Source organism: Lytechinus pictus, chromosome 2, assembly GCF_037042905.1.
Source record: "Lytechinus pictus isolate F3 Inbred chromosome 2, Lp3.0, whole genome shotgun sequence".
NCBI classification, from domain to species: domain Eukaryota; kingdom Metazoa; phylum Echinodermata; class Echinoidea; order Temnopleuroida; family Toxopneustidae; genus Lytechinus; species Lytechinus pictus.
The window spans coordinates 18,769,375-18,841,252 of record NC_087246.1 but is presented as its reverse complement, the minus strand read 5'-3'; the positions used below and the strand labels follow the sequence as shown (position 1 = coordinate 18,841,252).

At 35.7% G+C, this 71,878-nt stretch overlaps 6 protein-coding genes across 8 annotated transcripts in view; 1 reads left to right on the top strand and 5 right to left on the bottom strand.

The window, feature by feature from the left end:
* LOC129283788 (proline dehydrogenase 1, mitochondrial-like) overlaps positions 1 to 4,286 on the bottom strand; it is a 16,504-nt gene extending 12,218 nt beyond the window's left edge. For both annotated transcript variants that reach the window (XR_010296249.1, XM_064112089.1), the window contains exons 1-3: positions 4,137 to 4,286; positions 2,432 to 2,496; positions 1,138 to 1,334 (exon numbers count right to left, since the gene is read on the bottom strand). Coding sequence is in view for 1 of the 2 variants with exons in the window: in XM_064112089.1 (XP_063968159.1) it covers positions 1,138 to 1,334; positions 2,432 to 2,496; positions 4,137 to 4,260 (386 nt within the window). In the remaining variant the exon portion in view is untranslated. The remainder of the gene's footprint in view (positions 1 to 1,137; positions 1,335 to 2,431; positions 2,497 to 4,136) is intronic.
* An 8,873-nt stretch (positions 4,287 to 13,159) lies between these two features.
* Positions 13,160 to 17,814, bottom strand: LOC135157194 (proline dehydrogenase 1, mitochondrial-like). The gene is made up of 3 exons (XM_064112077.1): positions 16,986 to 17,814; positions 15,907 to 16,115; positions 13,160 to 15,091 (listed from the first exon to the last, which is right to left on the bottom strand). Exons 1-3 carry the CDS (start codon positions 17,388 to 17,390, stop codon positions 15,016 to 15,018), a joined length of 690 nt encoding a protein of 229 aa, XP_063968147.1. The 5' UTR covers positions 17,391 to 17,814; the 3' UTR covers positions 13,160 to 15,015.
* A 1,791-nt stretch (positions 17,815 to 19,605) lies between these two features.
* On the top strand, positions 19,606 to 28,661 carry LOC129283804 (acyl-coenzyme A thioesterase 1-like). The gene is made up of 8 exons (XM_054919436.2): positions 19,606 to 20,014; positions 20,934 to 21,233; positions 21,633 to 21,817; positions 22,413 to 22,624; positions 24,911 to 25,025; positions 25,441 to 25,521; positions 26,024 to 26,162; positions 26,640 to 28,661. The coding sequence occupies exons 1-8, from the start codon at positions 19,723 to 19,725 to the stop codon at positions 26,771 to 26,773; spliced, it is 1,458 nt and encodes a 485-aa protein (XP_054775411.2). The 5' UTR covers positions 19,606 to 19,722; the 3' UTR covers positions 26,774 to 28,661.
* LOC129283818 (INO80 complex subunit B-like) lies at positions 25,909 to 43,732 on the bottom strand. Its single transcript, XM_064112072.1, has 8 exons — positions 43,572 to 43,732; positions 38,006 to 38,207; positions 37,594 to 37,685; positions 35,531 to 35,697; positions 33,832 to 33,999; positions 31,499 to 31,555; positions 30,836 to 30,951; positions 25,909 to 30,650 (listed from the first exon to the last, which is right to left on the bottom strand). Exons 1-8 carry the CDS (start codon positions 43,606 to 43,608, stop codon positions 30,515 to 30,517), a joined length of 975 nt encoding a protein of 324 aa, XP_063968142.1. The 5' UTR covers positions 43,609 to 43,732; the 3' UTR covers positions 25,909 to 30,514.
* A 1,344-nt stretch (positions 43,733 to 45,076) lies between these two features.
* LOC129254634 (polymerase delta-interacting protein 2-like) lies at positions 45,077 to 63,151 on the bottom strand. 2 transcript variants are annotated; one of them, XM_054893137.2, is made up of 11 exons: positions 62,991 to 63,151; positions 60,248 to 60,311; positions 59,437 to 59,534; positions 57,952 to 58,063; positions 56,655 to 56,724; positions 55,925 to 56,035; positions 54,934 to 55,070; positions 54,221 to 54,247; positions 53,412 to 53,537; positions 52,435 to 52,514; positions 45,077 to 51,375 (listed from the first exon to the last, which is right to left on the bottom strand). In XM_054893137.2, the coding sequence occupies exons 1-11, from the start codon at positions 63,089 to 63,091 to the stop codon at positions 51,261 to 51,263; spliced, it is 1,041 nt and encodes a 346-aa protein (XP_054749112.2). In that variant the 5' UTR covers positions 63,092 to 63,151; the 3' UTR covers positions 45,077 to 51,260. The 2 variants fall into 2 exon arrangements, with proteins under 2 accessions (XP_054749112.2, XP_063968130.1); XM_064112060.1 differs by having other exon boundaries at positions 46,057 to 51,375; positions 57,952 to 58,060.
* A 1,677-nt stretch (positions 63,152 to 64,828) lies between these two features.
* Positions 64,829 to 70,129, bottom strand: LOC129254637 (oligosaccharyltransferase complex subunit ostc-B-like). The gene is made up of 4 exons (XM_054893138.2): positions 69,681 to 70,129; positions 68,720 to 68,793; positions 67,485 to 67,702; positions 64,829 to 66,415 (listed from the first exon to the last, which is right to left on the bottom strand). The coding sequence occupies exons 1-4, from the start codon at positions 69,817 to 69,819 to the stop codon at positions 66,397 to 66,399; spliced, it is 450 nt and encodes a 149-aa protein (XP_054749113.1). The 5' UTR covers positions 69,820 to 70,129; the 3' UTR covers positions 64,829 to 66,396.
* Between the last annotated feature and the right edge of the window lie 1,749 nt (positions 70,130 to 71,878).

Below are 71,878 nucleotides of genomic sequence, written 5' to 3'. Positions count from 1 at the left end.
CATTCATGTAGAAGAAAGCACAAAAGTCAAATCTAAAATACTAATACTATTACTAGCTGTCTCATCATATGACTGATTGAAAAAAAATCTTTTGGGGGACCTGTCTGATGACTCTTCAATGTTACAGAGAATGTGAGAAGCTGTTTCATAAACTATCTTCATGGGTCATAATTAGACATTGTATCGTCATTATTATCACCATGTCATCACCAATATTTTCATTAGTATCATTATCATCATCATCTCTATCTTTACACTGCACCTTCTATTTTCATTTAGGAGATTTGCAGACATATCTTGATCCAGGTACCACACATATTTCATGATAGAGGGTTTCTAAGAAAGACCATTATTGTTATGAATTCAAGCATGAAATCAAGTGCCATGTCTGTTCTTTGTGTGTAAATTTACAATGATAAAGAGCTCAAATGGGTGGACGATTTCAATGAATACTGTCTGATAGCATGTTACAGTATCAAGAAATCTACATGTAACTGCTGTAACCTACAGTACTTCTAATATATTGGGAATATAACACATTGGAAGCCCTATTTGATCTGCCTATGTTCTGAAAATTAGCAACATTGGTAATTTTCTTTCATCGCTGCATTGTTTGTTTTACAGGGCATGACTATGTATCAGAATTAACTAGACATTGATAAAGAATGTCAAAGAAAGTAAAACGTTCATGTGTCAATGAACAATTTTCCCCATTCCCATCGCCTTGCCAAATAAAGAATTAAGGTGATACCCAATGCATTTTAACCCACAGCTCTAGATACTATGGCCCGTATTCTGAACTCGGGTTTAAATTAAGCCCTGGTTTAAAGTTGTGGTTTAACTATGGAGAGCCAAATGGGGCACACATCCTTAACAGTACACATCCAATTTATTAACTCATAATGACACCCAAACTGTCCGGGAATGATAACTGAAGTATTTTTCATCATTATGAAAGCAAAAGGAAACAAAATAGTAAATATGAGAAATATACAATATAAACAGAATGTTAGAATGTTTGGCTCCCTATAAATTTAGCACAGACTTAGACCATGGTCTAAGTTAAACCGGACTTCAGAATACGGGCCAATGTCTCCTATGGAAGTAAGTGGACCAACTTGTCCCTTTCAGACTTACCCGTCTTTATCGTCATCGATCCAGGTAAACCACACACCTGATTCATCCCTAGATGTTATACCCATGGTTTCTAATTCATGTGTGAACTGGTCCTCGGTCAAGCGATGAGACATGAGGTCTACAGTCGGGTTCTCTTCTTGACCAGACATCCTAAGAAACACCTGACGAGTACGGACTATCACCTCGGACAAGTTTAACTGGATAGATGACACATGTGAAGAAATGTATAAATTAAGAAAGCTACATTCTTTCCATTTAAAAGTGAATATACTATGATAGCAACTCTCGCTGGAGTGTCACCTTTCATGGGAAGAGCCAATCAAGAAGCAGAATTTTCACTGTTGTCATGGTAGCTGACATTCCAGCAAGAGTTACTATCATATCAACTTTTTATGAAATGGGCGGGGCCAAGGAGGGTGTTTCATAAAGCAGTAAGCGTAAGTGAAGAGCGACGTTAAGATCGACTGGTGATCCTTTTTTATGATAAATGGTATACACCAAAATGTTCATTGGCAATGATTTAGCGTGTAGGAAAGCATCACCGGCCACTCTCATCTTTATACGAAGAGCTTTGCCTTTATGAAACGGCCCCAGGACTTTTAGAATAATAAAACTTTAATTTTGAAATGAAATACATGCGATTAAATGCAATTTTTAATAATCTTGACCTAAAATTCATACATCTGGGGCCCGTTTCATAAAGAGTTACAACTGTTGTAACTATGCCATTATGACAACTACCATGGCAACCTTGATTTTGATTGGCTGCTGAGCCCTGTTGCCATGGTAGTTGCCATAATGGCAAAGTTACAACAGTTGTAACTCTTTATGAAACGGGCCCCTGGAAAGTTCAGTTCCTGCTCCGTGTCTCAATAGAGCCAGAGGTCTGATCATTGTCGAAGAAATCTAGATGGATTAAATATACATGCCTCCACCATCACTTGATCTCAAATATATCGTTAAATTGTCAATATTTTCAGAACTCCTAATCACATCATCACTCTCATATAGTACATGAATAATTGATTTGAAGTTGTAGCAAAAATCAATTTATCTTCATGATTGTCCTTTGACCCTGATAATGGTGATCTCTTTATTTTTTTTTCCATATGATTGTATAGGGGGTATACAAGGATCATATAGATAGAGTAAAAAAAAAACAGTGGTCATCTGATCTTATCAATGTTTGAATAGATACATGTATAACAAAACTTGACTCCGTGTTGGATGATGGGCGACACCTGTTCCAGTGTAAATGGTATCAAAATCCAAATGAAAGCAGATCGATGCTTACCAAGATTTGTGGTCTTCCTAATGCTGTCAGTTTCACTGCACAAAAACCATCATCTGAGGTGGCACCTGCAAATACAAATTACAATAAAATCATAAAAACTCAGTATTTTACAGAATTAAAGGAAAATGAAACCATTGGAACAAGTTGGATTGTATTTCAGAACATAAAAATAAAGAAGCGGATCAATGGAAGCTTGAAGAAAATTGAATGAATAATAAGAAATATGAGCATCTGAATGCTGAGAACACTATTAAACATTAATGAGATCCATTGGCACTGTGAACAAGATGTGTGATGTCACTCATGAAAAACTTCCTAATTACGTTTTTTACAGTACATATCTCACCTTACTGGTTTTTTGTTTTTGTTTTTGACATGTAGTCTTTTGAAAGGACATACATGTACAGGTTTTACTAAAAACAATCCCTGCACTAAGAAATAGAATAAATGCAGGGTCATTTTTTCCCCTTGTTCTCCATCTTTTCCCTTTTTCCTTTTTTTTTGAGGGAGTAGGGTGTGGGATCAAATTACAAAACCCATGACTTGCCCATATCAATTTCTGTAAATAATAGCCTTTACCATCCTATTTTACAAATATATTACATGTAGATAATAAACCCCTCAAAAAAAAGTTTGGAAATCTGAGTTTGGCCATTAATTTCTCCCAACTCCCAATTTTCCACAATGCACATTTGATATCATTCAAAAGATCATTTAATTCTCTTTAAAATGATACCATGGTTGATCATGCCATCAAGAAAAGAGCAGAATTAAAGTGTTGGATGAGGTCTAAATTGAAAAGCTGCAAAACGAGCAGAAATGGTCATCAAGGGTAAATAAAGAACATGATTCTTTTGTCTGTGTCAATAAAAATGATAATCCATTCAAATCAAGCCACTGCTTCTTCATTTTAGATGTTTTGTTGTGGTTTATGTAGTGATGGTTCTGTGAGATAACATGGTTTGAGTCATGGTTTGAAAATTGAAATACCCACGCATGTTTGTTATGTGTTTGCTTGTGCAGAGGTGTGTTTGATTCCATGTAAATGTTGATGTTAAAGGTGCATGAAAACAAAAGAAACCGCTGAGAAACTCACTTATCACGGTAAAAAAAAAAGAACAGTGACCTTCAATATTGTGTCATTTTGCAACTTTTGAATTTTGACCTTACCCCACATGTCAAGGCACTGCACAAAACTTCCTGTACATAACAAACTGTACCATCCAGTACCATTATCTTCTTGGCATATGCACTGAATTTCGTGTATTGGGAAATTCCCTTTATTTTCTTTTTTTCAAATTAAAATTTAAGTATTTTGCAAGCTGTCAGATAATAATAATAACCCTTTGCATGCAAACTGGTTAGATACAGAGCTATCAAATTGTTATCCATGAGAAAAAGTACTGGTCTAGGTAATCTTACACAAAAATGAATTCATTTTTATATAACATTAGGATGTTTTATTCAGTGGCTTATATAATCAATCAAATCCTTCGATCAGCAATCTGATGAAAAACATAAAAATAAATGCTTACTTTCATAAATGACAAACTTCTAACATCGAAACATTCTTTGTCAATCTCTTCTTGTTTCTAATGTTTAAATGCAGTGATGTAAAGAAATGCCAATATTGTCAAGGTGAATACAAAAAGACTTCCAACAATTCATTATCTTGAATTTAGTTGAACAGCCTACAGTAACTCACCAGCAACACGAATACACTCCATCAATGTTTCTAAGTTATCGTCACATTTCCTCTCATCAGTATAGAAATAGGTTCTGGCACTAGAGACTCCTTCGCGACGATCACCAAACTCTGGATGGGCCATGAACTGCTTGAGATGTTTAGCATCATCTGATTACAAATAAATTACAAACATAAAAAACATTAATTTCTATATTCAAAGATTTCATGATGTTATGGTGACAATTGCTCTAATAGCAATATTGCATATTGAGTAACCCAAACACAAATTTTTCCCATTACAACTACATTTAATAGAGAGTGGGTACACTGTACACTGTCCCCACTCTTTAAATAAAATGTTAACTATACCAGATAATTTCTTCCTGTCAACATTTAAAGGTAAAGTTCACCCTGATGCCAACTTGATTGAGGCAAGCAGAAAAATCAGACAAAGATTAGCATAAATTATATGTATAGGCCTAAGTATTATGTTTTACGTCACATGCAAGCCTGACACTTTGAAAGTTTTGCTTATTTTGTACTCAACACTTTATATTCACAACTCAGTGTATATGAAAGAGTTGATGATGTCTTTCACTATTTCTTTTGTTTTTTATTGTCTGAATGATATAATATTTAAATTTTTATAGATTTGACAATAATGACCAACTTGACTGAATTACAAAATGATAAAAGAATGGATATTACACAAAACTTAAGGGAGGAATAAAACTTTGTTTCATAAGACAATGATGATTTTGTGGAATTAATTAAGCAAAACTAGTTAAAATGTCATAACTTTCTTATTTGACATCCGATTTTGATGAAATTTTCAGCTTGTTGGATGTTTCTCTTTTTATCCAAATAAACTTTTTGTTGGGGTGGACTTGTCCTTTAAGTTGGCTTTAAAGTTAAATCAATGCAGAAAAAAAGTCAGAAAAACATTGGTGAAATTTGATAAAAAATTCATCAAAGAATAAGAGATACTAGTATTTGAAGTTTTTAATGTGTGTGACATGATCATATGGGAGCAGCTTCGCCGTATAATAATATAAATTCCATGTTTAAATTTTGTTCATGTAGAAGGGGTATGATACCAATGTATGATTCATGTATGATACGTCTGATAACACAATCACTTTCAATTTCTCTAAAAAATGACATTATGAGGGACTTATATCACACGTCATGTGAAGGAGCAGCTTGTCTGTGACATCACAAATCAAAATTTTAAATGAGCTCTGTTACTCTTTGACAAATTTGCAAAACCTTCACTAATAATGTTCTCTAATTTTTCTCCTTTTCTCAAATATGGTTAGCATGAACTGCCCCTTAAATGGAAGGCCTAAGTTTTTCATTGGGGATCGTAAGGACTGCGCAGGGCATTCAAACCCAAGGCAAGTGCTGAATGGGTGCTTCACAGCCCATTTGCCCCTCAAAAAAAGTTGACCTATAAGTATCATACAAGTTATCTAATCAAAATGAAGAAATAGTTTTCTATTGCATGTATTGCCACAGACAGATAAATCCCTTTTATATAACTCTCATTGAACAAAAAACCTGAAAAGTCAATCAAGAACATGATTCTTTTGTCTGTGTCAATAAAAATGATAATCCATTCAAATCAAGCCACTGCTTCTTCATTTTAGATGTTTTGTTGTGGTTTATGTAGTGATGGTTCTGTGAGATAACATGGTTTGAGTCTGGTTTGAAATACCCATGCATGTTTATTTGTTTGTTATGTGTTTGCTTGTGCAGAGGTGTGTTTGATTCCATGTAAATGTTGATGTTAAAGGTGCATGAAAACAAAAGAAACCGCTGAGAAACTCACTTATCACGGTAAAAAAAAGAACATTGACTTTCAATATTGTGTCATTTTGCAACTTTTGAATTTTGACCTTACCCCACATTTCAAGGCACTGCACCTCCATGTGTACCATAATCATATCATGTAAGGTATCATTTTAAAGAGAATTAAATGATCTACGGTATTCATTGGTATCAATCACACATTAATATTTACTAAAACCGAGGAGTGATTATCGATCAAAGTCAGACTTCCGAACTTTTTTTGAGTTTAGATCAAATTAGAATCTGTGCATTTTCCCTTCTTTTGTTGGCTGATTACCAACCCAAAAAACTTCCTGTACATAACAAACTGTACCATCCAGTACCATTATCTTCTTGGCATATGCACTGAATTTCGTGTATTGGGAAATTCCCTTTATTTTCTTTTTTTCAAATTCAAATTTAAGTATTTTGCAAGCTGTTAGATAATAATAATAACCCTTTGCATGCAAACTGGTTGGATACAGAGCTATCAAATTGTTATCCATGAGAAAAAGTACTGGTCTAGGTAATCTTACACAAAAATGAATTCATTTTTATATAACAGAAAATGCTGAATGGGTGCTTCACAGCCCATTTGCCCCTCAAAAAAAGTTGACCTATAAGTATCATACAAGTTATCTAATCAAAATGAAGAAATAGTTTTCTATTGCATGTGTTGCCACAGACAGATAAATCCCTTTTATAGAACTCTCATTGAACAAAAAACCTGAAAAGTTTTGTAACAAATTATACAGGGGATCATATTACATTAGTAACAATCAAATTTCAAAAGGAACTTCAGAATACTTTCAAGAGAGATTCAATCAACTGTGCTGAATGAATAGCTTTATATGATCAATGCATTGCACATTTACTACTTTAAATGAAAAGGTTAATGTTGCATGAAATAGATTCCCAGTCAACAAAATAAGCCCTGTTCAATCAGCACTATTTTTCAACCTCTGAACGTGCTTTTCAACGACAAACTATGGTTGCAATCGAGGGATTTTTTTTTTTGGGGGGGGGGGTAATTTAAAAACACAACTTGAAATAATGAAAAGGGTGTGATTTGAAAGGGGATTGTGGCATTGTGCAGACCCATGGTTTAAAAAAATTGCTTGAATGCATTAGAGATAGATAACCATGATTTTAATTCAATGTAGGCATACTGCACCAGTCGGCACTGCATACTTTACATAATAACCCAGGGGAGCACTTCCATTGACGAGTGGATACCTTGCGTGACCAAAAAAAACATGTAAAAAGGATCTCTTTTCCAAGATAGGGCATGTTACAACTTAGGTGTGTCAAAAACACTAAAATATTGAAAAAAGGATATTTATTTCGCTCGGAAAACTGTGTTTACGGTCCAATTTGCGAGGGTATAAAAAGACTAAAATTATAAAGGATGTCGTACTTTCTGCCCCAACACTACGTGTTTAGGGTCCGAGTTGAGCGAGGTGTGTGGTGTACGTGGTACTTAATTCAATGAAAGTAAAGGTAAAGCCAACGTCCGTGATCACGTCCGTGACACAATTAAGATATCGTTGTACTTGTTTAGGGGGTCAATTCGGGGAATACTTTCCAGGGTACCGCTTGTTTCCAATACTTGTTAAGGGTAGGGTTTCACCCATCAATACTTGTTAAGGTGTGCATTTTCAGAACATGGAAAATGCTTGTTTAAGGGGCTTTTCAAAACCCCATGGTCGCGCATGGTATCCACTCGTAAATGGAAGTGACCACCCCCCCCCCCCCCGGGCATAATACATAGCCCATGGAGGTATGTGTTGAACATCCTTGCTTAACCTATACTGTCATTACAACACTGACCGAAGGATTAAAAAATAAATCCTTAAACAAGTTTATCATCCTCCGATCTCAGAGTACAAGGATTTTGTCATATTTCCCCTACCCTAAATACTGCCTCAAATGTTTCATTTTCATGATTAGGGTGGAAAAGAATACAATTTTTCCTGATTTTTCAACTAATACCCTTTTTCACTGTGAGCGCATACATCGTCCAGCTAAGAAAAACAGCCCCTTTTTTTTTCAATACATGCACGGTGTCCACCTTATTGCAGCGCGCGACACTGGCAATGGTCCCCAGACCAGTAACAATTGCTGTCAGGCCAGTAACTTTTCAGAAATATAAATAAAAAATATATACATGTATATATCAAACTGATTTTTTTTGTGTAAAATGGGTCTGGCATTTTAAAACATGGCTCTCATGAATTATGTGTGAGTGTGTGTGTACTGTTTGTTTGTATCCACGTTTTTGTGGGGGGGGGCAATAAAAGATAGCATAATAAACTCTTTTTTTATGTTTTTCTTTCTTTGGGGGACCAGTAAATTTTAGGTTCTGACCCAGTAAAAAAATGGAAAAGCTGGGAATCTACTGGTCTGACATGAACAGGTTGGACCAGTAGAACAAGGGGTTAGTGTGGAGCCCTGCTTAATGGTAGTGATATCTCACACTATCTATCTTGAGTAAATATGCACATTCAATCAATTATTCATTAAAGGAATTGTCTATCTTGTGTTCAGGTTTCCTATTTACACAAGAAAATAAATAATCATTTTGATAATTTACAATTAGATATTGTTTTTTTCAATCAAGAACCAGTGGGGCTAAGTTCCTAAAACATCTACGAGTGGGGTACGAATCCTACATGGAAAGGTCAAGCCCCGCCGAGAATCTGCACTAAAGTAAAGAGGGCCTGTCCCAGCCCGCTACCACCCTGAGTCTACTACATGTATTAGCAGATCACCTCTCAATAAAAACGGAGAAAAATTATACTGGTCATGTACAAAGCAAAATGCTTGATGTTTTTCAGTTTGAACGATTCATCCAGCACTGGACTATGAATCAAACCTCAAACAACAGTATAACAGATAGTTATGGCCATGGACCTAGTAGGTCCATGCTATGGCGCAGTCACATTTCCCCTATGGCAGCCGTACGGCAAGTCGAAAACAGCTGTTAACATTTTTTTACCAGCAACATTATATAGGTGGCTTGAATAACAAGTGGAATGCCTCTGGCCGTCTCACCTGCATCACGCGATTCAATATAGCAGCAGTGCTGATTTTGAAAACTACTATAACTCGCACAAGATGTTCAGTGATACTTGGTTACTCTTATTTCCACGTTTTATGAACTAGACCAATACACTTATAGAGATATGATGGCAATTCAACAAATACCCCCAACGTGGCCAAAGTTCTTTGACCTTACATGACCTTTGATCTTGATCATGTGACCTGAAACTCGCACAGGATGTTCAGTGATACTTGATTACTATTATGTCCAAGTTTTATGAACTAGACCAACACACTTTCAAATTTATGGCTGTAATTCAACAAATACCCCAATTTGGCCAAAGTTCATTGACCCTAAATGACCTTTGACCTTGATCATGTGACCTGAAACTTGCACAGGATGTTCAGTGATACTTGATTACTATTATGTCCAAGTTTTATGAACTAGACCAACACACTTTCAAATTTATGGCTGTAATTCAACAAATACCCCAATTTGGCCAAAGTTCATTGACCCTAAATGACCTTTGACCTTGATCATGTGACCTGAAACTTGCACAGGATGTTCAGTAATACTTGATTACTATTATGTCCAAGTTTCATGAATCAGATCCATAAACTTTCAAAGTTATGATGGTAATTCAACAGATACCCCCAATTCGGCCAAAGTTCATTGACCCTAAATGACCTTTGACCTTGGTCATGTGATGTGAAACTCATGCAGGATGTTCAGTGATACTTGATTAACCTTATGTATAAGTTTCATGAACTAGGTCCATATATTTTCTAAGTTATGATGACATTTCAAAAACTTAACCTTAGGTTAAGATTTTGATGTTGATTCCCCCAACATGGTCTAAGTTCATTGACCCTAAATGACCTTTGACCTTGGTCATGTGACATGAAACTCAGGCAGGATGTTCAGTAATACTTGATTAACCTTATGGCCAAGTTTCATGAACTAGGTCCATATACTTTCTAAGTTATGCTGTCATTTCAAAAACTTAACCTCAGGTTAAGATTTGGTGTTGACGCCGCCGTCGCCGTCGGAAAAGCGGCGCCTATAGTCTCACTCTGCTATGCAGGTGAGACAAAAATGAATAGAACGGCTGTTTTTGACTCGCCATACAGCTGCAATAGGGGAAATGCGACTGCAGCATTACTGTACATGTACGTCACCAATCCTTTTCTAGCAGTGGGAATTTGTTATAACTGAAGTGCCCCACTGCTTGAACAAATATTCTCATCAGATCTGCTGGCATGGATCACAATTGTGTAATGAATAAAAATCTCAGTGATTCTATTTGGACATGGGGATGGTGGGGACATGTAGCACCAGCAAGAATGTAGAGCGTGGAAATCATTGACCCAACATAATGACAGCACTGTACTTGCAGTTCACTAATCATCAAATGTGAGGTGGTTATTATATGTAGCTTTTGCACTGGCAGCAGAGAAAGGCAAAACCTTATATATTTACCATCTAATCTTCCTTCTTTTTTTTTCAATTTAAAGGCCAAGTTCACCCCTAAACTAACTGATTTGATTGAATAGAGAAAAATGAGACAAGCATATATATATGTGGTACAAAATTTGTTATCAAAATCAGATGTACACGTAAAAAAATATTGATGTTTTCTAATTCAAACTTAGGTCAATGCACATCCCGGTCAGTATGTAGGGAGTTGATGATATCGAACACTCACAATATCCAAGCCTGCAATATCATATCAAATAAAATAACGATTTTCAAATTTCAATTTCATAGATCGGGTGATGAGCACAATTGTGATCTGATCACAACAAATCATAATGATTGATAACACATTATCCATATCAAGGATTCTACATTCTCCATTACTGTTATTAGAAGGAAAAAATCAAAATAATCCTGTGTGTGATATCATTGGCTCTCTCATTTGCATGACAACTTTTATCACTATTTTGTGCAAATAAGCTTAAAGTTTTATCATACATGATAGCATTCTTATCTTCTTTTGATTTCAATAAAATTATAGGTCAGTGTTGTGCTTTTGTGATTTTTTCCTTTTTATTCAAAATTAACTGCTTGGTTGTTGGAAACTTGGTGTGAACCTAATGATCTTTTATTTAACTAAAGGTTATTCTCTGTTTTTATCATTTATAAAGTCATCTCATTTTTTTCTATGTGATGTTTAATTGTACAGTATTGTGGCTATAAATGTCTAACATTATAGGCCTATACTGTGTGAGTCAAAAACACCCGACATCTCACAAATCCCTAATTTAAGGAAAAAGTATGTCATGAACACATAATTATTATATGTGGCCTGAAAGAGTATGTTTTCTCTAATAATTTGATATCTATGTGGTATGTATAAACGCTTGGATAATCAGTAGGTATTCTTTGCAGTGATGTAAATTTTCATTTACGCCAAAGTGAGGCATAACTGCATTGAATGAATCCAGCTATGTCAATGAAGTCATTATCCTACAAGGGTTGCATTAAATCCATTTCAATTCAAATCACTTTTTTCGGTAATTTACATAACTGTTTAAACACATTTTAGTAATAAATTCTCAGTTAATTTCACTGAAAAGGTATTTGCAAATATGTTGACAAACTCATGTAGGATTATGACATCATTGGCATCTGGGGTTCATTAATAGTGCAAATAATACCCGATTATCCAATTCACTGCAAAGAATACCTACTGATTCAACCGCATAGCCAGGATTTCATTTTGGAGGGGGCGGTAAATGCACGCGAAGTGTGCCAACACTTACAGAGCGCGCGAAGCTTTTGGTGTTTCATAAATTAAAATGAAAAGGAGCCGTCTCTCTTGTCTCTACTACCTATATCAGCTCCAATTCAGTTGACTATATTGTGATTTTGAACCTTGTTTTCAAAAGGGATCAAAATTTCAAACTGAGGGCGCAAAACAGGACAGGAGATGAATGTGCAGGGAAATGACATGAAGTTTAATAGAATTTGATAAAAAATATTGTACTTTTTTATTTAGTACGACACAAATTTTATACCTTCCTCTTTTAAAATTAGGAACCTGTTTGCCCCAAAATTATGATTGTTTAGTATTGAGCTGAAAAGCGGGAGAAGTTGACTTTATGGAGGTGACGGCAGAAATTGATATAAAGATTTTACCCGCCCGGAGCCAACCCGACCAGAAGTTGCGCGATCAATTAAAAAAAAAGATAACTTCACATACTTCGGCCTAACCTTACTCTAATTCCATGCCCTAATGTATACATTTGAACTTTAACTGGCAAGAAACACATATAGCTTAGGTGGAAAAACAGGGTTGGAAAACAATGGAGAACTTCAGTATTGTCATTTAACTACGCACAGCGCGGAAGCAAAATTCATATATAAATTTAGAGCAAGAGTGAAGGAGTTTCTCTTTTGAGAAAAAAAAAAGAATAAAAAGAAAAAAAACACAAAGCTACCTTTCTTCCCTTTCCTCCCTTCCCTTTTCCTTTTCTCCTCTCTTTTTTCCCTTCTTTTTTTCTTTTAGGGGACGTTTTGGGGGGGCCACCGCCCCCACTGGCTACGCGCCTGTACTGATTATCCAAGCGTGAAGACTATGTACCACATAAATATGGTATTAAATTATTTGGGAGAAGATACACTTTCCAGCCATAATGATTATGCATTTATGCCTTTTTTTAATATTAAATTGGGGATTGTGAGGTGTCAAGTTTTTGTTATTCACAAGAACATTAACAGGATATAAACAAGAAACGTACATGTAGGCCTACCCTTATCTGAGTCAAATTTCTGAATAAATGTGGTCCCAAATAAGTGTAGATTTAACTAATAATGATAAATAAGCTATTAAAATGTCAAATCAAAGCCAATATTTCATAATAAAATTTCCCTATTAAACTTCCAGTTCAAGTCGTACCATAGTATCCAGTACCCTTTTCTTGTAATTTCTGTCTTTTTACGTATTGGTCTATTTTGAAGAAAAAAAAACATCTACCCAAGTCTAGGCTGCTGAGAGTACAACATCAGGTCTGGGCTTCAGGCTTTATGTGAGTAATAGTTATAGTTTGAACCCTCGTGAACTGACTAGCAAAGATAACATTTTTTAAGACAATATAAAACCTATTTAGCTCGAAGTAAAGCAATAGACACTAGTAGGCAGCAATAAATTCCTTGATCAAAGGTGTGACATAAAATGAGAGGCCAATATTGACCATCAATTTATTCCACTATTAAAATAAATTAATAACATAATATATGGAGCAAAATAAACACTTTGAGTAGGGAGGAAATGTAAATATACCATTAAAAATAAAATTTTGAACAAATGGGGGTTGAAGGGTAATGCCCCAGCACCCACCCCCATGGAAAGAACAACAGATGAACATATTAATTATGCAAGGATGCCATTTAAATTTATTTCAAAATTAAAGAGAAGAAAAACAATGAGAATGAACCCTCATGTACAGAAATAAGTATTTGATTGTTGAATTTACGTGAAAAACATCTAGGAGTTGTACTTAATATGTATGTGGCTCAATGCAACACAAAACAAGAAATCTAATTTTAATCATCCTTTACTTCAAAGGCAAAAGTCAGTTTATTTTGTTTTGTAAGAGAAAGAAAAATACAACCATTTATTTCTAAACAAATGTGTAAAAGTGAATCTGCTCTCAATCACCGCTTTGGTCCACTAAATAGGGTGTGATAAAATAGAATGATGATTTTTTTTCAAGGATTTTTTTTCTTCAACATTTCCAAAAGTGAAGCAATCTCAGTCAACGTTTCAGTCAATTTGGTTGACATAGAACAGAACAGAATAGAATAGAAGCACTCCTGTTATGTAATCAATGCAAGGGAAAGCAATCGTGGGTGGATGGATGTTACATACATGAATAATGCCATCAAATCTTTGTTTAAGCACATTGCATAATAGTTTTTGCAGAGTCAGATCCACATACATAGGCCTACTGTACTGTTTGTAGGTTTGGAGCATGGAGCTATTCTCCATGGTTTGAGGTACATGTAGTTCAAACCATGAGCTAAAACAGATGTCCAAACTATGACACATACATGTACTCATGATACTCTCACAGCACCCTGAAAGCTGCAATAAAACCCTGTAATATAATTTACTATTTGGTTCAATACCCAAATATATAGATATTGTAATCTAAAATGAACATTTCTAAGCAGTAAAACAGTAAATTAGGCCCTACCGTCCTACATCTAATTTTCCCTCGATCTTTATACATGGAATATATGGAAGGGTATATGAACTGTTGCCCCCCCCCCCCCCCCAACAAAAAAAAAAAAAAAGTGTTATTCACTATTCAAATTTATTACAAATGTAAGTCCTAAATGTAATGGGCAATATGAAATAAAATGTAGCCCTATTTAAATTTTAATGGATATATTTTGTAATTTGACGAGTAAATCAATTTTTATTGGGCAACTGATGGCAATCAAAGTACATGTACTGTAAAATTCAGTGTGTATTTCTTCTTTTATAAAGTACAAAAAAACAATTACTTCAAGCACAGATTGGAATGAAAATGTCATAGAAGAATCTGTTTGTATCTTACTAATATACGCAATCACTAAATCCGTAAAATATTGAAGTTTAAATTGCCTTTTTTTTTTTTAATAAAAATAAAAAAATCCAGAGAGGGTGCTAAATAATTTCAAATGTAAAATTGAAATTTTCATTAAGAATGTTTAAAAATTAAAGGTCACGAGTCCACTCTGGAAAATCAAAATGAAACTAATACGGTACATATAAATCACATATTAAACATTTACCAAATCTTTATACAAGCTTCAATGTACCAAAACTATTTTATAGTTTCATTTTAAAGCTACTTAAATTTTGACAGGAGGCCAATGTGTCTTTTGAGAGAGGCAGCTTTTCTTTTTGAACTTGTATTAAGAAAGCTTTTAAGAACAAAATAACAAATGACCAACTATCTATGTCCCATTCACTCATTAATACAATCATTGAAAAACTCCTGTATCATGTAGCCTACATACAAGAATGGGTGACTATTTGCATTTAAGATAACATAAATCAATTTCCAATCTACCTTTCTCGTCGTGATCAGCTTCTGAAATGCAGGATCTACAAAAAAATACAAAGTAACAAAACATTAATGATCAAATTGATCAATGATGGTACAATGTTTCAAACATTCACAATTCCTTTAATTTTGTTTATTCTATAAAAGTAATTCATCGGTATATAATACATAGGGATGGAGGTCTAAATGTTTTGTGTCAATATCGTATTATAACTACAAGCTACATGTACAAGTAAAGCCTAGTCACATTACTCACTATTCCCAATTAATATTTATTCCTTGGGTCAAAATTAGGTAAAATACATACAGATTAACTGAATATAGATCAAGAAAATTAGGACCCAAAATGGTTACAATATTCAATAAACAGTAATATTGTGGTGGTTGTGGCGGTGGTAGTGGTAGTGGTAAAAAGAGGAGGAAGAAGAAAAATACAAATGGTAATAATAATGAAGTTCATGATGAAAATGAGGTCAAAATGCTGATGATATTATGGTGGTGATAATGATGACAGGAATAGGGATTAGGATGATAATGATGACACCAAATTATAATGATAATTATGACAAATATAAATGCTAAGACATGTATGCAGGTCTGCATGTATGGTAATGATAGCTGCACCTACACTATGATGAAGAGGATTATGATAAAGATGATAATAATGTTGATGACGATGATGACGATGAGGATGATGATGATGATAAAGAAGATTACAGCTACTATCCTTATAAGTCATAATGATAGTGATGATAATAGTGATAATGGTGGTGGTGGTGGCGGTGATGATGATGATGATGATGATGATGATATTGATGACTGATGATGATGACAGATGATCTTTTGGCACACTTACTCCATCTCTGCATCTACAGCCTGATTGTGAGGGATATCTTCTTCGACGCTGTAATCCAAGATGGCTCCTACCCCATAGCGATTCAAACGTTCAACTTTTGGTTTGATCGATGGCTGATCTTCCCCCGCTACAAAATGGCCGTAGAAGGTTGCCTTCATCAATGCTTCAAATAAACGCTTTCCAAGAATCTTCCTGGAGAAATCCAGTAACTGTAAAAATTGAAATATTCTTAAATTGAATTTCTTTTCTACAGTGTTAATGATCACATGTAGGCCTACAGCAATATATCAAATTATGCTTCAATTTATTTTATAATTTGTCACCTGTTTGCCACTCTACATGTTACATGGGTACTGCCTATCAACATAGTCAAGCAGCACAACCAGTTTATCTGGTCATAAATGCAATTTTCAAGTAGGCCTGATACTAGTGAAACAGCAAGATACATATTAAAATGTAGTCAATCAAGCCCCTACCTCTATCCCAATCTCCCAGTTCCAAGCAAACAAGATGTAGTTATTCAACCCAAAAATGAAATGCAACAAGAAATTAGTTACATTCATAAAAGAATATAACATGACCAATCCAGATTGATCTTTATAACAGACCTATGAAGATATGACAAACAGGGAATTGACTAAATTCATGCCTAGAGTCCAGAACAGGGTAGGGCTCAGTTAAATTGATGATCAATTACGTAATTAATTACATTTTTGAAATAATTGTATTAGGTTTGAAAGGGAAAGTAATTGTAATTGTATTTTGAAATAAAAAATGTAATTGACTTCAATTACTGTCAAATACTTTTAATTACATTCAATTACTTTACAATAAATTCACTTAATTTATTATTGAATTTCATGACAATTTTCATGTCAACTGATTCAGCATCAAAGAGATTAACAGACAGAATCCCTTTTCTTTAACCTTCATCTTGTCAGTTTCTCTGTAATTTAGAATTATGTTGAAATAGGTGGCACCAACCCTGTCCCAGAATCAACTAGATTCTATATCAAACCAAATCCATGTGACGCGTTTATGCCCTTAGATAGAATTTAGACCCTACCTAGTATACCTACCTGTTTATTGTATTTAACAAGAAAGTCAAACTGACAAAGTTTGAGAACCATGATTGATCGTAATAATTCCAGAGTTGTCTTGCTGCTGTATGCAATTTCAGGTTGTGAAAATGACAGATCTAAACCCGTCATGCCCGTTCTGGTTTCAGGCGCAGGAGACAATCTTTTACTTCCAGCATCTTCATGATCTTGGACTTGGTCCACAACTTCCACATTGTGATTATTAGTCTGACTCTGAACATTCTGAGGCTTTGTCGCTGCTGCTGCAGCAGTTTTGAATCTCACTCCCATTCCATTGCACAACACACGATGACCTTCTAGTTCTACATTTAATTGCACACGATTTTTGTTGATGAAGAGGAGACCGTTTCTTGCTCTTGAGAGAATGGCTAGTCGATACGCCATTTTGGGAAGATCGAGCCGTTAATTTACTGATAGTGATACTGGTTTGCCGGTACAGTGCACTCACACAAGCATGCGAGGTTATTAGTACTTTTTCAAGACTGATCCACCGGTACCGCACAGGTACTGTAGTTAGAAAATAATAATTCCGCTCGGGTTCTAAGTTACTCAAAATCCTCCGGCGCCGGCTCCGTAACTCCGTCAATCGTGATTAACACATCCTACCAATTTTTTGTATTGTAAACTCTATGTTTGTTAGATCACTGCCACTGACATGACTGATAATATGTTGACTAAACGACGCCTTTGCTATTGAGATGCGATCCCGGACGCGATCTTGGTACGAATGAAAAACAGATGATGGGATATCCCAGCAGTGGAAAAAATCGACGTGAGCACGATAATGGACCATGTTTACAATAGTCTAGACCCGCGCAATCAATTGGCACTGGTGACGTCACAAGTCCTGTTTTGCAATGAGTTGAGTGTGTAGTCTATTTTACACACCGGGAGTGTTCAGATTTAGCACTAAATATTGATTTGTAAGAGTTCTAGCATTCTAAATCATATATTAAAAAATTGCGACAAATATTTTTTAGTTCCCAACATATTGTTGAATTAAACCACGACTTACATTTTATGTTAAAGTTTTTTTGTTTTCCAATAATGAAAAAAAAAGACTTGCAACTTATACTGATTTTTCATCGATTGCTCTGATTGGTCGAACGGGTGGGTGTGTCGAAGGCTCGCACTGTTCGACGATGAAACAGCTGGGATTTTTGCCTTGAAAGAGTTTAAATTATCAAGTGGGCAGATGCCCCTTTTTCTAAAACGATGTTAGATTTTTTTCTCGCGTTAACTTGGTCTCCAAAATATCTTGGTCTTGAAAACTGCTAAAAAGACCTAGTGGTTGATATTTTTGTCCGGCAATAAATTCTGATAAACTCCGTTTATTTACAGATAAGATTTTGTTAACTTACAGATAAGATTAATAGATAACTTTGTTTACCAATGTGCATAATCAGATTAAAATTGTTGGCTTGTATGTAAAGTAGTACAGTTATCGATCGAGTAAGATACGTCACTAAATATATCACTTTACTGTCTTTACACATTTTCTGATAATGGATCACACATAGCGTATTTAAGGGCGTGGTGCCCCCCCCCCCCCCCTAGAATTTTGATGACCATCGATTTATCATAAATTTATCATTAATTTTATTGGAATGTGTTTCAAAGATGGTGACCTTTGACGTTTTCCTTTTTTTCAGTTGTCGGAAACGGTTTGTCCCTCCTGACGAAGTTTGCCATGCAGGTACGCCGCTGCATGCTATCTAGGCTAAGAAAAAAAGTCAAAGCTCATCATCATAGGATCAATATCCGGGGTTGTTATTTTTTTAAGCAATCTGCTTGTAATGACAATCCTTCTCCTGCAAACTGTAAATGTTAAATTTTCTTTGTTGGTAGTAGATCATATTTGTTTAGAATGACTTTTTTATTTTGTATTTTTTCTTTATGATTAATACCAAAATCAATTACTGATATATTATGCTTGTTACGCAATGAAAATTGTATTGTATATCATTGTTATGAATGCAGAAGAAAAAATGAATCAAATCAAATCAAAATATTGACAGATTTAAAGAAAACACTAAATAGGGGCGAGTCTCCTTTGATCGCCCCTCCCTATAATTTGTCAAGTAGCGAAGACAACAAAAGGGGGAATGGGAAATGGGATGAAATTAGAGTATTAATAGAAATGTCTACGAACCGCCCATGATTTTCATAATTTTATGCCTATATCACGGATTTATGAAATAAGCGAGGTTTTCTGTGGGTGCTTTCTTTTGTTTGTTATTTCCTTAGTCATTCAGTTCATTTTGATTGGATTAGACTTATTAATTTTCAAGAAGTTTTATGACACAGGACGCTGGATCCACATGTCAATCTAATCAATCGACCAATCAAATCGCAATCCTTACTTGAAAATCACCCCCGCCCCTCCCTTGTAAGTACAGTCATTAATTCTGTCAAGGGCTTTGCCGTTTCCCCTCAACCCTTCAGTAAAAGGACAAATATTATGCTTTCAACACGAGTACACTTCCAAACGGAATTTTGGCGAATATAATCTGTATACCTATATATCCATTTTATTAGGAGTTCATGAATTTCCTATCAAAGTCCAAAGTCTACAGCTATATATTTTTATTATGATAGCAATTCTATTTTGTTGACAAGCTTATACATGTATTCAGTAGCATGTCATGCAACCTGAATATTCAAGTTAGGATATATCAGGATTAATACTTCGCCATCATACAAGAAAGAGACAGTCATGCATTTCAGGAATATCATGAACATTGGGAGAAAATTATTATGCGATTTACGGATTCACAAAGTAAAACAACTAACGCGACATTTCAGTTGTAATCAAATTATATTGTCTTCTTCAAAGCTTCATGTGTGCCCTCGTATTGGATTATCAGATGAATGTCTGGATATAAGGGCTAATGGGCTAGCAGCCGGGCAAACGGTGGAATTACGTTCAACAGTTTCCACTGAATGTGGGAGATTTGAGTTCGAAGCTCATGCTCAGTATACGGCGAACGAGAAAGGGGAAATATCAGGTACGAATGTCGCCCCTGGTTGAAACTAAAGACGTGTGTTTTACATTCTTATAAAAACTTTAATCCGGAATCGTAATACTTGGTAAATACACTGCAAACGACCGAATCAACGTGAAAAAAATAATTATTATACTCTTATAACTCCAAATTTCCGATAGTCTTGAAGAAATATATTCATATTTGAACTACAGCCCCCGAATTCTGTTGCGATTGTGACTAGAGAAAATGGAGATGTACAAAATCTTGTATCTGAAATATTTCTTGATCTATTGATGATCACAATATAAGGGACTATTATTCTTCCAAACTATACTTTAATTGATGAGTAACATTGATCTATAAAAGTTACTTTTAAAACATCAAAGATGTTGATGATAAAAATAACTCGCATAAGAAGTAATTGCATGGCGAGGTGAACCACCGAGGCCGCGGGTGCCCCGCCCACCCTCTCGAGATTCCAGTTTTGCATGGCACGGCCTATATGGGAGAGGGATACCTCGTCCTCCCCTTCCCCTTGGGACCCCAAATCTCACAAAACTACACGGCCCATGGTACTTATGATATTGTCATAAAAACCACTGGCGGATCCAGGGGGGCAATTAAAGCCGGTCCGTGCCCAACTCCCCTTTTGAGAGGTACAATTGATATTTGTTAAGTAATGTAAAATGCCGTTAAAAGAGAAGTGTGCCCCCTTTTTTTTTTTAAAGTGAAGACTTTTTTTTTGCTTGTCAATTTTTTTCGTGGACGAAATGTCCTTATCTTTTTGATGAAAACCTTTTCTTTTTTTTTGCTTGTCAATTTTTTCCTCGGGAAAATGTGCCCCCCCCCCCCCCGTCTTGGGAAATCCCGGATCCGCCCCTGATAAAAACATGAAATGGTCGTCATCATAGCAGGCCTTATATTCTTTAATTTTATACAGTTAATGACGACCCTTCGGAAGGAGGCACATACGCAGGAATAGAGCCAATGGGATTACTTTCAAGAGTTCAGTCATTACCTGTGCATGCTGCCAAGTACCCAAGAATATATATATTCAAACCAACCAATCCTTTGGTCTATACAATCTCAATGTATGATATAGACAGTGGCAAAAGCAACAGTATCCAGCAAGAAGAGTTGGACTCTGTCATTGTTGAAAGACACTTTGTTGCTCCGTACGTCGAGCATAGTTTCGTTGAATGTGGCGGGGCCATGGGGACACTTTACTTGCCGAAGAAAGGTATATGTTGTCCATTACATTGGTATAATTTATTGAATCAATAAAAGACTTATCATTCGATAAATCAATGCATGTATTAATCAATCATGGAATACAACAATCGACTAAACCATCAAGCATGCAAATCAGAAATCAAATGATCCAACCAAAAGACCAATCGATCGATAGATCACTCACTCACTCTAATCAGTCATCAAATCAATCAATCAACCAATGGATGAAACAATATACAATCAATGAATTTACTTAAGCTATCAATTCAAATAACCAATCAATCTATCAAGTACCAATGGATCGATCACTCACTCACTCACTCAATCAATCGAACAATTATTCATCAAATGACCAACAATCAATCGGTCAACTCAAATCAATTTATTCATCTAACAATCAATCCAGCTAACCAGTCCTCCCCTGTACCTCTTGTCATCGAGATGCCTGGATTAGGACCAACCTTTGCTCGTGATAGATTCCCTCTCCTTGCCTCACATGGTTTTGGAGTGTTTGAGTTCGATTACTTCCAGTCACTAAAGGACGACCTCCAGAAGCATGGTAATGCCTACTTGAATTGCCGATTATTGATAGTAAGTTCTTTTATCAACACTTATCAGGAAAATGTAATTAAGCAGTTGTGGTAATACAGAAATAAGAAATAAGTGAGAGAGTGTGGTATATTAGGAATATAATAAAATGAAATCTTTTAACTGTAATATATAACGACTTTTGTCATTCACTTGATAATTAAAGACTGGATATGATCGTCAAAATTTGTGGATATCAAATTAATTTTGTTGGAAAAAACATGAAAACTTCAATCTTGTTTTTATTATAAATAAAACACAATAGCACAATATTTCCCGACTCTCATAAATAGTTTTTAACGCCTCCCCCCCCAAAAAAAAAATGTTTCTGTCCGTTGGCATCCTCTTAGAACCGTTTGTTGTGAGAACAGTACAAGTTTTAACTTATTGTATGAAATTTGGCTGCATCGATCAAAAATTCATGTAGCGTTTGCATGGGGACATCTCAATGAAAAACATTCAGTCGTGGAGAGAGCTGAAGGTGGATTTTTTTTTTTTTTTTTTTTGAAGTCCTGCAACAACTTGTTATCTGTCTCAAATACGGGGAATGTAATAATATTAGTTCATTATCTTATGTCTGTCTTAATCTTTGATATAGGATATTATAGAGTTTGCCAGAACACATCCAGATATAGACGAGAATCGAATTGGATTAAATGGTACTTGTTACGGTGGAACACTGGCCTTGAACGCAGTGTCTCGAATCCCTGACCTTCCAATCCAGTGTTTGGGTGTCCAAAGATGTGTTGACTTTCTTGCCACGCACGTCGGTCTTGAGACTATCGATGGGAATATAATTGAACCGGCAGGGTAAGTGTGTCATCTTGTTTTAAAACAATTAGGTTTCTTCAGGGGCGGAAATCTCTCCCAAAAGGTAGGGGGACAAGGGGCTGGAAAATTTGACAAGCAAAAAAAAACAAACAAAAAAAAGTTATCACCCAAAATGTAAGATCATTTCGACGAAAATAAATTTGACAAGCAAAAAAAAAGAAAAAGTTATCCCAAAAGTAAGGTCATATCTCGTCCTAAAATACATGTTTTATTTCGATTTTGAATGATGTATTTCTTACCATCATAAAAGACCACAAATAGTAGGGGGACATTTGATATTGTGCCCCCCCCCTACTATTTTGAGTAGGGGGGACATTTGATATTGTGCCCCCCTACTATTTTGAGTAGGGGGGACACGTCCCCCCTGGGATTTCCGCCCATGGGTTTCTTCATATCAAAATTATAAACTCCGTCTGGTGCACTTGCTCGCATTCTTCGTAGCATATTGCCCGCTTTCATTTGTTCACTCGACAGGTTTTGTTCCGTCAGTTTTGCCCATTCATTGTTTTATTCTCACTAAAACATTAAACATGTTAAAAATATCCATGAAGCTAGCGTTTCGCTGAAGCTTTTTGACTTTCGAAGCTTTTCGAAGTAAAACGCAAGAATGAAATGAATGGAAAATGAGACAATCGGTACGAAAAAGACAAAATCTCTGATCCACATGCCTATTTAGATACCAAGAGTTACTTTTTAACTTTTGGGGCATAAAAAGTCCCGGGGGGGGGGGGGGCAGTCAAATGTATTGCTGTACACATGCGTGACCAAATTATTTGCAAACACCCTCTAACGAGTTTTTCTGTGTGAAAAATAACCACCTAAACAAGTTTTTCGCGGTCTTCATTTACACATTTCGGCCCCTAAACTAGTTATTACTAGAATATGACCCCTAAACAAGTTTGTCTACTTTAAGCTTAAATATTCATCATGGGTATTGCATCCCCCCCCCCCCATTGCAGTTGAGGGTTATACCCGCTCAATCGGTAAGAACCCGAACACTTTTCAGAAACGTGGAAGAAAAAGCCCCGGGGAAAAAGCTTGGAGGGAAAAACACTATACCCTAAACACGTTTTCCAAACTGAAAAAAAACACCCCTTTAAACGCGTTTTTTAGTCACGCAGGTTTACAGCAATATATATGACTGCCCCCCCCCCCGGGCAAAAAGTCTTTTCATTAACATAATTGATAAATTATCGTCACCATCCTTATTACTGTCATTATTACATTAAATGGCAATTCTCCGAAAGGAGGACATTTTTATGGTGTAAAACCATGATTATAGTTTGAGAGCAAAAAATATACCTCTGTCGGAAGTCAAATGATAAACGCCCTCAACAACTAATAATTTATTAATTCATTCTTTCATTTCATTGATTCGTTTACTCATTTAATCGTTTCTATTGGTTGATCTATCTATTCATCCTCAAATGCAATTATCTATCATTCTATGTTTGTCCATTTACAACCCACAACCAGAGGAACTACAAGCGTCGACCTAAACAAATTTAAATGGAGTTTTAAAAAATGTACAAATATTTATAATGTTGAAATGATTACAGTTTTGTTGCATAATTATGTACATCATTGTTAAATGACAAGTCCACTTCATCAAAAAGTTGATTTTGATAAAAAGAGAAAATCAAACAAGCATAACACTGAAAAAAATTTATCAAAATCGGACGTAAAATAAGAAAGTTATTACATTTTAAAGTTTCACTTAATTTAACAAATATATGCACATCTATGGTCGGTATGCAAATGAGAGACTGATGACGTCATCAACTCACTATTCATTTTGTTATCTGAAATATGAAATATTCTAATTTTCTTCTCATTGTCCAAGGAAACATAGATTAATTCTTCCCTGAAAATAAGAAATTAGCATTGTTTAATCCTATATGGATCAGTCAAGTTGGTCCTATTGTCGAATCTGTAAAAAATGATAAATTATATAATTCAAACAATAAAAAACAGAATAAAGGAATATTAGTGAAGGACGTCATCGTCTGTCTCATTTGCCTGTCACTGAGTTGTGCATATCACTGTTTTGTGAAAAATAAGCGAAAGTTTTAAATGTCATAACTTTCCTATTTTATATCCGATTTTGATAAAATTGTCAGTGTTATGCTAGTTCGATTATTCTCTATTTATTCAAATCAGCATTTTTTTTTCTGGGGTAGACTTGACCTTTAGAATTGGATCAAAGCTTAATTTTCAATGAAAACGGATTAATATGAATGACTTATTGATATGAATCATTTCTAGACCTCCTGGGTCATACACCCGCATAACAAAAAGAGATGATGGTGAGGAGTGGTTCGAGTTTGATTTCAATCACAAGGTTCATCATATAGATTACAGAGCAGACTGTATTCCACCAGTAAGTTATTCAACTTTATAAATAAAGTACTGAACAGTGCCGGAACTATCAGATATTTATTATCCATGCGATCACTGGCGGATCCATCGGGGGGGGGGGGGGCACAGCTGGCTCGTCTCTCTCTCTCTGTGCCCCCCCCCCCCCCCTTTGAGAGGCACAATTAAAATCTGTAATGTAAAAATGCGGTTAAAACACAAGTGTGCCCCTATTGAAAGTGAGGACTTGGGGGGGGGGCTTGTCAAATTTTTCCTCGGGCAAAATATGCCCCCCCTTTTGGAAAATCCCTTGACCTTGACGATATTCATCAATCAATTATCGATTAGATGAAGCATCAAACTTGTTATTGATTTGCGAATTCTTTCTCAAATACTGAGTGCGAGTCAAACGTGAACTTATTTTATTTTTTTCTAATCAGGTAGAAGACATATCGATACCAACAATGTTATTGGTTAGTGGTGATGATCAACAATGTGCTTCAGAAAAGTGTCTAGCAAGGGTATGTTGCTTTCTTCTTCTAATTTATTCTATGCCCATAATAAACGACTGGAACATGAGCACGATACCCGGGAATTTCCTCTACTTTCCTTTAATACATTTTAAAAAGTTTATCTGCATGAAAAGACGATTTATTTAATATACCCATGTGGCATAAAATTCCTAAAGGATACCCTGACTTTTCAAGAAAACTTAGAAGCTATCTGCATTTCACATAATTCCAACTCAGGCGGGACAATTTTTGTTTTCTTTAATGGAAGCAAGGTGTATTATGGTGACGTTTTTTTTTCATATTTTTCACACTGGAATGACATGTGCAATATTGCATTACACGACCCACACCTCTCTTTAACAAAACCAAACAAAAAACTTTTTTTTTTCCATTTTCGTATTATTCTCCCTTCTTCCCGGCTACGTGAAAAATGATAGAGGGTAGTTGCCCCTCTACGCCCTTGAAGCGCTGGTCCCAACTAGTGTGTAAAAGTATCTTTTTCCCCGAACAGGTTGCATCTCGTATTCATAGTGCAGGAAAAAGCAATCTTCTGGAAACACATTACTTTGAAGGAGCTGGCCATCTTCTAGATTCACCCTACTTCCCTCTCTGTCGTCAATCTAAAGTTGATATGCCGAATATTGATAGAGGTAAATGCACTTACATAATTTTTATGTAAAGGTAAAATGTCTCAGCATGCCATTTTCTAGATTTACCCTCTTATCTCTGTCGCCAGTTTTAAATTTATATAGAGGTTGTTTCAATACAACCCCCTCCTCCTCATCTCTCCCCCTCTGAACTATTTCTGTCTGTCTCTCTCGGTCTCTCTCTCCCAATCTCTCTTTGTATCCTTCCTTTAATGCATTTGTTTGAATCTTCAAAATCACACAGAAATCAATATCCCATATTACTCATCATTTGACTGATATATAGAAAGCCTTTTTAACATTCATTTATATTTCTTAAAATAAATAATGGCAACGTGTTTACTCTGGGATATTCTGTTTTTCTAGGGTATGAAGCGTTTTATCAAGAAATAAAGGTTATTATGACTTGCCATCATGGCCATACTGCCGCAGTAAAGCCAGGATGGCAATCAATTTTTTAAAATTATTTTACCCTAACAGCCAAGCTGGTAAATTGGGGTGGTGACCCAGCTCTTCATGCAAGGGCTCTGGTGAAATCGTGGCAGAAGACAATCAGTTTCTATCGACGTCATCTCAGACCAGAGGAAGATTGGAGACAAGATTGGCATGAATAACCTTCAAACAACAATAGCGGCACAAAGTATACTAACTGAAATGTATGCAAAGACTACTATTACTACTACTACTACTGTTTCTACTACTGCTGCTGCTACTACTGCTACTACTACTACTACTACTACTACTACTTCTGCCACTACTACTTTATAGTGAGAGTGTTTGCAGTTTACAAGTTTGCTTGCTGAAATATTTGGGTATTCCATCTGGGGTCTATCAGCAAAATAGCCACAAAATAATCATTCAAAAATATGAAGCAAACTGCTTGACAGCTTGTTTATTAACTGACCCAAATACAAATGTACCATCAAAATTATTATATTCGTAAGATAGCTGCAACATTTGCAGTTTGGGGAGTTGAGGTAGCCATGGAGAACAGAAAATAAACTAATATCCTTTAATATCTGCTATGAAGGGTAGACAGTGAAGACACAAACACTAATTTTTATTTGTTGATTTGATTTTATTTACAAATGTTGACATCAAGACAAATATATGATGTATTTGTTCAACGGATGCTGAACTAGAATATTTGTATCTTTCTCACTTGACAATGAAGTGGTTCATTTACATGTTTGCATGTATGTTGTATGAAATAAAGCTCTACTGCTTTACAAATTTTAACTAAAACCAAAGTGTTAATTGGGAAAACCTGATAATTGCACGAGGAATGTATTTATTACCTATGTGTCCTAAAACATGCAAATATTGTTCCAACATTTAAAGGAGGCAAGTTAGATACTGATGATCTACAGAATTTTAGGCCTGTTGCTCATATCCAGTTTCTTGGGAAGATCATTGAGCGGATGGTGAACTTACAGATACAAGATTATTTGGCAGAAAATAACTTATATGCTAGAATGCAGTCTGCATATAGGCCCTTCCACAGTTGTGAGACTGCAGTTCTTCGAGTAGTAAATGATATATTAATAGCTCTTGATAGAGGGGATGAAGCGGTGTTGCTACTGTTAGATTATTCATCGGCGTTTGACACCATTCACCACGAGACTTTATTCTCCCGTCTCCAGACACGCTACGGAATTTGTGAAGATGCTTTGAGGTGGTTTCAATCTTATTTCCAAAATAGGAGACATTCTGTTTTGATTGGAGAATCAAATTCACGTACCTGCTATACCAGTCATGGAGTGCCTCAAGGCTCAGTTGTCGGACCTTTGGCCTTTAATTTATATGCTGCTCCTCTTCAGGATGTCATCACTCACCATAAGATAAGCTGCATGATGTATGCTGATGATACGCAAATGTACATAGTCCTAAAAAACAGTGAGCAGCAAGATGCCACTACCAGACTTCAGAGGTGTGTCCGAGATGTGATTATTTGGTCAACTGATAATGGACTGAAACTTAATTGTAATAAAACTGCAGTGCTTCATCTCACTAGTAAATTTAGAAATAGTAGACAGATAGAAGGAATAGAATTTGATAATACCTATGTTGAATGTGTAGAAACTGCAAGAAATCTTGGTGTACAACTGGATAGAAACCTTAGTATGAAAACTCAAATAAACAATGTATGTAAAGCTAGTTCATTTGCCTTGTATAACATTGGGAAAATTCGCAAGTTTCTAACAACAGAAGCCACAAAGAAACTGGTTCACGCTCTTGTAATATCACGCATTGATTTTTGTAATAGCATTTTGTATCGCCTCCCTGATAATCAAATTCATAAACTTCAAAGGATCCAAAATTCGGCAGCGAGACTCATAACAAGAACGAGGCGCAGCAAACACATAACACCTATACTAAAAGAATTACACTGGCTTCCTGTAAAATCCCGTATTGAATACAAGATATTACTCCTAACCTATCAATGCTTACAAGGTCAATCGTCACTCTATCTCAAAGAACTCATTGAACAGTATATACCCCAAAGAAAATTAAGGTCAAACAACAAATCTCTCCTTGTAGTTCCCAAAATTAACACTCAATTCTACGGTGCTCGTTCATTCAAAATGTCCTCTGCTGAACTTTGGAATAACTTACCTGATATTGTTAAACAAGCTAATAATGTAGAATCCTTTAAGTCCCTTTTGAAGACATTCCTTTTTGTAAAATAAGATATACATGTACCTATTAATTGATTATATATTTGCTCCTCTGTGAACAGGCTCTTCTTTCTTCTCCATTCTTTCTATTCTTCTTTTTAAGCGCATAGAGACATGATTTTATCATCGTTATATGCGCTATATAAGCAATGTTTTATTATTATTATTATTATTATTACCCCCCCTTCCATTCCTAAGTTTACTAGGTTGGTGCATGATGCTACTTAACTCACTTCCAGTGAAAGAACATAGAATAGCAACATATTGGTCATTCTAAAAAATGTTGAAATAATCTATTCATGTGTACTAAAATCATAGCAGTGTTGCCAGTTCTACAATAATTATCATATTTGTAGCATAAGTTGGTCCTCATCTGTCTGATCAATATTTTGAAAATAGGTCAAATGTACTATAATTTTACCTTTTTCGACAATTTTCTATTTGCGTTATCGCTTCTCTTATTTGCAATTTTGAAAAACCTTTTGCACTCTATTATAAAAGTAAAAATCAAGATGACAATCAATATAAATGCTTGGCCCGATATCAGAATGGGATAAAGGATTACATAGGCCCCCATTCACATTCACTTTGTTCTTATTTTCATGAGTTATTGATATACAGCATGGCATGACAATTTTCTCAGAAAAATAATATTATTAGCTCTGTTACGATAATTCAATATTATGAACCTGGTAACGGAGAGTCACAGTGACTGATTCTCAGAACAAACAAAAACCTGTTTTCAGAGATAGATAATATATAAGATTCCAGATTTGACACTAAATAGTATGATTAAATCTGTACATCAATTTAAGACCAAAACACTAAGTGAATCAGTATTTGAGTAACTGAACTAAACAAACCTAAAAACAAGTGCTGTGGTGTTAATTCTCTTTCTTTTTACATTTTGATTGTAAAATACGGACATCTTTATATTATTTTGTGTTTTTTTAGATTTTTCTAGAATACTGATACTAACTTTCAGTGATTCAGGATAAGTTTTTAAAGACATTTTCTTCAGAACATGTAATAATAAATATTCATATTTGTACTTTGTGACTTGTTTTCAGCAATGCATAATCTTCACTTTTCAAATGTTTGTCTTTACATAAGGCTGATAGAAAATAATGACTGTATCAATTCTGAAAGTTTAGTGAGAGTGCAGTATCTTATACCTTTGTAATAAGTTTCTACTATATCTGTGTGCAAATTAATACTTCATGTTCCTAAGATGCTTCCTTGTGGTACACTAGGTGTAGAAGTTGATCACTGTACTTACTGCCAGCTAATATTAAGATGACGGCTGCATTTATGGACTCTTTTTCCCAGGTATTCTTCCTGACATGATGGTACCATGTGTCCATCTCTCACTTTCATGTTCCACAATCCTGCCTATCACATAAAACACCACCTTTTCACAAGAATCTTTTGAATACGTTAATGTTCATCTGTCAATTGATTTTCATGTTACTTCACAATTGTTTGTGTACACTGTCACTTCTTGAGATGTAAAGTCAACAACGATTTTGAGGTGCCACTGTAATATAAACTTTTCTCACATTGGGGCAGCACAGTAGTCTCCCATCTTCGTGTCAGACTGACGAGAAAGACGGCTTTCCTCATATCAATGAAATATCCACAAGTCCATTTTCAAAGACACTTACAGACTGGAGACTATCACGTTGCGCATAGTAATGTTTGATTCTTCCTGTAGCATTCTAGGCTGCAGAGAGGAACACCAGTCTTTGAGCAAGAATACTTTTTGCCATTGAGACATCCACTGACTCCACATTTTGTGATGGGTTTTATTGTCCTACAAAGAAAGAATATATAAGAACAATCTAAAAATAAAATGTAAAGAATACCAAGACATGTATTTTTGAAAGGGAGATTACCTTCAACAAGACTTGAGGCCTGTTCACACATGCTTGAATACAAGCTAAAGGCTTGGATTATAGGCTACATAATGTATAAGATCAATGACAATGGATTACTTACAGAGGTTGAGTTGTTGGTAGAGGAAATTCATAGCCAGCTGGATAAGAGAGTGATATACCAGTGCTATTGTCACAGTATCGTATGTGAGGAACTTCCAGGTTTCGCTTCAGTTTAGCCTAAAGATAAAAGGAATATTGCATGAGTGGAGATTTTAACATGATATTCTAAAAAAATTAACAGAAGCAGCTAATGAGACGAAAAAAAAGATTACAGAAATTTAAAGCATTTACCACACATGACGCAAAGTAAAAAATAAAAGAAATTTCCTGCCCCCCCCAATCATATATTTAAGCGTCAATACTTGTTTTCTTTTAGTTTTAGGTAACAACAAAGCGTGTGAAGGTTATATTGGAACTGCTACTGTATAATGTGTCATTCCTGCAGCTCTGTCGTATGTACCTTAGGTAATCCAACATGTCACATCATTGGACCAAGTGACAAACACCCATTATAAACATTAACAAAAACAAAAATTCTTTTAAAGACCATAATTCACCTAATTTCATTCCAAAAGAACAGAGGCAAAACTTTGCAGAAGGCATTCTCATTTGTAACAATATATCATGTATTATTAGGTGATAAGGTCTCCTGTTTGAAATGCACAAGCCTGTCCATGCCATATTTATTTAGTTCAAAGTAATTTCTTTTCATATATCTTCTTACCTTAGCAGCCTTTAATTTAGCATCCTGTTTCTTGAGCAGTTTCTCTATTGTTTGTTTCTGTAATAAAAAAATTATATATAAAGGCTTGATTCCACATTTGTATGAATTCTGTACCTCAAGAAGGAATCTTGATGAGAGCATAGAGAGCAATGATACAAAAAAATTATGGTTTTAAAATATCTGATAGAATTACACAAGTGAGCTCATGGGAAGGTTCGACTTGGAAGAAAATGCTGTTGTGGAGGGGTGGTGGTTTGAGATGGATGGAAAATGAGGAGGAAAGACGAACCTGTGAAGAGAAAATGGCAGCTGAGAGTGGATGGCATTAGAGGAAAAGGAAGTAAAAAGAATATATGGAAAAGATATGGTAAAGAAGGAACGCAATAAAGTTTGTCTGAACGAGGAGGATGGTTAAAGTACCTGTCTCATCGTTCCATCCAAGCCTTGCGGGTAATAATTTTTGCTGCCCGCATGTCACCCACATTGACACTATCAGAAGTGCATGCAAGTCTGATTTGCACGCAGAAAAGTTTTGAACATGCTCAAAACTTTGTTGCAGGTGATTGCCTGCAACTAACCCGCAAGGCTTGCATGGAACGATGTGATGTTAAAGCAGAAATGGAAGGAGGGAGGGTCAATGATCCTTTACTAACAGGAATATGCAGAAACATAAATGGCAACTGTATTACGACTTTTAAATGAAGTACAGTAATATGAAAAATCCAAATAAAATCAAACACATGCAGATTATATTGGTCATCCTTAGGAACGGGCAACTTTTTTGAAGTAATTTGTAGAGAGTTATGAATCAAGACATTGACATTCCTGGGTCAATCTATGTGAATATAGTACATAGTCTGGCTCAATTGTAAATATTGAAGTTTCAAACAATAACAAGTGGAATGCCTCTGGCCGTCTCACCTGCATCACGCGATTCAATATAGCAGCAGTGCTGATTTTGAAAACTACTATAACTCGCACAAGATGTTCAGTGATACTTGGTTACTCTTATTTCCACGTTTTATGAACTAGACCAATACACTTATAGAGATATGATGGCAATTCAACAAATACCCCCAACGTGGCCAAAGTTCATTGACCCTAAATGACCTTTGACCTTGATCATGTGACCTGAAACTCGCACAGGATGTTCAGTGATACTTGGTTACTCTTATTTCCACGTTTTATGAACTAGACCAATACACTTATAGAGATATGATGGCAATTCAACAAATACCCCCAACGTGGCCAAAGTTCATTGACCCTAAATGACCTTTGACCTTGATCATGTGACCTGAAACTTGCACAGGATGTTCAGTAATACTTGATTACTATTATGTCCAAGTTTCATGAATCAGATCCATAAACTTTCAAAGTTATGATGGTAATTCAACAGATACCCCCAATTCGGCCAAAGTTCATTGACCCTAAATGACCTTTGACCTTGATCATGTGATGTGAAACTCATGCAGGATGTTTAGTGATACTTGATTAACCTTATGTATAAGTTTCATGAACTAGGTCCATATATTTTCTAAGTTATGATGACATTTCAAAAACTTAACCTTAGGTTAAGATTTTGATGTTGATTCCCCCAACATGGTCTAAGTTCATTGACCCTAAATGACCTTTGACCTTGGTCATGTGACATGAAACTCAGGCAGGATGTTCAGTAATACTTGATTAACCTTATGGCCAAGTTTCATGAACTAGGTCCATATACTTTCTAAGTTATGCTGTCATTTCAAAAACTTAACCTCAGGTTAAGATTTGGTGTTGACGCCGCCGCTGCCGCCGCCGTCGCCGCCGCCGCCGCCGTCGGAAAAGCGGCGCCTATAGTCTCACTCTGCTATGCAGGTGAGACAAAAACAGTTTTGGGGAATTAAATGGGTTGCACAAGACTTGCTCAACATAAAGCAATCAATATCCATTGGTACTACATTTGATAAATAAAAGTAAGAAAACCATCTAGAATGGGCCCTTTTGAAAACAAAAATTTCCTGTGGCCAAAATTGTGTTGAGATATTTACAATTACAACCCTGAAAGAATTCTGAGGGAATACTGTCAATTTTTATTTGGGTATTTTTTTTAATTTGCTTTTGTTATCGCAACTAGTGACACTGGTTATTATACAGATGATATTTAAACATTTCAGTCATTTGTTTGCTTCTCTAGTACAAATGTAGCATGATAATTATGATGATTATTGAATCTAATTGTCTGAATGTGGAAAATTGCATTATCTGCAGGAAAAAGTTTGTGGAAGACACATCCAAGAATTTGAGTAGCTTTAAGCAATCCCATCTCTTGACCTTGATTTTTACATGCGTACCTTGCTCTCTTCCTGTTTACGCCTTTCTTGTACTCTCCTCCTCTGAGCTTTTTGAGCTTTCTTCTCGATCATTTCCTCGGTCATCTCTGGAATCTTGCCCTGAGCGCCAAAAAAGGGCGATGGTATCAAGTCATCTTCCTCTGCTGCCATTCTCTTCAAAAGGGATTTCTACAAAACAAAATGGAAACCAACAATCAGATGGGCGCACAAAGATCCAAGTCTGACGAAAAAGCACAGTTGAATTCACAGTTGCTTGTGGCATAGATATCGCATTGTTTAGATCTAGCATATAGGATGCTCACTTCTGCTTATCATCATGTTATATTGGATGGCTCAGAATGGGGTACCAGAAATATTTCATGATTTACATACTATAGCACAAATTAAGGTTGCGTAGGATATCAGTCATAAGGAGTGAAATATTTATGGTATCCCATGAAGAATATCCATGCAATATAATCATTATTATCTTTAGTATAATAATTTTTACTCATAAGACCCTGCCATATGGCAAGATATTGCAAAGCTAGTTTTGTAGACAAGCCTATGGGGGAAATCATTAGATTTCAGCAGATTGTACAACATGCTCTAATACTGCACAGGCAAATGATGCAACAAAATATAAGTCGTGCTTTTAATGGACCACTAAAAGACCTATATGTGATTAATCATTCAATATCATGTGCATGTTTGCGCTTAAACTTGACGTCAAGTCAGACTTGACGTCAAGTCAGACTTGAACTTTTCTAATCCCCCCCCCCTCTTCACCAGTCTCCAGCTACATAAAACATATGTATGTACCATTAATGGTAACTCTCTAACCAACTATAACCCTGCTAAACAAGTAATAGGTTTCTATGGGATTTTACTTGAATGACAAGCTACTATGATAATAGAGCACCGAAGTGATGATGTCACAAAAAAATAAATAGTAAATGAGGCAACTTCTTTTAACTTTTATAAATAATGAAAGACAATTACAATGATCAGCTTTTGCAATTTTCATGAGGACAGACAGACAAAAAAAAATCAGCTTTAATATTATATACAAACAAAACAGTAAACAAAGAGATTATTTGGTTGAAAGGTTAAAACTCAAGGTATCTGTGAAGTATAAATTAGAAATTAACTTGAAAGACTAAATTTTCACATTAGGATATTTTGTGATTTAAAACTTGGGACTGTCGATCTGGCTTCTGAGATAAATTCCATACCTTAAATAGATAACAATCCGGCTGAAATTTTATGAGGACTGAGTCACAATATTCATGAGCAAACAATCACATAAAACATATACACGTTACACTTTCTCTCTGTTTATAATTTCTTGGTCTAATTAACACTTTGTCTAAACCCACATGGTCTAACATCATTAGACCAGGGGCAAGTACCGGTAATACAAAATAAACATGGACCAAAATGGTTTCGCCAAGATTAAAATTGCCAATCTAGAAATCACACTAAAATTATTTCAGATCAAATGGTTTTAGCAAACACCCATATGCTCTTGTAGTGCCAACCTTAACCCCCCCTAATTGAGACAAATAGGAAAACAGAGGCTATTAGGTACAGAGCCGAAAGTCCTACACATGAGTATTGACAGATTTTTGCCAATGGGGACACACTGGTTAAAGTGGCTCTCTCATTCACAAAATTTGGGGCTATTCCTAAATAGGGACAGTTGGCAGATATGCATTACCTGTCTAGCAGTAAGGAGAGATTCATCTTTGGGTTTTGGTATCTCCCCATACTCGTCTAACTTGCCAGCCTCTAGAGCATCTAACCACGCCTCTTCTTCTGCTTCTTCTTTAGAAAGCTTAGATATTGATTTACTGCTACCTTGAGATACGGGACTTGGGGTAGCTCCTATAAAGTAAAATTGATAAATAAATGATAGGGCAATATACAAACTTTACATTAAAGGAGATTTAAATTATTAGAATTAAAATAAAGGTATGTCCACCATACAAAATAAATGAAGGGCTGAAAAAAAGTCTAGTTTGGCTCGACAGTCTCCTTTTTCTATATCAAAAAATATCATGGAAAAGAAAACTCTCCATGAAGTAAAGAGAAATTTTGACAAACACCAGTGAAATACTTGTGCCAAAATGTAACAGTTTGCATGATCACTAAACAAGGCACTCAAACTGGGTTAGGAAAAACCTGTGAATACTCAGGACTAGCTGAAACATCTATTGCATTGAAAGGAAACTGGGCCCCGTGTTAAGTTGTGATTGATCCAACCGATATCTAATATGGAAAGCTTGCAACCCAATCATTTATAATGCATACAGTATGTCTGCTCCAAGTGTTTTCTAGATATGATGTGCACATACACGCATTATTGACAAACCAGTATGCCGATTCTCATTTACAAAGGAATGTTGTGTAAAATTGCTATATGAAAAATTATGAAATTTATGGACATTCCTATTTGAGATTGATCAGATCAATTGCAACTCTTGGTGAAATGGGGCCTTAATAAGACCCCAAAAAAAAACAGATTGGATCATTCCCAGTGCAGTTTTGGAAATGATTTTGTGATTTTACTTCAAGAAATTTGAAGTTTCAGTTTTGTTTTCACCTGTGATTTCCATAAGAATACAAAATCACTGTCACTGATCATTCGCAAAATAGATTTTTTGTTATCAGAGTGCTCACAGAAACATACTACACCAAAATATTACTGAATGATGCAATTACCAGAGCTGCCAAGTTGTATTTTGCATTTTCAGTATTCTTATCCCCCAAAATCAGTATTTTGACAAAAAAATCAGCATTTTTACCATGTGAGATAAATATTTTGTATTTTTCCCCCAAAAAGTGTATTTCATAATAAAATGCTTGGCGCACTCGCCCATCACGGCGCTCAAGCTGCATGCAAGCTAAAATGTGCACTGCTCTTGCAGATGAAAAAAAAAAAACATTGAAACTTGTGTATATCTCACCCTGGTTTTACAAAATGATTGAAAAAAAAAACAAGATACCTGAAATTACATTGATCTAATAACAATATTTGTGTACGTTTTATGAAATAGAGACATATAGAGATGATTTTTCTCAATAAATTTTGATTTTGTAAAAAAAAAAACGTACTAAATACGGAAAAATCGTACTACTTGGCAGCTCTGAATCACCATCTAATTCTTCAAGATATCAATGTTAGAGTTTTGTTTGACGTTTGATTCTATTTAAAGAAACATCTTCTTCTTTTTTTACCCACCTATGTGGTGCTTATAAAACTGTTTGTAAATTACGCCTGACTTTATGAATGGCTAGAACCTGCTCTGAAGTGTATAGTTTAATAGCAATCTTTTGGCACTAGAACAGGTCACCAGTCATGTCTAAAGCAATTTGTAACTTTATGTTTAAGTTTGTAGCTTTATGAAACAGACCCCACCTCCTGGTATGGATATTTGCTATCATTAGGATAAAACTCAGGGGTCTTCCATCTTGAAAGTTGTTTGCAAAGTTATGCATGACTTTATGCATGAGAATAATAGAAAGTGCCGAAATGTGAGCTCAAATAAGTTAATGAAATATTATCACGAACGATGACTTTATTTCAAACAATTTCATATAGAGGTAAAAGAGTCTATACCCAGAAAGTAAAGTTGTCAATGAACATTTGTAGACTTCAACTTGAGCTTATATGATTGACTCACACAATTCACTTGCATATTCCAGTTATTCATAAAGTTGTGGATAACTTTATGAAGAGCTTTTTATATGAAACAGCCCCCGGGATGAGGATGGACTTACCCCTCCATGTGTCATTACTGCTATCACCATGCAATCTGTCTTCATCCTCACTCGGTTCATCTGATGATGCAGTCACGCTTATCTTATCAAAACTGAAGAGAAATTTTAAAATAGGATCATTTCTATTAGCAGTTTAATCACTTGGAGTTCTCCAATATGTACACATAATTTAAATAGATAAATGCATTCGTAGGCTTCCCTCATTCTTGCAAGAAATTTGAGATCTATTGCTCGTCTGCTTCTTGCAAAAAGTATGCTATTAATCAAATGTATTTTTTAATCAAAATTTGCAATGGATTGAAAATTCATGACTGAAATCTGTGCCAGATTACAAATACATGTAGAGTTTCTTGTACCATGCCTTTAGGAGAATTAGTGTTAAATGTGAAAAATATTCACAGAAAGTCTGTACCTCTTTGTCCTCAATGTCTGGCCACCAATTTTGATCTTGAGTTTTAGCTGAGGTTTGCCAGTCAATGAATCGGTTGCTTCTACAAGTTCACTTTGCCCTGTATCTGAACTTTGACCTCCACTTGCAGACTCGCGATGCTTCTTGTGCTTCTTGTGTTTATGTTTCTTGTGCTTCTTGTGAGGCTGGGAACTGCTCAGATCGTCTAAGGCAAAATAATAAAGAAGGTATAAGTTATGAAAATATTGCTCCCGCAATCGCAAGTATCGCCGCAGCCGCCGGCCACACATTCTAGCGATGTTTCTTAATTGCCTGTGAATTTATAATGTGCAAAGACATTTGGCATTGGCTTTAAATCACAGATTTTGAGACTGATAGAAATGTGGACAAGGAGTGAAACAGTTGCAGATTACGAGAGTACATCTTACAGGTTCCTGGCAAGTTCATGTTTAGCATCAATTATTTAACTAGACCCAAAAAAATCCCCCCTTTGTGAATCAATGTGTCAATTTTTATTGATTGACCCTGATGGTTTGTGTAGTGTAGCAGTAAGGAAGTGTAGCAGTAAGGAAGTGTAGCACTGGAATATACACAAACCATCACCTGAGGTAGAAATATTGAGAAAACTAGTTGCTCATAACTCGAGTATCTTAAAGATGCCTGGTATTAAAGACCCAAACCGGACCCAAAAATGAAATTGACAAATCATATACCGTACCAATCGAAAGCTAAAAAACTACTTAATACAGGAATGCAGGCTTTATGCATTTTCACCGCTATACAGCAGAGTATTTTGCTTAATAGCTCCAATTATCAGACTTCGAAAATGGATTTCTCCTAAATGCTTTCACCGGCCTCGAGACCGTGACGTCATGTTGTGTTAGAAGCGGTGTGATTCCATAGAGTTGTACACAGAAAAAGTGGATGATTTTTTCCCTGCTTTTCACCATATTTTATTTGCTGCTTATTTGGCACAGCTTTCAAATTATATGCATTCAGATTATGTGTAACAGGTTTCCCCGACATAGCAATTTAGGCCCAATAAGAGATGAGAAAAGAGATCACAAAAAAATCTAGTGAAGAGTTGTAGGTTTCCATCCATTTGAGCACTGAATTTTTTTTTTTTTTTGCAAATTAAATTTTAAAAAAATCGAATTCAGAATCTGAAAAGCAGAAAAATAACCCTTTTTTCAGTGTACATGCCTATGGAATCACAACGTTTCTGACACAACAAATCAGACAAGGAATATAAACAAAGAAAAAGTTATATTTTAAAGATATGCATTTTTTGGTGAAACAGTTCTATGCATGTCTTCATAAATATTCAATGTGCAAACTGATGATGTCCTATCCCTACTTGTTCTTTTGTATTTTATTATGTGAAATTATGTTTGTCCAATTTTTTCCTCCAAGAATTAGACAAATTCAATTGATAATGTAATATTTATTGCATTAGATATTCACTGCTGCAACACAAAATATTTCAAGGGAGACATACCAAACCCACATGGATGAAAATAAGGAATACTTATGTTTTCATGTACTGTAATACATGTAAAATAGGAAAATGGAAAGTGGGACATGACATCATCAGCTTACTAAAGAATATTCATGACAACATATAGGTCTATACCCATTTCACTAAATATTGCTACACGTATATTTTAAAATTGAGTGATTTACTAAATGATTTAGAGTAACCTGCCCGAAATTTGACATGTTAAGATTTTCTGCAATATTTATTATTCTAAAATGTCTTAAGATTGTCTTAGATGATATTTTCAGCATTTTGGCTTGTTGAATTTTACTCTATTTATTTAGATATAATTATTTTCAGGCCGGAGTAGGCCTACCCCTTTAAGTACAATTTATTTTTGGCATTAATGCAGTTTCCACTGGCTGAATTTAAGCAAATTTCCCAAGCAGTAATATTGTTTGTGAATGTCATAGCAAGTCCCTCAATCACATTTCAAGGTCAATATGCCCCATCGCTTTTCCGAAAATCGTGATTGGGAAAGGCTGTATTTTGGCCTTGATCTCAACGCAACGTCATCGTTCAAAATTCTTAGACTCGGTCAGTAGGCTTGGGAGTAAACATCGATTGATCGAATGGTTCAAATGGCTTGCCGCCGATCGCTAATCGATTAGCAAAATTTACACCGTTCGAATGTTCGGCAGACCCTGATTAGACACTTGGGATAACTCGAATACTCAAGTAATAGTAACAAAATGACAAGATAAAAATGACAACAATTGCTTTTAACTACTTGATACAGGTTTAAAAATGATGTTACCGATGTAATTGTCTTCGTAATTTTGATATGGACTGAAGTTAGCGACCAAAATCTTGCGAACAAAAGGGTGATCTGCCACAGGCAAATCTTTTGGTCACCAACTTCAGTCCATATCAATATTACAGCAAAGCCAAACAAACTGATGTCTGACTGAGAATTTGAATGATAGCGTCGCGATCGGAGCAAATTACAGCCATTCCCGATTGTGATATTTGGCAAAACCGATAGACATATTGAATTATTGTTTATTGACCTAAGGGCTAAGGTTAAGGCATTGCTCAGTCAGCCAGTGCGAAATGGCGGATCCATGATTTTCCAAAGGGGGGGGGGGGCACATTTTGCCGAGGAAAAACTTCAACCAAAGAATGAAAATTCATCCACGCAAAATTGAATTTGACAAAAAAAAAAAGGTCTTCATTTTCATTAAAGCCTAAAGGGGGGGCATACCAGTACTTCTGTTTTAATGGCATTACTATGCAGTGTACCTTGTGCCTCTCAATTTAAGGGGGGCACCCAGCCGGATGTGCCCCCTCTGGATCCACCAGTGTTTTTGGCTGTGAGAAAAGGGAGACAGTAAAATGACACTAGCCTAGCAGCGGTGAAAGCGCAAGAACAAGAAAAGAAGAAACAAGGCAAAAGCGATTTTGTGTCTCGCCCACTTATGAAAATAACTAGAAATATCGTGATTTACGAGGGCACGCAATCGAATTGTATCGACTGGGATGGAATAACACTTGTCATAAGAGTCTTGCACGTAAACTTTGACCTTAAATGAACTTTGACCATACCATGTGACCTCCCAACACAATAGCAAACAGGTCCCCTAAGTAAATCTACCATCCAAGTTTTGGTGACAAGTGACTTGCGGTTGCGGAGTTAGGTGTCATAAGAGTCTTGCATGTAAACTTTAAGTTTAACGTTGACCTGAAAACGACCTCTGACTGCAGCCTAACATGCAGGTCCCCCAAGTCCATCTACCATCCAAGTTTGGTTGAAAAGTGACTTACGGTTGCGGAGTTAGGTGTCATAAGAGAGTCTTGCATGTAAACTTTAACGTTGACCTGAAAATAGCAAGCAGGTCCCCTAAGTAAATCTACCATCCAAGTTTGGTTGATAAGTAATTTACGGTTGCAGAGTTATGTGTCACAAGAGTCTTGCATGGAAACTTGAACGTTGACCTTGAAAATGACCTTTGACCTTACCATGTGACCTCCGACTGCAGCATAACATGCAGGTCCCCCAAGTCCATCTACCATCCAAGTTTGGTTGGAAAGTAACCCAGGGAACTCCCGCCCGCTGTGCGGGCGGGAGCCCAGGAGCTTACCGTGTATTAGACCAAAAGCTTCAGTCTCTGTATTTTGGTTGTTCCGCTGAACTACGTTGGCTCCACTCACCATACATAGACTGAAGGGGATGGGGCCCCGTACCTACAGCCAACGTATAGTGAACTAGCGTTTTATAGATCGCGATTTAAAACTGTTTTTTAAGCAAAATTGAAAGTTTCATGGTTTCCATTATCAGGGAAATATAAATAAATTAAGTAATTGCATACCTTGGGCCGGAGTTATTGAAAAAAATCCTCTGGATGATTGAGAAATCTGTCATCTAAGACATTTTCACCTGACCTGACGGTTTTTCTTGCAAGTTGCCATCTTGAATGACGTCATTATCGTATTAACTTAATGTCTCGAATCGATATATCGCGATTATAACTAGTACTAGTACTAGTATAACTAGTATCGTTTATCTTCGGTTTCGTTCGCATATGGAGCAGATCGTATAATATCGAAAGCAATATCGATATCACATTCGTGATTGTTGACGTTCGTTTGTAAATATTTTATAGTTAGGCTGCCATTTTGACCATTTTTATCGTGTTCAACCCAATTAAACATCGGTGAAGTATATTTTTCATGCCTTTTTCATCTATATCGTTTAAAGTATTTAAATTTTAAAATATCAAATTTTAAAAGTTTGTTGTTTATACATCCTTAGATTGTAAATTCGATGTGTAAAATTACATCAAACTTTGGACTGTGAATTGACAAAAGGGAGGGAATGAGAACACATGCGAGCCCACACGTACACCCTACCGTCGGTAAATGGGGATTACAGTAAAATGTCAGAGATTGTTGAATAAATCCCCAGAAACGACGGTTATTCCTGTCTAACCGTGTATTTGACCATACTCAAGGGACTAGCGTGATTTATGGTCTAAATATTTCTCCAAATGAATAAAAACAGAAATTATGCACTTACCACGATTATATGGATGAAGGTCTAACAAGTGGCAGTTTCCTGACAACGAGGCACAGACTGGAACTTAAAAAAAATGAAAAGTTCTCTCCTTCTACCCCAGTCTCGATCAGCCATTTTGTTACGATTCATAACAAAAATGGCCGATCGAGACGGGGGTAGAAGGAGAGAACTTTTCGTTTTTTTGAAGTTCCAGTCTGTGCCTTGATGTCAGGAAACTGCCACTCGTTAGACCTTCATCCATATAATCGTGGTAAGTGCATAATTTCTGTTTTCACAATTCATTTGGAGAAATATTTAGACCATAATACACGCTAGTCCCGTGAGTATGGTCAAATACACGGTAAGCTCCTGCCCGCTGCGCGGGCCGGAGCTCCCTGGGTTAGTTGGAAAGTGACTTTAATACAGTTGTGGAGTTATGTGTCGTAAGGTTTGTGAAGGACGGACGACATTTGGATCTCTAAACAAGTCTTGCCTTCACCTCTGGTGGGCGAGACAAAATGAAAGAGCATAAGAAAATAAAAGAAAACAAAAAAAAGAAAAGGAAATAAAAAAGAAAAGAAAAGAGGTAGAAAAAAGAAAAGAAAAAACGACAAAGAAAAAACGAAAGATTAACAAAAAAGAAAACAAAACGGGAGAAAAAATGGGGGAAAATGAGAAGGAAGAAAACAAAGAAAGTAAAAATTTAAACTAAAAGAAAAGGAAAGTCGAAAGAAGCTTTTCATCCTCTCAAAGAATTAAGGCTCCAAATCAAAGCAGTGAGTGGCAAAATAAGTCATTTTTGACTGGTTGCCAACACACCACAGGACAGAAGAAGAATGAAACGTCGAACCGGGCCCAATGCAATGGCAATGCCCGGCCGCGGACATGGTGAGGTAATCGGCAGTCGAGCTACCGACTACGCTACGGGGTGGCCCCCCGCGCGCCACGGCCCAATCTCTGTTCACTGTTCTGTCCTGAAATAAAAATATTTCACCATTACTTAGTCCATTACATCAGTCTTGAATAAGAAAAATTACCATTTCCAACAGCATTTGAGTCCCTCCATTTTCCCATAGTTAACAATTTCTTACAGGTACAGGTACACTTTATCTTGCTCAAGAAATCGAACCACAATCAATCAGAGAAAGTCGAATCCGTTCGATCGTTCGAAAGGAAACGCTACAGTAGCTTGAAATTCGAAAAGAAAAAGAAGGAAAAAAATGGGGGGGGGGGGGTGCAAAAGAAAGAGAAAGACAGCACCAAGGAGGAGGGGGGCAGCAAGAAAGAAAGAAAACGAATGAATGAATGAATGAAATACATTAATATGAATAAGTAAATAAATAAATAGATATAAATTTAAATAAATAAGACAATAAATAAGTAAATAAATAAATAAATAAATATAAAAAGATCACTGAGAGAGAGGAAGGAAGGGAGGAAGGAAGGAAGGAAGGAAAGAAGGAAGAAAGAAAGAAAGAAAGAAAGAAAGAAACGAAAGAAAGGACAAATAACAGAAAAAAGAAGAAATCATGAAAAGATGAGAAAGAAAATGAGAAAGTTTGATGACCGATAGCAGTGATTGTGCTCCTCAAGAACACGTGTAATAGTAATTCAATAGTTCTAACCATTTTTTATGGGAAATTATTTGTAGTGTTGTGATCAACAGGCCATAGCAGCCTCGCCGGAGGTTCAGTGCTTGCCAGCAAATAATCTGGTGCGCCCAACACTGATGCATTCATGAGCTAAGTCAATCCATCAGATAGGTTTCAATTATTGCCAGAAAGATTTTTTTTCATTTATGAATGACTCTCTGGCCCAAATTCACAAAGGTGGTTTCCATTGCACAAAACCCTGGATATGCAGATTTAGTGTCCATTGACTGCACTTATTCTATTGTGTGCACTAAGAAAAGTCCAATTGTAAATGCATACTTTTGGTAACGAGTGCTAAAATAATGCATGAATTAAACGCAATAATATTATGACAAATGTGCACAGTCCATAGTTAGGTACCATGGCTTAATTGAAAGCACCTCTATGAAATCAGGCAAGAAATTCCCAAAAAAGGTGTTAGCATCGAAATCGGTAGCCTAGCTACAAAATATAAGAATTAAAAAAGCCTTAGAAATACCCCCCATTAAAAAAATAAAAAATCAATATTACTATGTCAGTCAACAGGTCACACAGCTAGGGTGAAAAAACGTTGTATCTCAAATTTTAAGTAAAATCATATGAACAAAAACAACAGCAAAACACAAGCGATAGTGACTTAATAAGAAAGGACAACCTATAGGGGAAGGCGGGGTAAGTTGAGCATTATTTCTACAATATTTTTGGTCTTTTCAATTCTAACATGCAAAATGCAAAAAGTGTCACAACTTACCCCGTCTTCTCTATCTCAAAAAGAGGAAACCATAACATTATGTCAAAGGGAAGATTGGATTAAAAGTTTGACTGCAATTTCCCCAATATACTTCACTTAATATCTCATCTAGAATTATCTCACCATGCCCACCCCTGCACAAACAACATTTCACATTCATACGGTTTAATCATCATTTTATTTACAATATATCAATTAATTAATCAAAGACATTACACTAACACTTTACAAATAAAGAAGGCATTAACGATAGACATATCAATTTGAAACATTATTGTTCCACTAAACAGAAGTGAGTATGATATTGGAACCATAGTGAATAAATTCACTTTACAAAAGTGGTATTATTTGTGTTGGGTAAGATACTTTACATTCCCAGGGCATCTGGACAATTTTCAAAATTTGCATAGAAGATTATTTTCCAGTCTTATTTTGTTTATGGACTATCAAACCTTAATTTCAAATAACTGTAACCTTCTGAATAATAAAATTCTATTTTCTTTTTATCTAGATTAATAAACTTTTATTACAATGCAACAAATGTTTTGATTAATGAATCCTATTCTTTTTTTTTGATGTACAAACATCTTGGTACATGCATTTAGCATATTTCAGAATAAACTTTTCAGAGTATTCAATCCTTTGGAATAATGAATGTCACCATTCAATAAACATTTTCAATAACTCTGTGATGATTCTCTTTTCAAGTTTGACCTAAGACAGGAACAAAGCTTTACCTTCCCTTCCATTATAAACCAAACATTACATCTCTTAGATTTGCTACAGTTACTCTTATAACAAAAATGGGTATTTACACTTAATGATAATGAAGTAGTTGTTTTGCTAAACATATAAGCAAGGGAAGCATGATATAGATATTCAAGAAAATAGAATAATAACTGCCAAAGTTTTTAACATATATGTATGATCATGAATGATCGATTAAATAACTTTTATGAATGAGTTCAAAAGTAAATTTCCTGTCACACACTAAATACAATTATTCAAATTGTACACAATATGTGCAATACATAAACAATCCATAAACTTGCAGTCCCCTATTTGGGAAAACTTGAATAGTTTGCTTGAGATTTTACTTCAGATTCAGAAGAAAAAAAACATGAATGAAACATTTAATTTAATATTTCACACTTAACAATTCAAAGAAACAGTCCTCAAAAAAGTTTTCAATTCCTGAACCTTCAGTGGTCTATAGAAGTCAGAGCTATGTCTTTTAGTAGTCTGCAAGCACATACTCATATTTGATACTTTAACAAATATCAGGTCTAGAGTGAAGACTAGACGCCACAGGCTCTAGCTGTGTAGTCTCGCTACTTCAGACTCTGCATTATGTGCTATGCAAATTGCGAAAACAAAGGGACTATGCCCGCACACTAGTCTTTTAGGATAGTCAAAAGGTTTTTTTTTTCATTGCCAATGCCTTACATTACAGCATACACAAATGATGGGGAAAACCCCTAGAAAAGATCCTTTGCAAGATTCCCACTTAATGACATGGCAGAATTTTCATGTGTCCTATAAAGCACTAAAGCTTTGTATATACAAAAAGTCAAGAAAGAAAAATCAGTGTTACCAGCATAACACAAAATGCAATCATGCATTGTCACCATGGACTATGTAGAGTGCAGAGATATTTTGTGATAAAAAATGTTTATCCTACTTCTTAATGGTTTTGGGTTAACTAAGGCCTGAATTCACAAAGGTGGTTTTGTAAACCCACGGTTGAAACCGTGGTTTATGCAGATTTCTTGTATAAATTACGCTTAATTTTGTGTGTATCGGGCGCGTGTATAAAAATTTCCAATGCTGATGCGCGCTTTGGTCACAGAACGCCAAATTAATGCCTGTTACCATGGTAAGATACGCTATTTTATTCATGAGTCCAGTGTATGAGGAGTGGACTCATGAATAACAAGTGGAACGCCTCTGGCAGTCTCGCCTGCATTACGCAATTTAATATAGCAGCAGTGCTAACTTTGAAAACTACTATAAAATAATCATTAATAAAAACATCATTCATATAATGACATAGTACCACGTTCATTGACCATAAATGACATTTGAACAGAGACTTAAGACTGTCAACTACACCCATGTCCACATTTCATTCACTCTATCCATAAACTTTCAAAGTTATGATGGCACTTCAACAATTACCCCAACATGGCCTAAGTTTATTTACCTTAACTGACCTTTGACTTGGTTTTGTGACCTGAAACTCACAGGGTATGTTCAGTGATGCTTGATTACTCTTATGTCCAAGTTTTATGAACTAGATCCATAAACTTTCAGAGTTAGGATGGTAATTTAACATATACCCCCAACACGGCCAAAGTTCATTGACCTTAAAGGACCATCGACCATGGTCATCAGGTCATGTGACCTGAAACTCGCACAGGATATTCAGTGGTACTTGATTAACCTAATGTCTAAGTTTCATGAACTAAATCCATAAATTTTCAAAGTTATGATGGTAATTCAACAAATACCCCCAACTTGGCCAAAGTTCATTGACCCTAAATGACCTTTGACCTTGGTCACGTGACCTGAAACTCAGGCAGGATGTTCACTAATACTTGATTAACCTTATGTCCAAGTTTCATGGACTAGATCCATTAATTTTCAAAGTTATGATAGTAATTCAACAAATACCCCCAACTTGACCAAAGTTCATTGACCCTAAATGACCTTTGACCTTGGTCACGTGACCTGAAACTCGAGCAGGATGTTTACTAATACTTGATTAACCTTATGCCCAAGTTTCATGAACTAGGTCCATATACTTTCTAAGTTATGATGTCATTTAAAAAACTTAACCTTAGGTTAAGATTTGATGTTGACGCCGCCGCCACCGCCGCCGCCGTCGGAAAAGCGGCGCCTATAGTCTCGCTCTGCTATGCAGGCGAGACAAAAACAGTGGACTCATGAATAAAATAGCGTGGATAACCACGGAAACAGGCGTCGATTTGGCACACTGTGACAAAAGCGCACATCAGCATTGGACACTTTTCAGTAAATTAAGCGTATTTTTATACAGGAAATCTGCATAAACCATGGACTCAACTGTGGGTTTTCAAAACCACCTTTGTGAATTCGGGCCATAGTGACCTCCCCCCACCTCAAAACCAACAACACTTAGCCACCGGGGAAGGTTCTCTGCAAATAGCCAAAATAGTAATTTGGGTCCCGTAACACAAATGATAGTGATTGACTTTCACGATTGATTGTACAATGTGTTCAATGCAATCAATCGTAAAGATACTCTATGATGATTGCTCAGGTTTGTGTTACTGGCCCCGAGGGGGGGTTTCAAAAAGATTTAAGTACGACTTAAGAGTCGCACCTAAATGTCAACATGTACATGACATGTAACGTGCAATCTTATAGATCAATATGCAAAAGTGCGCGTCCTCTTGTCATGATCTGACCAATGAATGGGGTCATTCCTTTTATACTGCATGCAACTAGTGTGACTCGAAGTCATACTTAAATCTTTGTGAAACACCCCAGGTCTTCATATGGTAAAAATTATAAAAGTAGCTTATCTGAAAGAATAATTATTCGTCTTGATACCGTCAAAGTTTGAAGTTGTAAAGTTAAGGGGAGATAAACAGTTTCATTGACCATTATTTTTTCAGACTACCTGGAAGTTTCACTACGATCGGCACAGTGTGCACATCTCATGCTTGAGTGAACTTTAAAACTTGTTTCCCTTATTTCTTTAAGCTCTTACTTAATTTGATCAAATTTGACAAACTATAAAGCTTAGAATGTACCTTATCAAGCACAATAAAAATCTCATAATTCATTTTGAGTGACAGTTTTGGGGTGGTAGGTCACATACACCTTATTGTGAGACATTTTCATCTAGAATATATCAGTATACATGAATTAAAATCCATATTGTTAATTTTGTTCAGTCATACTTGCATCTTAAGTTTGACCACTAAATCAGCCTATATTTTATAAATGTGACTGACAACTAAACATTAATCAACTTGATGATGTAAGTCATAATCAGTTTTAACCAAATAGCTTAACCTTTGCTTAACATAAACATGCCTCGATTGCATGTAGGGTCATGCAGCTCATATTTTTACTAAAATTGTCCAACTCATTTAACAAATAAACCACACTCTACTAGTGTGTTGTTTCACAAAGCTTTGAAGTCTGACTAAAAATCACTCTTAAATTCCCAGCTTCATGTGGTTTATTGTCTCTCCTCATTGGTCAGATTTGATGCACTCTATTGCATATTAATCAATGAGATAATTACATAGTATGGGCACTGATGTTAGCACTTAAAAATAACTTTTTTAAAACAAATCCAAGAACAAAACGATAGTTGAGGGCTCACACTTTGGCCAATATGTCATTGCTTCTTTGTAAAATGACCCTTCTGACCTGAGCAGGAACTCACAGGAAAAGATTATTTCAGGTAATTTACCAATTACATGTGTTATGCACTTTGATCAAAGTCTATTTCTTTAAAAGCGAGAAGCATGCATGGTTTACAGCACTGTGCATGAAGACACACATAACATGCTAAGTATTCCAACCGTTCTTTATAAATATTAAGATGTAATAAATATATCAATATTTCTTCTTTTGCATTATTAAATTCAGGCTTATTAGAACCAAAGAAAATACATAGGCCATAGGGGTAAAATGAATTTCACTGTAAACAAACAAAATAAACTTAAGCATCCATTCTCATCATCATATCAAAAAGAAAATCAATCTGCTATAAATATGTATATGACATGCTACCAATGGAAGACACTTTAAACACTGACTCCCAATTTATTTTGAGCTCTTGAAAATGGAAATGAAAATTTTCAGAGCCTATAATAGGACTGTTATAACAGGCTGGACTAGAATTTAAAAAAAAATGAAGTAATTCAAGCATAACTGATAAGGCAGCTTACACCCACTGCATTAAATATACTATACTACCTGCTGTTGACATTATTCATGTCTAAATAATTAACCTATTTCCTACTAGAAAAGGTGGCCCCTGTACAAAACCTAGGGGGATTGCAGAATTAAGTAGTTAACAGGTTAAAGCCGTTACCTAATTAAAAAAAAAACGGTGGTCTGTGTACAAAGCCTATGAGGATTGCAGAAATTTATTACTCAACAGGTAAACCTGTTACATAATTGAAAAACGGAGGTCTCTGTGTAAGTGTAAAGCCTATGGGGATAGCAGAATCCAGTAGTCAATGGCCCGTACTCTGAAGTCAGGTTTAACTTAGACCATGGTCTAACCCTGGACTAAACTTATGGGAAGCCAACAATTTAAAAATATTGTTTACATTGTATGCTTCTAATGTTTACTGTGCTCTTTTCTAACACTTAAATGGTGAAGACAGATATCTATCTATCCTCCACAGACAGTTAAGAATGATTTGAGACTCAAATGAGCTAGTAAACTGAACTTCTACTGTATGAGATTTATGTCACAATTGGCTATCCATAGTTAAATAGCAACTTTAGACCCGAGTTTGATTTGAGCCTGACTTCACAATACGGGCCAATGGGTTTAATTTGGCCAACCATTACAAACAATGTAAAAAAGAAAGTTAACACCATTAGTGTGTCTAATATATAATTTATAGCAAAATTATCAGGATCAAAACTGTACTAAACAAGTAGACATCAGAAAGCAAAAGAGAATATTTGACATGTTTCTTCTCTAAAATAATTGACAAAACATAATGTGTTAGTGGAAACTCTGCTATCAAGAGTACCCCCATTGAAATTAACTGAACTGGACAGCTTAACAAGTTAAAGGTGTGTTGTTTCATAAAGCTGAACATTCAAAATGCTTGAATTTTGCATGATTTTAAATCACGCCACCTAAATAAATTGCAGATTCACTTCTATTTTCACATGGATTTTTTCTAAGTGAGCTACATTTTTTACAATTACAGTCCTAACTTGTTAAAATGTCGAATACGAAAGCTATTATTTCCATCAAATGTGTCATTTGATATTCCTGCTGTTTGCTATTTAAGTCATTTGTAAAGCTTTATGAAACACCCACTAAAGATCTTGCATGTTTATTACCACTGATGACAGTGTTACTATGTTACCCTAGGCTTTCATTACTACAATTGATGAAGCACTGACCACTTGGATGAATTACATTCAGACCGGGGCCTTATCAAATTTTGAATGGAAAAAATCCTTCTATATGCGTTTTGTTGGACATTTGTAGATATCCATTGTCTCTTTCAGTGACATGGAGAATAGTATTGACTGACAGAGCATTGGTAGGTGAACTCAGGAAAGTGACCTTCATCCTGTCCTTGAGATGCCTTTCACCAGAAGAAGCTATGTGGACTGGAGTGATCATCTTGTTTACTTTCTAATGTGAAAGGAGGGATTCTGCAGTCAAAGGTCTGACCATCGCTCTTCTCCATGCGGAATGTCCCCCTAAATTTACAAATTCAAGCAAGAGAAACTTAAAACTCATCACTAGGTTTGTCTGCAGATTAGTTTTGATTACAGACCTTACTTCCTATCCACAAGCAGGGGCAGCAATTCATGGGGAAGGGAGGGGGGTTGCCCCGCCCCTGGTGGCACCACCCCTACAGGTAACTCTGCCCAAATCGAATCTCTTGAGACAACAAACACATATATGACCAAGTAGCAAATTTGTCATAATTTATTAAAAGTAAAAAAAAGTTTTTTAAAAAGAATAACTGATCATTAAAAAAAAAAGTGGCTTCCATTTACTTGTATAGCAAAATCATTACTGCCCCCAGTCTTTTATCAAAATACAGAGCTGTCCACACCAAGGAATAAATAACATTTCTTTTAGTAGCAATTTTTCCCCCTGCCTTTTTCATTCCAAGTTCCCTTTTATATCAAACCAAACTATATTTTTACAGGGTATATTTAAAAAATCAATGAGGCTATATAGCCCTCAGCCTCGATGAATTCTACCCTGGGTTTGTATTCAGTTAGTTCAATAGGGGGCTATTCAAAAATATGTTTTTAAATCAATGTTTAACACATGACTGGTAAACTTTTCTTGTGCTAAATGAGATATATCTGAAAAAATCCCCTTATTTTAACATATGTGAGAGTATTTTCAATAGTCCTAATCAAATTTTGAAGAAAAAAAACATTGAATTTACCACTTGATGCTTGCCAAAAATGAAAATTTCAATCTCCAAAGGTGGCATTTAAACATTTCCTGATGAAATCAAAATGATTGAGAATCTGATTTAGCATCCAAAAATGGTCACCAGTTACATATGAAAGTGTGCAAAACTTCCAATTTGCCTTATGAATTACCCTAGCTAGTCAAACTCCAACATTTTCTAACAAATATGAAGCTTTCTAAAACAACTGTGCATGTCGTAAAAAGGAATATTCTTAGATGGTGGTACGTAAATGCATATGATTGCAATCATTTTTGTTTGGTCTATTAATATCATTTAGTCATGCTTTGTGTGGAATGAGCTACATAATGCCCGGTTTACATACCACATGTGTCCACTCGGTGCCTGCAATGAAACATGACTGCTATACTGAAAGGCTGGCTGCTCCTTTGATAATATGGGTTCCTTTCAAAATAAAAGGATATTCAACGATAACATTTAGTACTGGAGTTGTTTTTTAATAATGGAGGAAGCTGGGATTGTATCTCAAGTGATTGTATAAAGCTGTTTACTTCTGGATCCCATTTCACAAAGACTTATGATAATAACAAATCCACAATTTCTATAACAAGTTTACAATTAGCCAATTAGATTGAAGGACTTTAGCAGCTCTTAATTGTTGCAAATTTGTTATCATAGCAAGTTTAATGAAACGGGCCTCAGAATTTGTTTGCTGAAAAGCAATGATGATTGAAACTGATTCATTTCTTCCGAGGGTCACAATCACTGCACACAAATAAGCATGCATGGAAATACATCAAAAGTTTCATCCTGACAGGTTTAGTTGATATATTTTTTTAATGTGAGGGCATTGGAAGAGCAATCCTTTTCATTAGACAATTTCTCTAATAATATTCTTCTTGAATATCACTAATGAATTTAATAGCTCACAGTAATTATTACCATCTTTACCACAACTTTCACATATCTTTATCCAAGAACATTTAGATCATAAGTTCTAGCAGCCTCTAAACATATTAAATGTGCTATTCTTAATCAAATGATGAAACAATGATCATTCAAACCATTTTTTTTTGTATTTGTTTTGAAGTAAAAGTCTCTCATTTTGGATATCATAATTATTCAACAATCTTAACCAGGCAAAAAATCAATATTGATTTTCTAGGGCTAATTTTCACAATTTGCTGCCTTTCCATACAGGTGGCTGCTAGGGCAGCTTTGAATATATAAGAAGTTAGTAATGTTTAGAAGAAAAAAATGAGATTTAACCCTATTGATGAAGTGCCATAGTTATTCTCTCTCTCTTTCTTTCTGTCAACTCTTATTAATTAAGGCATTTACCTGTCCAACTACTCCTCTCCCTCTGACCGTCTCTAATGTTCCTGACAGACTAAATATTCTCCAGTGTCTTTCTCTCAGCTGTACTGTCTCATCTCCAAGATTCTCAAGTCTGATACAGTACCTCCACTGAAATGATATTTTTTAAATTTTAATGCATCAAACTCAAAGAGAAAAATTACAGTATTTGTTTGTTAAGTCCAATAACTCATGATACAGAGCAATAAAAAAATGAGATGAAAAAGGCCACAAAATCTACATATCAATGAGTCAAGAATGATCAAAACACAATGTGAATTCTAGTACTTGAAGTTTCTGGTGGAAATGTGTTTTGCATAAAAGCCTATGGCCCGCATTCTGAACTCAGATTTAAATTAAAACCCTGGTTTAAACTTTAAAGTTGTGGTTTAACTATGGAGAGCCAATCAGGGGGCAAATCCCTAACAGTACACATCCAAATTACTAACTCATTTAACCCAAATTGTCTGGGAATGATAACTGAAGTATTTTGAAATATTTTTCTTCATTATGAAAGCAAAAGGAAACAAAATAGTAAACATAAGAAATATACAGTATAAACAGAATTTTTGAAGTTTTGGCTCCCCATAATTTTAGCAGAGTTAGACCGTGGTATAAGTTAAACCTGACTTCATAATATGGGCCAAATGGTTCAAGAACAATTTGTGATGAATGCCAGGTAATCTAGCAAGGTGGCATAGTGGATCAAATGAACTGTGGAGCATCAGGAGTGTTATATCTTATGACAGACATGAGCGCTGAATAAGATGTTATTATTAATATAATTGACTTACCCAGTAAACACTTGAATCTTGTGAAACCTACAGTTAATAAAAAAAATCAAATCTCATTAATATTTTTTACAAAGAAAAAATAAACAACAATAAGCTATAGGCCTACAGGAATAGGATCAAATTGACCAATTTGAATTTGATATATTGCAACTTTGAAATAATACCAGTACTTACTTGTTAGTAGAATTCAAAATTTGCATTTTATAAATTCCTTGATTTATTAACAAAAGTCAAGATTCATAAATGACAACTTTTTTTCAAGGCTTGAATTAATCAGAGACCAATATGGCCATGGCCTTGATGCCCCTCTTTTTGGCCTTGGATATTATTGTGCCCCTATTTATTTTGTCCAACCTTTGCTGTAATACAAAAATAAAAGTGGCATTGAAGTAAATGTGAGAGAATGAACTTGGCTTGCCATCTCGAGCAGTCATGTATTTAGATTTTATCAAATACATAACTGCCAAAATGCCAAGCCAAGTTCATATTCTCCTTGCCTGCAATTCTAATTCATGATTTTCTTACTTTATTATAGTAATCCAATTTTTTTGCATGAAAAATATTCATAACTTTACTGAACTGTTTCTTTCCATTAAGTTTTCCACTTCTAAAACAAACTTGACATTATAGTGCTGTAATAAACTGCATATATAATCTAATATAGTGTCTGATAGATGCTGTGCCATTCAAACCATATGGTAAATATTGCCTACCCTAGCACCCATATAGAATGGTATGACAGTAACTCGTATGCCATCAGTAGTCTCTCTATGCACATCTGATAACTCCAACCAGGGATGGTTCTTCTCCTGCCATGCACGCAGGGTGTCTTTAGGGGTGAAGTGGGGATCTAGAGAGGGTAGGATGACAAATACACAAGTGTATTTTTATAGTTTTGAAAATCAAGACATTTCACTGATTAACAAATAGGTAGATTCTCTACCATTTTTTTACACAGGTAAACTCATCACTCTATCATGGCTTAAGATATCATAATCAAATGTCCATGAATTGGTTTTATGATTCCCAATCGCCCCCCCCCCTAAAAAAAAAATAAATGATTTGCCATAAATGTCTATCCTCCAACTTCAGTTATTTTATTTAGACTTGATGGTTACACTATGCATGAGTTGGCTCATCATATCTGAATACTGTAAAGAGTGTTGTTGAGGTTCTGAAAAAGCAGCCATCTTGGAGAATTAACAATAACGACTTTGCAAATCAAACTGATAAATCATTGTTTAATGGTCTAATGCACAGGTGTTTTGTAATACTCCATCATCATGTCACCTGAAGACCCTATTTATATGAATGAGACTAAACGTAATGGCCACATCCGCCCCCCCCCCCTTCCCCCCCCCCCCCCGCAACATCATAAAATATGTCCACAAAAACAAAACTTTACAAAGAGTTAATATAAAGCATTCTCACCACAGGAAATTTAGTATTATCATAATTTTAATTCATTTCAGTAATGAAGGATACATCCATGAAATGAATACCATGTCGTACAATGCAATAACCCTGTACTTTAGAAGGCAAGTGTGAAAGACCGCCTCCTTTCAGCCAACCCCTAAAACAGTTATCTCTTTTCCCTGGAGCCCTCTTCCATGATTCTATTAATTACAAAACCAGTATAACAATTTATCAAATTCAAATTTCATCAATGTTGTCGTATTCAAATGCAGAGATGCATGTTCTCACCTTGGCCAGGATTAAATTCTAAGAATTTATCAAAGAGTTCATGACTGATGGGACTTGCTTCACCAGATGATGAATATGGTAAGACATCTTCATGAGCTACATAGTCCAAACCTGACAATAAACAGATCAAATACACAGAGACTATTAGTGACGAAAGGGTGCTCTTCTACAGTTACCTGTATACTTCACTGTACAGGCAATTGTATTCAAACCGATAACCCTAACCATATGGTATTTTGGAGAAATAAGTATCATAAATCATTCAAGAGGTGACTAGACACTTTATTTTGATTCAATACCAGAGCAAAAGTCAAACTTGATCATTCATTGTCAACTTACCACATTAATATGGTATCAAATGTTTTGGGAGAAGATCCACTTTCAAGCCATGTATAATGACTGACATATTATTTTCCTTAAATTTTGAGATTTGTAACTTAAGTTTCATTATTTTTTTACTCTCTTGGTACATGTATAATAAATACAATAAAAGCAGTATGCAGATTCAGCTTGGCAAACATGTGCTAAACACGTCAAGTTTTTCCATTGATATGTTCTTTTAAATTGGATTTTACTTTGATTTCTCATGATTTTCATTTTTATTTTCAGAATTCATGTCCTTTGTCCTGGAAACATTTGTTTTTCTATGAAATTTGTATTTTTCTGAATTAATATGTTGTGCTGTAAAATAGAAAAAACTTAATGCGAGATAGAGTCAAATAATTCTCACCTGGTATTGCATACAGAGATCTGTTGTTATCTTGGTTTCCAAGAAAGGTGACTGCTTCTGTTTGTGCCCTCTGTCAAGAGATTTTTAGTAAGAGAGTAAAAAGCAAATGAAATTTGGAAAAGGCTTATTGTAATTTTAATCATTACATCATAGTACATGTACATCAATAACTTATAAAGTCACATGCTAGTGATCAAACAATGGTCGTTATATTCTTTCGAAATTTTCAGTCATCATAAAATATCTCATATGAGATACTGTTGTCAGGCTTTGTAATGAATTGTATTAATTCAGGTGCTTATCAATACAATTTTATGACAAACAAAACAAAAATAATGCACTTTATGTTTCCAGGCCTTGAATTTTGGAGTATATCGAGGGCAAGACCACTTTTCAAAAGGGCACATTTTTATATTGCGGTACAAATGAGAAAATTTATTAATAAAGGGCACAAAAAATCTCCCAGGCCAGTGAAAGGGGCACTGAGGACAATCAATTAGGTATCCAACGTTACCGCCTTGGATGGCCTTGCATCAATTTAAGCCATGTTCCACACATTGCTTCATATGGTAAAGTCACCATCTCACTCTCTGTAGCCAAAGTGCGTGAGCCTGAGGTGGATAATGTCTTATGCTGGGATAGCAAGATGATGGCTCCACTTATACCACTTTATTAATATTAATGAAATTTCATGAAAATTGAGAGGGTATTCAACTGAAAATTAATTTCTTGCGACTTTTTGTGGTCGGTTTTTCCATGCCTGGTCACATAATTATTTATTTAATGACCCAATTTGACATTTGACCCCCAAAACTAGTGAGATCCTCATAAATCCTATGCATAGGCCTACTTGGATTAAATTTGAAGTAAAACCCTCAAACAGTTCTTAAGTTATCACATACAGTATATAATGACCTCTGTGACGATTTAACGTTAAAACTCACTAGATGATAGATCACTGTCATTTCTACATGTATATGCATACTTGGACTTCGTTTTAAAGTTCATCGGTCAAATAGTTCATGAGTTATCACAAGAATGAGGTGCTCCAATGTATGGAATTACCTATTTGACCTTTGAAAAAATGACCCAAAATCTAATCAGATCATCATCTCTTCCATACATGAATAAAGCTAGAGTTGATCCATAAAATGGTTCTCTAGTTATAGCAAGAACAAATACAGGATGGAAAGACAGATGTGTGACCCAAAAACAATCATGCTTAAGGTAGGTGGGTGGCCATAAAAAGCCTAGTTGATATATCAATATCTTAACACTAAAGCGTGGAATTACTCACGATGAATGGGCAATCTCTTGAATCAATCAGAACTTGGTAGTAGACATGTGTTTTTCCCTTCACTTCTTTGTTTGTATCTAAAGGCATTCCATCTATCTTCTCAGTAGGCCTGCTGAACATATAAATGATGCTTAATAGAACAATGCATTTATGAAAATTACATATTAAATTTTTGAAAAACTAAATAAGGAGATAAAATTCATAAATCATGGGGAAATGGAACCATACAGAATTTGGAAAAGGCTTATTACAACAACAATCTGTCTGTAATGTGAGTTCCTCAGACAGATGCAAACCTTTGGACAGTACAAATTTGACTGAACTCACCATAAGTCCTAGACTGTTACAGGTCTAATGATTGTTATACCCAAACTAACACACAGTAGCATGTTTTTATGAATGTTTTTCTACTTCAGTCAACTTCTGGTTGGTTAGTCTGTACATATTGCCCTCACTTCATTTCCCCCAGACATTCTGGCATTGATTATGAAACACACTACAGGTTTTCCATATTAGCAGCTATTTGATTGATTTCTCATTACACTAACTTTGAAAGATAGTGCAATCAGTTTACAGCCCTTAGCATAGTTTATCCTTGTATCAAATCTTAGTTGAGCAAGTCCTCTTTCAGTTCCGAAATATGCCTACACTGCACTTTTCTTTGACTTCTTAGATTTAGATAAACATTACTTTGAAAATCTTGACTTTTGGTTATTTGTTTTCTAAAGTTAATATCAGTTTCTGCAAATGACCTTTGACCTTCACCTAGTCACCTGAAAATTGCATTCACCAATTTACTGATGTTTGTCAATTATACATAAATGTTATGACTAATAGGGACTTATGATTTCAATATTTTCTTGAAAATTAGAAATCATAACCCGGGTTTAATAGGTTTTTGATGTTAATACCACATGATCAAACCTCATCGACCCTAAATGACCTTTGACCTTGATCAAGTGACCTATAGCTCATGCCACATAATCAGTAAAACTTTACTACCCTTATGTCTAAGTTTCATGAAATAGGTCCTTATACTTTCAAATTAATGACATATATAAAAAACTTAACCTTGGTTAAGATTTTAATGTTTACAATGTTGCCGCCGCTGGAAAATCGGCGCCTATATCTCACTTATGCTATGCAGGGAGCCCCCCCCAAAAAAAAAAAAAAAAAAAAACGCTTGGATAAATATCACTGTAGACACAATTGTCGGATCAATATGCAATTAATATTTTTCAAATCAATGTAAACTCATATCTAGTAGGGCATTTGTCTATTATTTAGTCTTTATTCACAACTTTCAGACCAAAAAAAAATCACACAACTGAAAGACAAATGACACCTGAATATTACAAAAATATCATGCAAGTATTATCTTAAAACCTCATAATCATAAATTTATTAGGTTTACTACAAGGTCTCCTAACTTCCATGAGTAATGGTTTGAAATATGCTATTGAAAATGGGGCACTGACCCCTTACCTTTCTTGTTTGTTTCCAGATATATCTCTGTCATACAGTCTGGCTAACCAAGGGAAAAGTAGGATGCCTCGATAGCCAAAAATTCTATGCAAAAATAACTGGAAAACAAAGACAAAATAAAAATTTCTTTTATATACATGTAGTTGGATTGAGGTCTGCACAATAAACAGCACAAAGCAACTGCATGCAGTGAGCATTAAAGGCTATCCAACAAAAAGTTGATGTAAATACATCAAGAAAAATCAAACATGCATAATGAAAATTTCATCCACATGGATGCAAAATAAGAAATTTATATATGCAAATGTAACTTGAAATCTCTGAATTTTATAAAACTATCATTGGAGAACTTTGACCCAATTGTCCTCCGAGGAGGAGCCGAACAAATATTGAAATTGCTTTATTACTCTCATATGAAATCATCTTCCATTGTGACATATGCATATTTATTTCATGATGAAAAAAATCAATTTAATCCTATACGAACAAGTCTGAAACTGGTATGTCTTTACTAATCACTTTTAATCTTTGACCCGTTACCTCGGCTCTAACCTCAAATCAAAACAGAATATCAGATCTTCATACATTGTACTTGAGAAATAAGGAGCACAAGCCAAATCAACATTTGGTTGGTGTTGAAGTGTTGAGCAAGCAAGTTTCATACGCAATAAAAAACATCTGTGACATTTAAATTTTGTTACCCCTTTAAACTGTGGAACAAAAATCAATATGAACCACCTTGTTTACTATTGCCATTTCTGCATCATCAAATTCCAATTTTCTTACAATCATGAACATGAGAAATTCTTACTTGTCCTGTAATATATTTTCCGTGCTGCTTTGGAGTTTCTAGTTTACCAACTGTCTGTAGTTTCCTGAAAGCAAAGAGAAGACAAAATGTAGAAAGCAAGAAACAATCTTGTTAATATATGTATATTCTCCCTTTTTTGCATCACCAATAGGGGGTCACAGTCCATTCAGCCCCTAGATCAGTCTCTTATCATGACTCTTATCATGACAATCCCTTCGTAATCTATTATTTGGTACAAGAGGAGGCAACGTTTTTAGGCTCGCTTCTAGATTTACAATTTTCTTGAAAAAACCCTGATCTTTCTTCTAAAGTTCTATTTCTTTTGCTGTTTTCTCTTCTTCTTCCTTTTATTTCTTTCTTTCTCTCTATATTTCCTTTCCCTTCTCTCTTTCCTCTGTTTTATTCTATTTTCCTTTATCCTCTGTGTTTATCTCTTTATTGTTATGAAAAGGGCAAGCATCAGCATGAGGACCGGAGGTAGCAGTTTCGGTAGAAAACATTTCATTTTTTTTCAATTTCTGTTTTCCCCTTCGCCACCTCATGGAAGAGGGGGTACAGGGCCATTTTGGCATGGCCTCGTTCTTACCCTCATAATTTGTCCTTTTACCTTTCCTCTCTCTTTCCTTTCTATTTTTTCTCCCCCTCATTTTCATCCATTGCTTTCCTCTCTCCATTCCCCTCTCCAAGCTTGCCCCTCTCTCCCTTTCTTCTCTTTCTCCTTTTTTCTCTTTCTCTTTCCCCTTTATTTTCTTTCCCTTCTTTTCCTACTCTTATCCATCTTTCCCCTTCTTTTCTTTGCTCTCTCTCTCTCTTCTCCTTTTCTATCTTTCCTCTGGCTCTCCCCCTTTCCTTTCTTTTTTTCTTGTCTCCCAATCCCTTCAAATTTTGTATTTTTTCTCTCTCCCCTTCCCTTACATGCCTTACTCTCTCTCTCTCTTACCCCACTGGTTCACCCCGACCATTCACCATACAGGGAAAGGTACGGGGTGGGACTGATCTGAGACCAGTGCCGCTAACACTGTCATTTCTATGTAGGAACGCGCGAAGTAAAAGAGTCTGACTTACCAATTCTTGTGCTGACCCAAACATAGATTTTGGTTCTACTTAAACAGGATTCCAATGTCCAAATTAGTAAAATATCGTCCTTGATTGTAACTTTGATTAAAAAATCATGTAAAATCATCAGGAAATTTTTTCATTATTCTTGTCTGGCCCATAATCTCCTACGTAAGTACGTCAATGCGCCCTCTTGTGCTGAATAAAAGAAAGCTACCCACTGAATAGTGGCGACCACAGAGCTGGATAAAATGAGCTCCTACCTGTTTCCGGTGAAGCATAATATTAGGAAGCTCCGTGATATGATCCAGTCTTCGTCTTTTTCTCACGTACCTGACACTCAATATTTTGTTCAACTATTTTTTTTACACTAGAATCATTGTCACAGGCGGCGGAGGGGAGGGGACACATACAATACCCCTTAAATTTGAGGAGGGGGGAGAGTTCCCCCTAAAGAAATAAAGAATAAAAGAACAAAGAACAAAGACTGAGAAAAAAGGAAGAAATAAAAAATTAAAAGAAACTCAATTACGCTAGGAAGAAAAAAAGAAAGAGAAATGGTAAGGGAAGAGGAAAGCACACAAATGATGCATACTAGAAACACTATAGATAAGCAAAAAAATAGCCATTTTGACTTTTTTATTCTTTAAAATGGTTTATCTAGATGAAACAAAATTGCCAATCTGTCGAGGCTATCGAGACATGCACCAGAATGCATCACGAGTAGTGTTTCGTCCATCCGGGTGGATGAACCTCTATGGCTTCGTGATATTTTTTTCTTTTTCGATTTGTCACGATCAAACACCATTGAACGAACCAAAGGAGTAACGGTCACTGGAGATGGAAAAATCGGTGAGTTTTTATTCCTTTTTCTTATGATTTTCCGCAATTAATATATCTTTCTAATATAAAGTTATGTTAAGTATCACACTTGATCTAGTTCGATAAGGTTGTGATATTTGGGGGCAAGGGATTGGGACGAAAATAGTCGATTTTTTTTTTGTCCATGCTACGGTATAGTGCCGAGAACGAGGTTATATTGGCTATATAACCTCGTTCATAGGATGAGTGTCTTACCCCTTTTTTCTCTCCCTTTTTTTCCCCTAACTGTAGTGAACGTTAGAGATCCTTTCTCCTCTTTACCTTCCTTTTCCTCCCTCTCCCTTTCATTTCTTTCCCCTTTTCTCAATGATTCCTCTGTCTCTCCCTTTCCCTTCTTTGTTTATTTCCTTCTTTTTCTTTCTCTTCCTTTCCTTCCCCTCTCATTGCACATTATTTTCCTTCTCTTCATCTCTCTCTAACCCTTGACCCCCCCCCCTCCTTTTCTCTCTAATCCCCCCCTTTTTTTGCCTATGCTTTTTTTTTTTTTTTGGCTTTTCCTACTGGCTACTCTCCCTCTCTTTTCCCTGGATAAATCACTCTTTTCATTATTCTTTCCTCTTTCTTCTTCTCATGGATCAGAGCCTGAAAGCACTTACACATAATAAAAGTCTTAGTCAACTTTCTTTTCGTGGGACCCCAAACTTGGAAAAAAAAATTAACTCATCATAAATCACACCACGTCAACAGTACACATTTGACAACGAGTGGGACTAAAGAAGACTATTGGCTGGCAATGTCGCACTTGACAAAAATACATCCACATAACCGAACAATACGAGGAGAATGTAGCTTCTAAAGAACTTACTTCGAAGCCAGTGTTCTGTGGTTATTCCTAAAAAGATTCTGAGCTGCGACACATAAAATAGCAGGCCTCTGCCGCAACAAAATTGTCGTTGTTGCTGCCATTCTTATCTGCGACAATAAGGAGATCGAATTCCGCAAAAAGTACACTACAGTGGCTCCAAAAACCGAAAATATTTTTTCGCTCCATCGTGAACTAAATGACACCCGCATGACACATGTACATTGAAGGGGAAGGTCACCCTGACAAAAAGTTTATTGTGAAAATAACCAAAAAATAATAAAATGTATTGCCGAAAGTTTGAGAAAAAAATCCATCAAAGAATAAAAAGTTATTAGAATTTTAATTATTTGATTTGTGACGTCATGCATATGCAAGCAAATTTCCTATATACACGGTAAAAAAAATCAATGAAATGTCACATTCTCAGAAAATTTCAAATGGTTTTTACTGTACCTTTAGTATATCAATACACAAACCATTTCCGAAAATAATTAGTTACCACGAACCATTAAAAAACGAAATTTCTGCATTTCATATTTTATGGGGCGGCTGCTGACGTCACAAACTCCCAAACTTAAAATTCTAATAACTTTCTTAATCTTTAATGGATTTTCCTCAAACCTGCACCAATGTTTTTTCGCTATTAATTTTTAGCAACTAACTTTTCTTCAGGGCGAACTTCCCCTTTAATGATGGGCATCACTCTGAACTCAAGGTTAATGGACGGGAGATGGGAGGGGGCAGAGTTGCCTTTTCAACTATTTCAAAAGTTCACCTCAATCCTTTCACTCCATTTATGCTCTTTCATGCAGTTTAATTTCATTAGTGACCAGTATCATTTGTTTTATTCTAAGGTGCCTTAAAGAAATTGGGGGACTGTCGAATTTCCTTTTTTTTTCATGTTGGTCACTTGTCAGTTTTAGATAGGATGCCAAGAAATCTGTGACGGTATTTTAAAATGCTAATTTATGCAGAAAACCCATGTCTATTATTTCTCTCTGTGCAGAAATAATAAAACCCTAATTTACTGCACCCCGGGAAGATGGGGGATCTTTTGATCATGACCCCCCTGACATTTTCCTCATGATGCCTCCGATAAAGATCTATCATGAATTAATTAAGGGTCTAGTATATAGTAATATATATTAATTGACCGTTTTCCGTGTTATGCAGATCCTTTGAAATATCAGTATATGTAATTTGTTTGCAGTTATTATTCATGCATGACTATTGATCTTTTTTGTCCAGGATTTCAAAAAGGCTTGCACTGAAATGTGGAAAATACAGGGGAAAATTCCATCATACATATATTTTCAAAATATGATTTTAACAGCTTTTTACAAAATGTAGCACTTTTTATATGCCCTGTGTAGTTGGGCATTTACTTGAAATCTGCATGTTTCTTGCTCAACATCAAGTCTAATAATTCAACAGTTGGTGATTCAGTTAATTGACAGATTTATATTTTAAAAAATTATGTTTAATCACGTTCTGTAGTTCTGCCTTTTCATAAATGATTTTATTACCAAGGGGGTCAGATAGTCAATTACAAGATCTGGGGCCCATTGCAGAGAGGTGCGTTTAAACAAAAAATCAATCGCAAGTCCCAAATGTGCGCTGTTTAAACAACAAATCAATCGCAAGTCCGAAATGCGTGCTATTAATTGGTTAAAAATCAAGTTGCGCGTGATTTTTTGAGTTGCGATTGATTGCAACTCTTTCTGCAACGGGCCCCAGAGGTTACATCAACACTCCACCAGCCCCCCACCCCCCCCCCTTCTAAAAACACACATACACATTGCATGTGAACAAACCAGACTGTCAAGGTTCCATAAAAGTAAATTAGAAAAATGTTTTATTGATGTTACCACACAAAACTCATGGACATGATAACAAAGAATATGTCAAGCTATCCATTTTTAGTGAAACAATTGCAGAATTGATAAAGTGCAGATCATAACATGTGTCCAAATACTCACAATTTATGCTTACTATTTTGCCCCATCCCATAACTATAATTACAGGGTATTTAGTTTAAGCCTAAATGTACATTTTCTTCAAATCAAACTGGGTACTAGTAATCTATACCCAATTAAACTTCTCATAAACACACATGTAACTGACAATATTTAGTTCACAATCATCAATACCTCAAAAGGAATAACTGGAATAAAAGGACAAAATAATTGAAAACAAAATCATGATTAAAAATTGTGCTGCATAAAGACATGCACAAAGCTTCTATTTGCACTTTAAAGAACAAATGTAAGAATGAACAGAAGACAAAAATCAAACAAAAGAAAAGAGAAACAAACAGTGCAAACAAATTCTGTTTGGCTGTCAGAAGATAATATAGTAAATCAGAACTAGGTTTTGAGAAGTCAAAGTAAAGAAGCTTTGAGCATGGATTTACCCAGAGCCATTTTAATAATGTTGTCACATGAAATATCTTTTCATATTGTTTAGTGTGTACTAAATACATCACTGCAAAAATTCTTGTCCTGTGAAGGTATATTCTTACTTACACATAAGCAAAATCAGCAGATTATAATATATAATACAACATTTGAAGACAACATGAAATACAAAGACATGTCTGTATGTATTCCTTTACAGAATATGCAAGAAGTTGCAAAATGAGAATGTGGCAAAGGTCAATCTAACTTTGAGATGAATCACCTCAAGTTGGTATCAGAGTGGACTTTTCCTTCAAATTTGACAATACTAACATAGATATTGAAACAATTAGTTTTACCACTTTAAAGATAACACTGAGGAACCCATTGTGTCAAAGTGTCCTTTATTTGGGAGTGGGAAATGTGACCTATAATGGTATTTAGAAGAAACATACATTAATATAATATTGGGAATGCAAAGTGAAAGAAGAAAATACAAGAAAACTGAGAAACAGAAAAAAACGACATAAGGCACAAATAAAACAGTTTTGAATATTGGTATTTATAACTATTTTACACCAATAACCTTCTATCAGTAATCAGTAGTGGTTCATCTTTGTGTAGCCAGACATGGCAAAAAGTCATCAGCTCGTCAGATACTTTACTTAAGAATACTACCTGCAAATGATGATTCATCATTAAATTATGATAGGTACATATAAACTTTCAAATGTCATTTATTTTTGGTTGACATTTTTGGCTATTCATAATTCCTGCACAGACTTAGATCATCGTTTAAGTGAAACCAGGGTTCAAAATGCAGGCCTGGTATTTTTCTCAACTTCCAAATTACCCCACAACCCCTTGTCAGTATAACCGGTATTTGACAACATTTTTCAAAAATATGAAATATAATATATGACATCCAAGAAATATCTAATCTAAGACTGACTCCAAAGTTTCCTCTATTTTCTAAACTGAACCAGGCTGATCTACAGAATTGGAGATGACTACCCTTGAAGATAACCTCTGAAAACAAGAAAAGATAAAAGAAAATCTCATTAACAGTGTGAATATTGAACTTCCAACAGTCATCCTATATCTGTGGGACAACAAAACATTTTATTATTAAAAAGGTCTCACCTGCATTAGAAAATCCAATATAGAAGCAGTGCTGACTTTGAAAATAATTCAGATAAATATCCCCCCCCCAGAAAAAAAAAAAGAGAGAGAACAATATAATTGATAGCAGAATGCTAATTTAGTTGACCTCAACTTTGAAACTTCAGTTCATATCATTTGTATGTACGTACAAGCTTCAAGGAATAAGGAAATGAATGGATATGATAATTTACTCATGAAACTATGACAAAATATTCATTTTCATACAAGTATTGGACATGAAATTACCAAGACCTTGATTAAAATAGTGTACTATGTGAGATCCAGTCAAATGAATGTCAAATGTCATGTTTGTTTTTCCCCCAACTCTTGAGACTCAAGGCATAAGTTTGCTTGCATGTTAGTGGAAACTTGCAAGAATATGTCCCGGGCCCTGCTGCATAAAAGTTAATATGATTGGAACTTTGCCATCTAATGGTAACTACCAAGGAAGCATGGCTTAAACCTCAACAAAAGCAAATCAAAATCAAAGGATTTTTCGAAAGTTACTTCCTTTTACCACTTCAGAATAGTGTTTTCTCTCAAGTAAAAAAAAAAAGTCATTGGTTCACCCATTCCAGGTGACTCCAGGTCCAAGGTTGAATAAACCCAAGGACATGGCCATAGATGCCCTGTGGACTGGCCGTAATGCTCCTCCATTGGTCTTGGAGATTTGTTGGGCACTTTTATTTCATTTATTTCTTTTCTATTTGTGCTGTAATATTTAAATGCTTAAATATTCGCCCTAAAAATTTTCGGAATTTAAGGCCTATGACTTGTAAACGTAACAACTCCGCAAACTCTGAGTGCAGACCTAGCCATATTTTCTTTTTCAAATCATATTAACATCATAATATGATTGGATTTACATCAAAATTTTATATAGTGTATTTCTATAAATCTACCATAAATATTTTTCTAAAATCAAAATACTTACGGAAGCTTCATTCGCATGAATACTCTACACATGAAGAAAGATATGAGGATACAGATGAAGCCCACTAGAAGAAGAAGAAAACGGTTGAGTTTGGGCATCACAGTTGAGTTAGATTTATCGAGAACGACAAAGCCTAACCCTCCGATGGTAAAGAGAAAACTAGACGCCAAGCCCTCCATGATGTACTGTCCATTCACCCTGTATGGCATGAAGGCAACCTACAAAGGACAGGAATACAAATTAATAATAATAATCGATCACTAGCATATCCAGCATCAGCTATGACAAAGAAATGTATGGGTCCATGCACAAACATAATAGAATCACTATTGTCCCCAGACAACTGGGCGGGCCCATAAAATGCTTTGTAGGATCTGATGCTGGATACGTGCCTGATAATATGCAACATTCGTATCGTACTTTGACTTTACACAATATAGTACCGAGTACTATTACCCTGGCCTGAGCATGGCTACAATGATCAGGTGCTTGAGCAATGATCATTCAAGTAATTCCATCCTACCAGGTACCAGGTACCCATTTAATACACCTGGATGGTGAATGGCAAATGTAGATAAAAATTAGCTAAAGGACTTGAGTGTTGCAGGACTTTATATCACGGACGTGAGACGTCCCTGTTAAAATACAGAGACTTATCCACTGAGCCACATTCAAGTTTACAAATTTCTGTGATGATGAAACTTTCTGCATTTAATGTAAATGGGAAGTTCTAATTGAATTAGGCTAAGTGAAATTAAATAAGGTAGAATTTGGCTTAACGTTTAGAAATTATTTCCTTAAATGACAGAAAGACTAAACTTTTTGTTTTCTTTTAATCTAATAAATAACAAGTTATATAAAATGTGAGTAGACGCCTTTTCAAAAGTATGGGCCATATCTTTTAGTAGGAATTAGGAATCTTGCAGAGTGTCTTACAGATTGGCATTCATCATTTCCCCCAAAGTCATGTCCATGATGAAATGTGACCTATAGGTATGAAGAGACACTAACAAGATTCCTGCTAAAAGACATATTCAGACATAATCAAACTCCCTTTGATAATAATTATAACTCTTCCTTGTTAATTTACTGTCAATGTTCTTTTTAAAAAAAATCACATCTTTGAATTCCATTTTCTTTTTAGAATTGATTGTCTCACCAGTAAGAATCTAAATTCATCTAAATTCATTTAAATCACAATTAATGCTCAATTTAAAAGATACAAGATGACATACTGGTTTTTGATGTCCATTTTCATCTGTTGTAGATCCCACACTTGGAGGCTCAACAATAACATCATAGATTACACCTGCAAAGTGTTGAGAAAATAAAAATCACAATACATGAGGCAATGGTGAAATATCCTTAGAAAACTAAAACCAACTACAGTCACAGACCCTTCTCAGTTTTGCCCCCAAGCTTTGAATAATTTCCCCCATTAACAATGACATGTGAAGCACTATCGTTGAACTTTAAGCCCCTCCTAAAATCTGACTGTTGATAGTTTCAGTTTTAAGAGTTACTGATCTTATCAATATCAATTGAATTGATATACATATCGACCCTCTAAGTACATATTTCTTGATTTTATTTCTGTACTTCTAAATGAAGTCATGCAAGTAGACACTAAATGATGTCTTGACATTTTTTTTTTATATCCCCAACTTAAGATCTATTCACATAATTCTTAGGCAGCTCTTTGAAACATATTAAAAGCACTTTATCAATCTTGATTAGAGGGGCTATTTATCTTTCTAGTATTTTTAGTAAGACTCTCAGACTCTACTGTCTGAATTATACTATAGTATAGATTCCCCAACATAGATCTAAGTTACGTGCGTGCATCCATGACCATGACAGTTACTTTAAGTTTAATTTGAATTTGTTACTTAGTTTGGCCTTTGGGTGTGTCTTGTCTCAGACCGTACCGTTCAGCGAATACCGAAGTTTGGCTGCATATGAAATAAGTATGAACGTTTATACAGTATTAATAGGCAGGAGGTGAGGGTTAACAAGCAGGGAAAAACAAAACAAAAGCATGAAAGTAAAAGTTCAAAAGCTGTGAGTGTGACGCTCGGCCGCGGCTGCGTCATCGCGTCGCTTGAGTGTATCTCTGCGGAGTTCATACCCGACCGACCCGGGGTATCGTTCATCGACATATCGTGGCCTGAACAACTTAACTTGGCTCACACTTACCTCCCGTCACTAAGAAGTATGATGCTAAAACAACGAAGTAAACTGTCATTGCAGAAGGTGCATGAAGCCATGATGGTTTTTTCAGTTTTAAATGTGGGCATTCCAAAACAGAAAAGGGCAATGCATAAAGTCGTTCCATTTTAAAGAGATATTCTGTGGCCAATAGTCACGTTAAGACAAAATTCAACAGCCACGTCCTCACGATATATAGGTATCGCATTATAGACTTCGATTCAGACGTCGATTGAGCATTTATTTGAGCTTGAGCTGCTATATAGCTATCCGGATGTAGATCTAGATCGTCCCTGGGGACGGTGGGGACGTCGCCACTAACTGTTTGTATTCGTGCCAGCCTGCCACATTAGATAGAGATGTGTTGTTTTACTATCCCCATCGATTGAAGAAAAATATAATAGAGAGGAGCTAACAATATACAAATCATTTTCAATAGAATACAACTCAGTCTGGGGGAGGGGCAGTGCGGTGGTGCGTCAAGGTGCGAGTATATTTCCAAGTTTTTCCTTTCATTGTAATAATGCATCAAATAATTAATTTTCATGAAATGATTAAAAGTAGGCGACACATGTAGGCCCTACACACATACGCTTAGATTCTTGACTCTAAATTGTGTAATGTCGGCCCCATTGGCGGCGGAAGCCAAAAAATTTAGGGGGGCCGGGTGGGGGGTCCACCTGAAATTTAGGGATGGACACAGGTAAAAAATTGGACAAGCAAAAAAAAGGTTATCAACCAAAATTTTAGGGGGTCCACCTGAATTTAGGGGGGACGCAGAAAAGAAAATTGACAAGCAAAAAAAAAAAGGTTATCAACCGAAATTTTAGGGGGGTCCGTCCCCCCACCTCAAATTTAGGGGGTACAGGACCGCCCGTCCCCCGGGCCCCCCGCTTCCACCGCCTTTGGCCGACCCCCGCCCCCCCCCCCCCACCACCATGGTTCAGGCATGTCCCCATATTTCGGGGGCCCTTTTTCAGCTTAAAAGGGGTACCAAGAAATTGCTCCATATCTTCCATTTGGGGGAATCTGGATCCCTGAGTTAACTTAATGTGCCAAGTTCCTGATGGCCGGGAATGAGTGTATTTTACATCAGTAGACAGTGGCATAATGAGCAAAAAAATTGAGGGGATCAATATGGCGTATCGCTGGAAATTGATAAGAAATTGAAAATCATTGACCATTTTTACAAAAATCAAATTTTGTGATAGATTTTGACATCATTACCCTTATCCTTTTCCTTTTCTCTTTTTATTCTCGGTCGTGAAAATTGGGGGATGCAAGACCCCCCCCCCCCCCTCCCCATCTGTTCGCCCATGGAGCCTAGCTATAGGAGCTAGAGGGAAATAATTCCTGAAAATCATTGAAATAGGGGGTCTTTTACCATAAGTCCAGAAATACTTTAATTTTGGGGTAGTGCAAATGACTCCCAAATCAAATCCACAAAAGGCACTATAGCCGATCTGTCAGTGGCAGTTAGCCAAATTTGGGGGCGGACACTTACAATAGAAAAATAAATATGTAGACCCTTACCAAATAAACTAAAATTTTGGTAGAACATTTCAATAATCCTATTTTGTCAGATTTGTATAAGTCTGCATTTTAATTGATATACCACAAGTGGATTAGAATCATGTGGTACAAGCCAGCAGAAGCCTATAGTGCCTCGCTTTTTCCAAATGGTATAAATTTGAAATAGATCATATCAGGGGCAGAGAGGCTGACTGGGGGACCGGGGTGTATTGTGGTCAGGGATCGATCTCGAGTCAGTAAAAAATTCTGCACGGCAAGTTAAAACCAATCAGAGTCTGTGCTTATAGACTACAGATGCGACGAAGAAACTATAAGATCAAAGATGGACTACTCTCCCAAGTGTATACAACCTCGATGGTAGTACAACTTAAACTCCCTCAGAAGGCCGTGCTCCTGCACTGAGATCAGTGTCCAGTCCTTCTGTAGAAATGTAAGTCCTATATACACTTTTAAAAACAAATCAGTCTGACTAGTTAATAGGGTCAGCTGGGTGCAACTGTTATTCTAGTCATATTTAACAAGACCCACCCCCAAAAAAGAAAAAAAATCAGAAAACCTATAAAAAAAACCTCCTCTGACACAATGGATATCAGTCTACAACTAGGCCTAATATGCGATTCTAGAACTTATATGTTTTGCGGCTCCTCACGAGC

What these genes read in the sequence shown, in the direction of transcription:
- LOC135157194 (XM_064112077.1), bottom strand. Translation starts at nt 17,390, where the DNA reads ATGGCGTATCGACTAGCCATTCTCTCAAGAGCAAGAAACGGTCTCCTC. An exon ending in TTGTTAAATACAATAAACAG is followed by an intron (nt 16,116 to 16,985) that starts GTAGGTATACTA and finishes CAATTTTTACAG; the next exon opens with TTACTGGATTTCTCCAGGAA. An exon ending in GCTGTAGATGCAGAGATGGA is followed by an intron (nt 15,092 to 15,906) that starts GTAAGTGTGCCA and finishes ATTTTTTTGTAG; the next exon opens with ATCCTGCATTTCAGAAGCTG.
- LOC129283804 (XM_054919436.2), top strand. Translation starts at nt 19,723, where the DNA reads ATGCATTTCAGGAATATCATGAACATTGGGAGAAAATTATTATGCGAT. An exon ending in CGAGAAAGGGGAAATATCAG is followed by an intron (nt 20,015 to 20,933) that starts GTACGAATGTCG and finishes AATTTTATACAG; the next exon opens with TTAATGACGACCCTTCGGAA. An exon ending in TATGCCGAATATTGATAGAG is followed by an intron (nt 26,163 to 26,639) that starts GTAAATGCACTT and finishes TTACCCTAACAG; the next exon opens with CCAAGCTGGTAAATTGGGGT.
- LOC129283818 (XM_064112072.1), bottom strand. Translation starts at nt 43,608, where the DNA reads ATGGGAAAATGGAGGGACTCAAATGCTGTTGGAAATG. An exon ending in CTCTCCTTACTGCTAGACAG is followed by an intron (nt 34,000 to 35,530) that starts GTAATGCATATC and finishes TTTGTTTTGTAG; the next exon opens with AAATCCCTTTTGAAGAGAAT. An exon ending in CTACCAACAACTCAACCTCT is followed by an intron (nt 30,651 to 30,835) that starts GTAAGTAATCCA and finishes CTTTCTTTGTAG; the next exon opens with GACAATAAAACCCATCACAA.
- LOC129254634 (XM_054893137.2), bottom strand. Translation starts at nt 63,091, where the DNA reads ATGGCAGCAACAACGACAATTTTGTTGCGGCAGAGGCCTGCTATTTTA. An exon ending in CACAGAACACTGGCTTCGAA is followed by an intron (nt 60,312 to 62,990) that starts GTAAGTTCTTTA and finishes CTTTGCTTTCAG; the next exon opens with GAAACTACAGACAGTTGGTA. An exon ending in CAAGAGATTGCCCATTCATC is followed by an intron (nt 56,725 to 57,951) that starts GTGAGTAATTCC and finishes ATCTCTTGACAG; the next exon opens with AGGGCACAAACAGAAGCAGT.
- LOC129254637 (XM_054893138.2), bottom strand. Translation starts at nt 69,819, where the DNA reads ATGGAACGACTTTATGCATTGCCCTTTTCTGTTTTGGAATGCCCACAT. An exon ending in ATACTTCTTAGTGACGGGAG is followed by an intron (nt 68,794 to 69,680) that starts GTAAGTGTGAGC and finishes AACACTTTGCAG; the next exon opens with GTGTAATCTATGATGTTATT. An exon ending in AAAATGGACATCAAAAACCA is followed by an intron (nt 67,703 to 68,719) that starts GTATGTCATCTT and finishes TGTCCTTTGTAG; the next exon opens with GTTGCCTTCATGCCATACAG.